This window comes from Hemicordylus capensis, chromosome 1 (genome assembly GCF_027244095.1).
Source record: "Hemicordylus capensis ecotype Gifberg chromosome 1, rHemCap1.1.pri, whole genome shotgun sequence".
NCBI classification, from domain to species: Eukaryota; Metazoa; Chordata; class Lepidosauria; order Squamata; family Cordylidae; genus Hemicordylus; species Hemicordylus capensis.
In genome coordinates, this window is record NC_069657.1 from 274,489,333 (window position 1) to 274,561,421 (window position 72,089).

Below are 72,089 nucleotides of genomic sequence, written 5' to 3' on the forward strand. Positions count from 1 at the left end.
CAGAACCGTTTGTAGCTTACTAGAAGGAACAGAAGATGGCAGCAGAGTACACATCACCATAGAATCCTACAATTCCCAGCAATCCACATCACAGGATTTGCCTTCTCTAGTTGCAATATTTTATCTCTGTGTACAATATTCTGTTTTAGGGCAGAACAAATCAGATCCTGGCTAAGTGGTACCCGTAGGTGATAAACGTGTACTTAACAGTGTGATACTGTAACTCCCAAAGGACTGTTTTAGGTTGTGTCAAAAGGATCAGTAGCCAACATCCTTACAGTGTGCTTGGGGAAGGATACTGCACTTGTGCAAGGATGTTGTGCAGGCAAGTTCCACTACATCAGGAGTTTGCGTTCCAGACTAGGAGTTTGCATTCCAAAGAGCATTATGCTAGTGCTGTTTTGCTAACTAAAGGATGTTGTGCAAAGAAAGGACGCCTGTTTGAGATTATGCCTTGCACTCACAGAAGAGATTGACAAATTGCAGAACACTCATTGCATAACATCGTTAAGCAATGGCCATTCAACATCACTGCACAACAACTGTTCCACAACATTGTTACTCAAGACTATTCCGCAATATCATTGCACAATCTTGTAGGGCAACCTTCTATATGTCCCAGTGAAGGTCTTTCACTAGCAGTTGTACAACATCATGGAACACCACAATTTTGCACAGCTCTGCAACTTTATGCAGCTTCACAACCATACACTGCACTCAGACCACACATTGTCAAGTGTATACTCAGTGAAAAACCAGGGTTTGCTGACACATAATAGGACGGTTTGAATGATGCCTCCCTAGCCCACACACCAAGTGCACACCCATCATTACATCTTTTGTTACATCTTGGCATGTCTATTTATCACTGTGTGTGTTTGTGTGTGTTCCAAATAGCTGCTCTACACATGTTCCAAAAACTAATGTTGGATTTGGATTTTCTATTTGAAGTGTTTGTAGAGCTGCAATACAAATGAACAGCGCTCTCCCAAATGATAAAGGGACTCACCAGGAGGTCATCAGAAGGTCACAAAAGACATCACATTGGGTATGCACTCAGTGAGGGACACTTTTAATTGCTGGGAGGTATCGTCCAAACCTGCCCCAAGTGTGGAATGGCCCTGAAGGAGTGCTATTGCGTTTATACACTCAGCCAGCCTCCCCTTTATGAACACATCAGGTCATGTTTGAGCCTGTTCTGAGACTACAGATTCCTGCATAAGAGAGGGATAACAGGAACCTCTGGTCATCTGGGGCAGCAGGAGTCCTCCCAACCTAGCAATTCCAAACCTGGGTAGCCCACATCCACTACCAAAGTTAAAAGTGAGGTAGCACAAAAATGGAGCCCGTCCTATCTTTTGATTTGGTCATCTGTGCAGCCGGTGCCTTTGAAACTGTTCCCCAGTTGCTGGCAGCCACGTTAACCACAGTCGGGTGGAAAGTGGGGCCAGGGAGAGTAGAGCTGTTGCTGTATGAAGGGCTGCCTCTCCACTGCTCACACAATGCATTGTGGTATAGCTGGAGGCCACAGCTCCTGGTTTCAGCTCTGGAGACCACCTCAGTTCATGTGGGTGTGCAAGCTGCAGGACCAAAAGGAGGCTCTGGTTATCTGGGAGCAGGAAGGTAGGATCCTGCCTTCCCTGCAGCACACACCCCATTTAGTCATGCGAAAAGTCTCAGTGTCTATATATGGTCCCCTTTATGAACACATTGGGTTCAGATTGTCTGTATATTGGTCATGGTGTTTTTTTAATTTGAAAGTATCCACAAACTACTACTAGGTATAGTAGGTTTAAGGACAAAAAATACAAAAACAGAATCCAGGGCAAGAGTGCTTAGTTCAAGAAAGGCAAGATTTGGCCCGATGGACAGAACTTGTATCTCCCTATTTAATTAATGCAATACAGTAGAGCTTGGTCTGCATCTCACTTGTGTGATCCTTAGCTAGAGAGTTCACAGCCAGTTAATGGAATAAATCTTCTGGCAACATCTGACATATTCATCACTTCACATATTGCTTGGCATTTCTAGGAAGAGCCACATTTCTGTTTCTCAGGCTACGTCTATATAACAGGCACTTGCATCATATACTTAGCCTTATGTAACCACTGCCTGTGTGGAATGCATACTGCCTTTGCTGCTGAATGATAGCAAACCAACACCAGTGCTCATAAGGCTTTTGGAGCAGTTCTATACTGTTTTTTGTGTGTGGGGTGGTGGGTGGGGTGGTGGTGGTGGTTCATGAATGCATCCAAACAATCAGAAAACTCAAAGGAGATCTGAGCAGGTTCATTCTGAAATGTTAAAGAGCCAATTGGAACTTTCAGATATGATGCCAATCACTTACTGCTTGGTAATGTTAGGGGTTGTTAATTTTACCCCCAGCAGGTAATCAGCAGAGCACAAAGGAAGAGAGCACACACTCCAGTTACGGAATAAGTAGCAGAGGGTGGTTGCGTTGTTGCAGCTATTTAGAGAAAGCATACAGAGATGCTTGTAGAGCTAAATATTAAGTATTTATTAGTTAAGTACATTTGGATAGGAAATACCTAATCCTAATGTAAAGGACAACATAAGGAATAGGTAAGGAGGGAGGGAGGAAGAGATAGATATGTTTCCATCTGCTCTCTAAGAGGAAAGGAAGGATTGTGCTTCAGCACAGAAAGTGCTGAAGCGTCAGATCAGGGGTCATAGAGTAGGGACAGATAGGGAGACCTTAATTCACTGTCTCTATCTCCAATGCCCCTAGTGGTCATTAGGATAGTTGGTGCAAAATGTCAATGCACTGGAACTCCATCTCCAACAGGTAATGCATTAGGAATGGCAAGGCTAAGAGGAATCTGCCTCTTAGTACTTCCTTCCTGTCTTTCAACAGTGATCCTGATCACAAAGTCATCATCCCTATTATGTATCAAAGGTGGTAGTTCTATGTAGACATATCTGGGAGTGAGCCCCATGAACACAGTGGGCTGGATTTCTGAGTAAATGTTCACAGAATCAGGTTAAAAGACTTCAGTCCTATGTACATTTGCCTCTATATAAATATGCACAGAATTAAGCTGTAAGCTGCTTTCTCTCATGCAAGCCAAGATACAAGCAATGGATTTTTTAAGGGCCTAACTACATGTTAACACTAAGAAGCATGCTTCTTTCTCCTGAAGGTTTGTTTTGTGTTTTGTTTGGTTTCTTTAACTCAGGAGTTCCCAACCTGTGGTACACCAAATGTTGCTGAACTGCAACTCCCATTATCCTCAGCTACAATTTATTGTGGCCAGGGATGATGAACATCTGGAGTACCATGGGTTGGAAATGCCTGCTTTAACTGAAAGGCAGCCTCAAAGGCTGCAACCGAGAACAGAAAAGCAGCAGAGAAGAGGAGATGCTTTTTTCCCTTGCTCTCATTTGAACCCTGGATCTTTTCCTCCCATCCATAGGAAAACAGTTTGGGGGTTTGGGTTTTGAGCAGACAAATGGTAGAAAGGGGAAGAATTAAGTAGCACCCAACTACCACTACTCTCGGCTGAAGTCTCTGAGGTTGCTTTTCAACAATAAAGCAAACCATGGCTGTGTGAAATGTTCTAAGGGCCCTAAGACCCACTGTGAAGAGCCATAGAGGTTCTCAGCTCAATGGGTTGGTTGGCAGAACTAATGTTGACCCTTCAGACTTTGCTCAGCTCAAAAGATGCACCCTGTTAAAATGTAGTGGCTGACCAAGGGAGCTGGTCTTGTGCGAGCTGTTCTTGTGGTAGCAAGCATGACTTGACCGTGAGCTGTTTCTTGCAGTTCTCCCTGCTGCTGGTTGACACTCCCGGGAGCACAAGCGTTTTTCTTCGCTCTCCTGAGTTTTGATTTTAATGGCCCATAAATCCTTCCTTCGGATGGTTTGTTCAGTTTTTTTTTTTTTCCTTTACTCTGGGTTCTACTAGGGGCCAAGGGCATTGCCAGATTTATTCGGGCTATTTCACCATTTGGGCTATCTGGACTATTGGAACACGAATGCAGGGGAGTGTAATGAATGATGGGTCCTAAGCTCAAAAAAAGAACTATTTCTAAATCCAAGACTCTCCATAAACTTAAAAGAGCAGGGGGGAAATGTTGCCCTTCAGCAAATACCTCTTTGGTGATTGACAAAAGAGTGCTGCAGTATTCTCACTGCAGAGTGAGAAGTATTGAGTGACAAAAGAGTGCTGCAGTATTCTCACTGCAGAGTGAGAAGTATCTCACTGCAGAGAGCGGAGTATTCTCCTCCTAGGCGTTTCTCCTTCTCTTCCCAGCTGTCCTCCCCTGTGCAATTAAGCTGTAATTCAAAGGATATTATGGAGGAGAGCAATTTTCTTTCGCCTAGCCAAACTTCTGAGCCTACTGTTTGTTGTTGTATGTACTCTTATGCAAGCTGTGTGGCTCATAAGAATTCTTCAGCTCTGCCTGCTGCCCAGATGGAGAGTGGAGTTGAGGAACCACCTCTTATTTTGCGGGAAACTCCTGTTACCTCTCCTCTCCCCAAGCAAGGATCGGCCACAAGTCGAAAGCCTTCATTTGAGCTTGCGGAGGGATCTGCGTCCAGTATGGCTCTTTTGGTTCAGGAGTCCCTGAAGCTGCTCTTCCATCATATCACAGCTGTTACTGAGCTGTTGGAACACCTGCTATCTGAGACGAGGAGAGCCTTTAGGTGTTACTGTCTTGATGGCAATTCGCTTAATAAGCCTAACAAGGGCTTCTCCACTACTATTGAAGCGGGGACCTAGACAGAGGTGTCTTCTTACTCCCTCCTGACTTCTCTGGCCCATAGCCCTCGCCACCAACATAGAGGAACCCCTTTACAAACTTTTTTGGCTGACAAGGGGAGGGTATGTGCTGATGAGAAATCTTCCTATTCTCCAATTTATCATTCTAACCAACTGTTTTTTGGGGGAAATTTCGAACTCTTATAATAGTGACAGATGGCATTCTAAGGACCAAATTGCTAGCTCGCTTGCTTCCCTGCTAGCATTTTATCCTCACGTGGTTGATCTGGAGGACTTTTCTCTGCTGGATTCTACATCACTTTGTATATTAAAATTACAGCTGATGTTTACTAGAGATTTGATTCCTTTGTCCTTGTTACAACAAATGAGAGACCACTTGGCAAAGTGGAATATCGTCCCTAGACGGGTTTTTACAGAACTCATCAATTCTGGGGAGGTTAGGATCAGGGTCTCTCAGGGGCCCGCCGCTTCTTCTCAGTTAAGTGCCCCAAGGGAATCCTCTCCCACCCATAAAGAAGCCCGGCTGTGCCACTTATCTGATCTTCCAGTCTGCTCTTCTCATGATAGTCTCCTGGTGTCCCCTGCATCTGTCTCCTCTTTATCTTTTGATCCTGCCTTACTTCCACTGGGGGAGTCCAAGGCTTTCATCCCAATGACTATTTCGGAAGTTGGCCCAACTTCGGAACCATTTATCCCTGATCTGTCTGATCTTATAGAAAATCTGCTGGACATGCCTTCAATAGTGCCACCTGGTGCCAACCAGGGCCTTAGGAGTTTTTATCAGTCGCCTACCTCGTCTGACATCTCGGAGCCATCTGTGGTGGAGGATGATATGAACTGCAATCCTCCCTCCCTCCTTAAGGATGGCCTTTGGCTGAATATTGCCAAATTATCCCGCCTTGAATCCATCTTGGCCAATAACCATAAATTTAGGAAAAATCTTCTCACTGTATCTCCTGGGAGTCCAACTTCTTTCTCAAGCTCTGCTTTGGAAAGGTCTTCAGCCTTGCTCCCTCGTGGGACTGTTTGTTCCAGTATAGAATCTAATTTGCTGGTTTCTCATTTTCGAAATCAAAGGAAGAAGACGCTACAGGAGGAAAGAGTAAGAAATATTATTACACCTCCTTATTTACAGGAGAATGATAAATTTAAGTCCTCCTGCATGAAGGATCAACTGTGCAGCTTGCCCACTGCTGATTTACACCACCTGAGACAGACTAAAATCTCAAATTTTTTTCCTCCCTTGGAAAAGACCTTAGGTAGCTTGGAAAAGTTATCAAGTCCTCTTTTGCAGAAATGACAATTTCAGTCTGTTTTTTATAAGCAGGATTATTTGATGCCTATGTCTGGTTTTGCACTGTCTGAAGGGGATATGGAAAGTTTTTCAGAGGTGAAATCCCCTGTGCTAACATTACTGACGGGAAATGGCACTGGACCTTTATTTTCGGAATCTTGACTTGAACAATCTATTCCTGCTCAATCGGAGATTTGTAATGCGAGCTGTAAACAGTCAACCTGGAAAATTCTTGGTTGGAATATTGCTGGGTGGAATGCGAAGAGATATGATATAGAGTTTATTACCTTCATACAACAGTGGGATATTTTAGTGTTTCAGGAGACATGGACAAAAGAAGAGATTAATATCAGTGGCTATACTATTTACTCATTGAAAGCTGATTCGGATACTAACAGGGGACGGCTGAAGGCCGGATTAGTATGCTCCAAATCGTTAGCTTTGAATGTAGAATCCATTCGATTATCTGACCTTCCCCTTTATGCTATGGCAATTCTGATTAAGGCTAAAAGCGGAGATTTGTTATTGTTTAATTGCCTCCGGGTCAAACACTCAATTCTTCAACTACTATTTGACAACAGTTGGATTTATATATAACTGAAACAATATTGAACTATCCTTATGCTTCTATAATCCTTATGGGGGATTTTAACTCTAGATGTGGTACTGATGATACGACACTGATGGCCTCTCATTTTTGGAAATGGGGCAAGTGTATAGACAGTGCCCCTGTTTCCAATTGTTTTTCTAAAGATAAAGCCATCAATTCATCAGGAGCCCAACTGATCTATCTATCTAGGATATTTGAGGTGACAATATTAAATGGTACTATACCCCCGGATATTCCTGGGGAATACATGTTTCTTTCCTCGCGGGGGAGTAGTGTTGTGGATTATGTTATGGTTTCTGAATCTATTCTTCTTTATGTCACTTCTTTTGAGGTGGGGGAGCAAATTTTTAGTGATCATTTTCCTATGTTCATTTATCTAGATCTTCCCCAGGAAAGGAGGGATAATCTTTTTCCCTGTGTTATTGATGATAGCTCTACCAATTCAAGCTGCAAAATAAAATGGTCAAAGGAAGTAGAAAATGAGATATCTATGTTCTATGATTCTCCCAAAGGTAGAAATCTATATAACTCTATTGTGCAAGCACATTTGGGCCCGCAAACCATTACTGCTTATATAAAATTAGAAGATGCTCTTATTCAAAAGTTTTCATGTCTGAGCAAGTTACAGTCTTCATATGCTCACTGCAAGAGAGCAACTAATAATTGGTTTGACTGGCGCTACAGGACACTATGCAAACAATTGAAGAGTATTTACAGAGAGTATAGATCGGGCTCAGAACAAACTCTCCCACCAATCTATTTCAGATAAAGAAAGCATACAAAAGCAGTCTCAAATTTGCTAAACATCAAGCCTCATGAAATGCCTGGAATAATCTTATAATGGCTACTAATAATAAAGATAGCCACACTTTTTGGAGAATTGTTTATATAACAAGCCGAGTTAACATGCCTTGTAGGATTTTGGCTAGATCGTGGGAAACCCACTTTTTTACGGTTTATAATGATGCACAGCCCAGCCAGGTTTTTGTACAACCTCTGATCAATGTGTTACCCCATTGGCCCCCCATTACTCCTGCAGAAATAATGAATTTAGTAGGATGTTTAAAAACTGGAAAAACCCCTGGTCCAGACCTTATTCTTCCTCAACTATTAAAAGCTAATATAGAATGGTGGGCCTTAGTTTTAGCCAATTTATTTACATCTATTAACAGCACAGGAATTATACCAGAGCAATGGAAAACAGCAATAGTTGTTCCCATATTTAAAAATGGTTCTCATTTGGATCCATCTAATTATAGGCCCATAAGCTTGCTGTCCATGGTTGGTAAGTTATATGCTCTTTATCTATTGGATAAGCTTGAGGCATGGATCTCAGAGAACCAGATTCTTGGCATTGAGCAAGCAGGTTTTAGAGCAGGCCACTTTACTCTAGATCATTGTATGATCTTGTATCATCTAGTGAAGAAATATTCTAGTGGCCCTAAAGCAACTAGAATATAAAAGCAACAAACTTTTTGTTGCTTTTATAGATTTAAAATCTGTGTTTGATTCAATTTCCAGACACTTATTATGGTCCAAACTTGAAAAAACTACAATAGACAAGAGACTGTTATTCCTGATGATGCAGCTGTATTCCACATCTTCATTACGGGTTAGGTATGCCACTAATGGGGCTTTAACTGATTCAACTCCTTCTACTCGCAGGGTCAGACAGGGTTGTGTCTTGGCCCCTACATTGTTTAAACTTTTTAATTAATGATTTGGCCCAATGTCTGGAAAAGGTGGATTCACATGCACTGAAGCTGTCTGATAAATGAGTGCCAGTGTTGTTATACGTGGAAGACGCGGCTGTATTATCTCAGACTAAATTGGGTTTGCAAGGATTGCTGTATGCTTTTGCCTGCTACTGCAACAATAAGAAGTCCGTTATCAATTATAAAAAATCAAAAGTCCTGGTTTTTTCTAAATCCAGGAAAGTATACAAATGGGTAGTAAACCAGAACCGTATTGAGCAGGTTTACAAATACAAATATTTAGGCATTTCCCCCCAATATAATCTTAACTCGAATATCCACAGGCTGTCCTCCATCTATATAGCCCATAAAACTCTTAGTGCCTTTTTGCGCTTCTACTATTCTAAAGGAGGCCAGTATATACCTATGGCAATCCAGATATTTCGGGCTAAGATTGTGGCTCAATTACTTTTTGAAGCCTCATTATGGATACAGGGGGTAACAATTGAATTGGAGAGAGTACAGTCTATATTCCTAAGAGCAATCTTTGCACTGCCTAGGTGCGTGCCATGTTCTGTTCTTTGCCTGGAATCTGGGTCTTTTTCTATAGTCTGTAAAGCTTGGGAATCTACTTTTACTAGATGGATTAAACTCTGTTTAGAGATTCAGGAATTTTCTTTTTTCCGTTACTTATGGTTGGACTCTTATCCAAACCCCTGGATATCTTATGTATACAACAAAATAATGCAATTGGGGCTCTCTCCTTCTGAACTACTTACTCTGGAGAATAATAAGGTGAAAGAAACACTATTTCTATGGTTGCATGACACTGAACGTCAGGAACTTATGTCTTCGGCTAACAGGACCTGCTCTCCCCTACATTTTGGGATTCCCCCCCCCCTACAGGAGATAGAGGTGAAAATTATCTAACAACATTTCACTTCTCCAAGTTTCGGGAGGCGTTTGCTCGGGCTCGCTTAAATGTGCTGCTCTTTTGGAAAGGAGGTTCGCTAAGGATTCTTCAGCTACGGTTTTCTGCTCTTGTGGCTCTGGTCTCCTGGAAACTGTTACCCATGTTTTGTTATAGTGCTCTTTGTATCAAGGTGTTAGAGAAGATCTTATTTCCCCGCTGTTAGTTAGATTTCCTGGAAGGTGTGAGCTTCTTTATTCACAATATTGCCTTGCGGACACAAGCTGTGAGATCACAAAAGTGGTGGCCAAATTTTTTTTATATTGCTATGAGATTAAGGTCTCAATTTTAGGAGTTGTTTTGTTGTTTTTAAAGTAATCTATCCTGGATGTTTGTTTACTGTTTTATTGTGTGTAATTTTCAGTCACTATTTGTGTATATTAGTTATATTTGTTATTCTGAGTTTTATCTCTTGGCTGGCCAACGGCTGTAGTAAAAACCGATTGATTGACTTGACCCCTTAGCTAAGCAGGGTCTGCCCTGGTTGCATATGAATGGGAAACTTGATGTGTGAGCAATGGCATAGGGAGGCTCCCAGTGGCCCAGGGACAAAGTTGTCTGGGGGGCTCCTGCATCCCAGTGCTGAAGCCACACCCTCTACTTCCAAGCCCCGCCCTGCTTCCCCCTCTATTTACCCTTGGCAGCGGCTGATGGGCTTCTCGGCGGGTGGGCAATCTGGCTTCTTGGCAGGCAGACTGGCTTCTCCCCAGTGGCATGTGGGGCTCCCCATTTCCCAGCTGGTGCACTAGCTTATCTTGCACCTGTGTAGTTTGAGTAGGGAGAGTGTCGTATGACAGGGAATGGCATGGGGGGAGAGGTCCATCCTCTGCCACCACTATGGGTAAATAGATGGGAAATGGAGGCAGGCAGGGTGGGGGTGGGGCCCTTGTGGGCCCTTTGACCCTCCAGGCCCAGGGACATTTGCACACCCTCATCCAATGAATGCTATACCCGTGTGTGAGCACTGTAAGATATTCCTCTTAGGGGATGGAGCCGCTCTGGGAACAGCAGAAGGCTCCAAGTTCCCTCCCTAGCATCCAAGATACGACTGAGAGAGACTCCTGCCTACAGCCTTGGAGAAGCCGCTGCTAGTCTGTGTAAACAATACTGAGCTAGATGAACCTATGGTCTGATTCAGTATATGGCAGCTTCCAATGTTCCAAGGTAAGATGCGTATGACATTTTTGCCTGTGGTGCACAAACACACCAGGAAAGGACTAGTAAAATAGAGGAGCAAACTTCAGATCTCATACCAGATTTTAAGGCTCTGCATGAATGAACACAGATGCAGAGACACGTCTATTTTACATTTGGGATGGGGAGTCCTTTTCTGCCACCTCATTACCTTCCAACCATATATGACCTAACTTTATGCATTCATTCAATCTTCATTTGCTTTAAATGACGGCATATAGGAAGTCAAGAAACTATGTGTACAATATTACTGTTGAAATGCAAAATACAGAAGAGATCAAAAGGTTGTTCACACGACCAAGGCTGAGGGGAAGGCAGGATCCTATGTGCCTTCCCCCAGGCAATCCAAGACTCTTCTGGGCTCTGCTGCTCATGCCCCACACAACGGGCATGCAGTGGATTTCCCAAGTGGGATTGGCAGGAGGACGTCCTCCTGCATTCCACAATGCACTGTGCAGGCAGTGGAGGGACAGCCCTCTGCAATGCTGCAGCACGCCTCTCCCGCTTTCCCCTAGACTCTCTCATAAACATGAGCACTAGCTCCCAGGAGCTATAGCAATAGCAATAGCACTTACATTTATATACCGCTCTATAGCCGGAGCTCTCTAAGTGGTTTACAATGATTTTTAGCATATTGCCCCCAACATTCTGGGTACTCATTTTACCGACCTCGGAAGGATGGAAGGCTGAGTCAACCTTGAGCCCCTGGTCAGGATCGAACTTGTAACCTTCTGGTTACAGGGCGGCAGTTTTACCACTGCGCCACCAGGGGCTCAAGGTTGACTACAGAAGCAGCTCTGAACACCCATATGATCTGAAGCTGAGGTAGGACAGCGGGAATTTATGTCCTACCTAGGTTAAGGGCAGGAGAGAAAAACAGTACTCCAGCTTAACAGGTGATGGATAGGAGGTTCCCATGGCTCCAGAAAAGCCTCTGTACTGAGCTTAACCCTCTCCTACCCTCAGAAGGCTGGTCACAAATGACCTCCAAGTATTCTGTATTTTGCAAGTATTTTTTTGAAAGTTGTATGTTGCCCGATTTCAAAATATATCAAGTATAGTAATTCAAAATGCAGTTACTTCTCCAGGAGGTTAGATTCTCCTTGCTATGAATGAGTGAAATTACTCTGCAGAGGACAACTGTCCAGCTGAAACTTCCTGACCAGTGATATCAAAGGAATATTGCAACCTTGCAGACCTAAATGTCCAAGGGAGGCTAAACACCATCAAATGATAGGTATCTATATAGCTTTCAAACGATAGGTATCTATTTACTCACTCTTACATTTTGCTCATTCAGCAATAGCCTTTTTTAGCACCTTGAACCTGGCAAGCTAGCAGTTACCTCATGCACAGTGTGGTGGGTATTCCAGCTCTTTGCCCAGGCTAGTTCTGGACACAGCTTGTTTGACCCAGCCTGCCTGTGAATAAGGCACAAAGCCTTTGGGTTTCCTAGATTGGCTGCCAGGTGCAGGAGGGGCGTGACAGAGCAACCAATGGTTGCTCCCATCCTCCTTACCCGGAAGTCCAAGAGTGGATGAGCGACTGGGAGGCTTGTCCTCCAGAGCTCTCCTTTGGACTTTGGGCCTGATAGCAGCAGTGGCCTGATAGCAGAGGAAGAGGTAGCATGCGTGGGTTGACCCTGCTCCATACTGTTTGGCCGGTGTGCTCCTGTCATGCGGCTTGGGACTTCTGCCCCTCTACAAGGAAATCCCTTGCCTGTTTGCTCTTTGGGTCAAGACTCTGAAGGAGGTGGTGAGTAGGGATGTGCACAAGCCTGTTTGGAGGCCCTTTTACGTGTTCAGAGTCTTATGAAAGGACTGTAGCCCTTCTGTTGCGACATGTCTCTCCATGACTAGTGGAAGCAGAATTATGCAAAATAAGCTTATACAGTCCAGTCAGCTTGCATGATTATATGGTTTGAAGAATTCCACAGAATTTCTCTCTCTTTTAGTACAGACTAGAGGATGCACAAATCTCTGCTTATGCCTTTCTGAATGTAGCTCAACAAATGATAGTGTTCTCGTGATGACTGGAAAGCGGGCTAAGCTCCCTTAGCCCGCTTTCCAGTGATTGTGAGAATACCCTCATTGTGTTCTGTTGGTGTTTGCTGAAAAACCAAGAAGCTATCTTTAATGGAAGAGCAAAGGAAGCCTAACAAAAACAGAGTGATCAGGATGCTAAGCATGCCTGAACTGCAAGCCTCCAAAGCTATCTTAAAGTGAAAAGGAAGCAAAGGGATTTGTTAACCCAGCATACAACAGAAGGGGGAAAGAATTTTTCAGAGACAAAAAAAGGCAGAAGCATGAACTTTTAATTACTTTTTATGCTAATGGGTTTGCACTGTGGTTTTTATTACAATGTTATTGGTTTGGCAGCTGAAAATGTTAGCCGTAGAAAAGCTTTTTTAAAAAAAAATATCAGTGCAACCGACTGTTTAAATTGAGCAAGTCAAGAGGAAAGTGGGGGCAAATTACAATTTGATGTTTCGAGCAAGCAAAGAATGAATATGCTTTAATTTCTTTGTGCATTCTGTGGAAACGTATTACTGGTTCATATTATTTATGTATTATTTATTTTTCTATGTAAACCGCTTTGAAAACTTGGGTTGAAGAGTGATATATAAATATTTGTTGTGTTAGTAGGTTCAAATTAAAGGATTATTTGACTTCAACTTTCTGCAGCATAATTTGACGGTTTCTGACCTTAATAGTTACCAGAAGACTGAACTCAGCAGCATGAGGTGGGGTTGTATTTGTAAAGCATCTGTTGATCCTTACTACCTTGATTTAGAGCTGTTATATAATTCTATTTTTTGCATATACATACAAATCAGAAATTTGAAGTATCCTCTCCTATTAAGAGGTGCAGGTGGTCGTGTGCAGAAGTGCCTTTTACCAGTTATGGCTGGTACACCAGCTGCAACCCTACTTGGAGAAGTTAGACCTGACTTCAGTCACATCCAGATTGGCCTACTACGTAGGTAAAATCCAGATTGGACTACTGCAATGCGCTCTACATGGGCTGACCTTGAAGACGGTTCTGAAGCTTCAGCTGATCCAGAATGCTGCTGCAAGGATGCTTGTGGGTGCAAGTCACTTCATGAGTTTCACACCCATCCTGAGGCAGCTTCATTGGTTACCAGTCCTCTTCTGGACTAGATTTATGGTGCTGGCCGTGACCTTTAAAGCTCTACAAGGCTTGGGCCTGGGGTACCTATCAGACTGCATTCGCCAAAATGAACCTGCCAGGGGCCCACTGCTCATCATCTCAGGCACTGCACATGGCCCCGCCACTAACAGAGATCCAGTTGGCAAGGACTAGAGACAGGCCCTTTTTGGTGGTGGCTCCTTGGCTTTGGAACACCCTCCCTGTAGAGCTCCCTCCCTCAGTGTTTTTTAAAAAAACAACTAAAAACACATCTTTTTAAAGAGGGGTTTTTTTAAAAAAAAATGCTCCATCATTGGTTATATCTGGTAGGCTCTTCAGTTTTTATAATTCTCAATTTTTAGCTTTTAAAATAACTTTTAATTTGAAACTTGTGGTTTTAGCCTGACTTTTTATTTGTTTACTTAATTTGGCTAATTTTATTACTTTTATTTTAAATAAACAAGCCCTGCGAACTTGGGAAAGAGGCACCTTTAAACGTGGGGATTCTCTTTATTTAGCAGGGGGAGAGTAACTGGCCTTATCCACCCTCAGCACAGTACCTCTTACCCTACCATTGCTGCAGATTTACACTACTATTTTTCCTACAAACTCCAAACAAAGAGAAATATCCTCAGCTATGAACCTTCCCAAGTGCCTGCGTCAGCTAACAAAACTGCACAGGATGCTACACAAGGCCGCTTGAACCTCCTTTAAAGAGCACAAGGATAATGCCATTGTGTACAGAGATTAATCATCTTCATCTCACTGCTCATAATCATGGATTTTTAGAAGTGTAGATACGTTTTTGTGAGTGACATATCCCATTCATTATAAGCAATGTGGTGTGGTAAATGTAACCTATAGGGCTGCTTCAAGGAAAGCCTTGAAACATGCTTTGAATACTGAAATGTTTCCAATGTAAGTATTTCTATGAGCAGAGCTGTAGTCAGCCTTCCTCGCTAGGTGAGCTGCCACATTGATAAGTGGGGTTTCAAAGCAATGAATGGGAAACCATGGAATAGAATAGAAGAAGAACTTGCCAATGGGAGCTTTTCTCCTGGGGCCAAGAGTGGTGGCCGAGGCAGGACTCAATCCAGATTGCCCCACACCACCCAAATTTTCTCAGTTAGAAGAATCACGCACACAAGACCAACCATGCAAGCTTCAATGATGACATATAGTTTGGCTGTCAGAGTGACTTCCTCAGCACCAACAGGAACTCTTCTGATCTTCTATAGCTCAGTGCTGGAGCACATGCTTTGCATGCAGAAGGGGTCCAGGTTCAATCCCTGACATCTCCAGGTAGGGCTGGGAAAGGTCCTTGTCTGAGACCTTGGAGAACTGCTGCTAAAAACAATACTGACCTAGGTGGGCTAAAGGTTTGGTTCGCTATAAGGCAGCTTCATATGTTCACTATGATTGTTGACTATATTAAAGAACCTAAAAAGAGCTACAGGTAAATACCCCCAAGATCACTTTTAAGCTACAGTATTTCTTGTCCTCTTTAAGCACCTGCTGTACCCAATCATATAAGGGGCTATAGGGAGGTTGTTTTGCTGGATTGTTTAAGCATAAGAGCAACAGGAAATCAATTCTGTGGAATCTTGGATTAGTATGACCAGGCAGGTTAGGTGAGTTAAGTAAGGAGGTTGGTTCTTATTGTACTGTCATTGTAAATTTGGCCCTGAGTAATATGACTGTTTTTAAACAAAGGTGTACCATTCCTGTCAGAAATAGAAAACACAATAACAAGCACACCTTATGAAATGAGATATACCCTGGGAATCTATCTATATATCTCTCTTAGGCGTACCCGTCACTAATTCCATGTGTGGCAGCTCTTGTGAGAGTTCTGGCTGGCTGGCTGGCAAGCGGGCGGGGGGACAAGGCGGTACGGGCGGGGAAAGCGATGGTGGGTGGGCAGGGAAGGAAATGGCAGTGGGGGTGAGAGGCAGTGACAGGGAGGCAGGGTGGGGGAGCAGTCCTGAACTGTTTTGCAGTAATGTTTGTTTTTAATGGTGCCCACCCACTGTCTTTGACTCCCCTCCGCTGGAGACCCCCGATGCAATCCCAAGCTGCTTTGCTTTGCCCTACTGCTGTCAAGTCCTTGTCCCATCATCTACTTGCCATCATTGGTTCCATTTAAAGAAGTGGCACGTATGCCCAGCATGAACTCTTTTATCTCTCCACCCACTCTTTGAGGTTTGCAGCAGCTCTTGGCACACTTCAGAAGGCAAAAGAGCAGTTTATGTGCTATCCATCTTATCCCTCATCTACAATCTCCCATCAATCACAGTTAACCCAACATTGCCCAACTGAATGTTTCATTTGTGGCTCACTGTTACATAGATCTTTAACATGAAACAAGCAATTTTAAAGTAAAGTTTAATTACCAATAAGGAAATTAAAATTTTAAGTTATTGGCCCTGTGATGAAATGATACAATGATTATAGAGCAGAACTATTTTTATGTAAATTAGCTTGGAGCACAGTGGAGCTGTCAATCACAAGTGGCAGTTAGAGTGTGACAGCTGCGAGTTGGGAGTTAGTAGGGAGAAAGGAGGAGTGGATTTGGGGGTCTGATCAGAAGCAGTCTCAAAAGGAGATGCTTTAGACTCTGAGGATTAAAAACCATCTGTGATAAAGACTGGGAATAAGACCGTAAGGCTATTCACACAACCGGGAGGTGGAGAGGGTGGGAGGGGGCTGAAAAAAAACTTATCTTCCCCTCAGACAAACCCCGCTCCCACACGAGCGGGGTCCCAAACACAGACCCTGCTCCCACATAATTTGTACTGAACCATGCAGTGCAAATCCCCAGAAGCTGGGATGATGAGTCCTGGTCTCCACATATCCCACAATGCACCGCACAAGGACACCCCCTTGAGATGGGCGCTCTAGGCACCCACTCGCCCCTCAAACGAGCAGGCTCCTAGGCCTGGGCGGCTGGATTGGCTGCCCACACGATTAATGAAGTGGTGCAGGTTTGAATAGTCATAGTAACCATAGTTAAATGAAATGAACCATGGTTCTGAATTATCTCTGACTCTGCCCTAATGCTGTAGGTCTACAAACCTGCTTTTTAAAAAGTGAGAATTCTAATGGAGCAGGCTTCTGAAAGGTCTTTTTTTAGGTTAAGAGTAGACAGCCTGCATCCTCATGTTTTGCACACAGGGGTGCGTGGCAGTGGGAAATCAACACACAATGAGGCACACAGCCAATACACAACGTTCTCACACACAGCCAAGACAGGGCTAAGGAAGCCAAGCCTGATCTTCGCTGCTCATAAGAACAACCGGGATCGTGCCTGATCCTGGCAGCGCTTCAGCAGCAAACCTGCCTGCAGAGCCAGCCTCCTAAACGAAGTTAAGAGAGCAAGCGCTCCTTTAGCATTGTTTTCTTGAGCGCTTGCAGCGCTGGATGCTTTTAGTTAGTGCTATAGTAGCACCCGCCCATCACTGCTGGGACCCCAACAATGCACCACACACTGGCTGTGTGGATCATCTGCAGGGAAGGTGAGTTTGAGCAGTCTTCCCTGCCATCTGCCCTCAAGCCCTTCTCACTGATCATGAGAAAGGGCTCCAAGATCTCATTTCTTCAAATCAAAACAGCACTGTACAGCGATGAGTTAATTTCTTGGCTCTTCTTTTATATTAGGGGTGCAATGCACCATCAAGACACAGAATTCCCCACATGCCCAACTCGTCTTCCAAGCAACTTTACATTCTAACATTTCTGCTTTATGCTAATGTTCCAATAACTTATACTCCAACTATAATTGACAGAGAGGGAGCAGAAAAAATGTACAAGGCTGAAGAGAGGGGAAGATGCTGATGCACTTCAAAACATGTGTCCTTTTGCCCTTCCCTAATCATCTTGCTACTCTGACTGGTGAACCTGAGGTAATTTCACTGTCTAAAGGAGAAGCTGTTCAAGCATTTAGAACAGTCAGAAGCAATTGAAGAAAGCATACACTAGCGTCTATGATCACCTCATGGTCCCTTAAATGCACTCCTCCAGTTCACAAACATAGAGGCAGAAAGGCCATTTCTCACCACATAAAACTGTCACATCTTAAGCAGTAGCTTGGCGGCTGAATAGCTTGCCGGGGTGGCCAGGTGCAAAGGAGATAGAGAGGGCTTCTGAAACAGTAATGGTTTTGTAGATAAGGGGAACTCTGCAGAGGCAGCTTTCCTCACCTCTCCATGACCCCTGCCAAATGTCCCACTTTTTATACAATCATTACAGGCCCAGGAGGCTTATCCTTCTTTGAATCTGGTTGTTCAACATCCCATACAGAAGTCACAATAGAGGCACACTAGCTAGGCCGGAGTTGAGGTTGGGGAATCATTTCCCCAGTGATAAAATCGTGTCCAAATGCTGGGGAAATACACTATAACTATAATAAAAGTGCTACCTTTAGGGAAACTATTGGAATCCCTAGCAACAAATGAGTAACGGCTGTTCTGCAGATTTATTGTACTAAGCAACTATTACCTGGAAAAGTCATACAAGCTAACCTGGCCTGTCACTGTTTGAGGTGACTGCCACAAATATGTGATCTCTTCCCCACTACCCTTTGGCCACAATAGCTATCCATTGCTGCACTCACCTCCATTGTCCCAAGACCTCAAGGACACGCGGAGACATTGTGATGGTGGAACAGTCAATGTTTATTTTTGATTTTGTTACAACCGTATGGGCTGGGATTGGCTAGGGCCCCCCACGCAGTGCGGTGCCTAGCGGGCCGGCCACACTGTGGCCGCCCCCTCCTAAAGACCGTGGCGATAGTACCTTAGCTCCAGGCAAGTCCTCTGCCAGTAGCGGAGGTGCCCTTCTTCACCAACCTAAGGTCAGGCATTTAACTAACAGCACGTCATCCCACCGACGCTGCACAGCCATACGGTGAGAATGTCACCTGCAGGGAGGCATGGGCCGCATCCCTGATCTGTCAAGCCTCAAGGGATCGGCTCGCCCTCCTAGATTTACTTTACCTCAGGTGCCACACCCATTCTAATTAGCATTTCCACCACACTGTACCTGCCATAGCAGATGTTAGCCCCACTTAACGCCCTGCACCCCACAGACCCAATATCACCATCGCCAATCCCAGCCTCAGTATAAAGAACCGCATGCCCATGTCAGATAGGTGGACCCCATTGCCTCAATAGAGCCCAGGCAGCGGGAACACAATGAAGTCATGCGGGACGCACCCACCTCCCTTGGAGGCCAGGAAGCGCGCAACTGCTGCGTTAACCCCCCGCCTAGCCCTGTCCACCTTGTTCTGTTTGAGTGCCCCCCGCCAGAACCTGTGCTGAATGATGTCGGACCAAAGAATGACCAACCCGGGACACCATGACAGCACCATGCCGAGATCCTGTTTGATCTGCCATGCAAGTGAAATACCCGACTGGCTGGTCAGGTCGTTCCCCCCGAAATGCAAGAGCAAGACATCCGGCGCCCTTCGCATTCCCCTCCACCCAAGCCACTCTGTGTCGGCCCAACGCCCCAGGCCCAGCTGCGTTCCCGGCTCCGTGCCTTGCGCCCACTTGAGGGCCCAGAAAATAAAGGAATGGCCCAGGACGAGGACCCTGGTCCACTTCACCGGAGGCTTCACCCCTGTGCAGGAGAGAGAACGCACATGAGACCGAGGGGGGATCTGGCACGGAAGGGGTGGGCGGGGGGGTGGGCTAGGAGAGCCTCGCACTCAGTGCACATATCTGCGGTAAACTGCAGACCACCACCAGCCCAGGCCTTGGATTGCAGCGCCCGAGTAAACAAGGCCGGTGGCCGCCGAGGCCGCCCCTATTCGGAAGGAGTGCACCGACAGGTGTCACGTGGAAATCCCAGCAGCATTAAAGGCCTTCCTCATAACCGCCCAGAATTGGTACTTGATCGTATGGCCGCCATTAGCGTGCATAAACAGACACCCTTCCACCTCGCCTCTGGCTGCCATATAGGCCGCAATAGCCTGCACCAGGCACATGAGGGGGTCCTCGGCCCTGTGCAGTGTAACCAGGTGCCCCTTGCCCCGCTGATCAGTCTTAGAGAAGCGCAACCTCAGCGTCACCGAGGCTAAGTCTATGGTCAGGTCATGCTTCTGCACGACTCGACCTGCCGCGTTGCGGGCCCCCCTGGGGAACAGCTCCCCCACCCTGAAGGCCTCATAGAAGGCCACCAGTGCCGCGGCCCGGAAGAGGACCGCCTTGTGGGGGGAAGAGCACACCTCCCCCAGAACCTGCACGGCGCACTGCAGCGCGTCTGGTGTAATGGGGCGGCGCTGATCTGGCTGGGCTGGTGACTCCCTGGCCTTGCCCTCCAGCATGTGCTGGACCCTGAAATCGCCCGAGTGGACCGGGAGACCCCTGGCCTTCGCATGGAAGGCCAGAGCTGCCAAGTGCCCAGCCATGGTGCTTACTGCAAGCCCGCTTGCGTGGAGGTGTACCAAGTACCACATCAGATGCTCAGGCAGGGCCGGCCAGGCCTGACCAATCCCCGCCCGCGATCTGAAATGTTGGAAGGCATCAACCCTCCTGCTGTAAGCCACCCGCGTCCTAGGTGCTATGGAGGCTTTGATTGCCCTGAGTGCCTCTACACTCCAAGGCTCCATAACCCCACAGGCATCTTCTCGGGCCTTGGGCGCGCGTCGGGAGCCAGTTGCCAGAAACGCTGCATCTGAAAACGAGACAGAGCGTCTGCGATATCATTCTGTGCTCCCGGCACGTGCTGCGCTGTGAACAGTATGTTGTTCTGCAGGCACGCTAGCACCAAAGCCCGCACTAACCCCATGACCCTGGGTGACTTGGAGGTCTGTCGGTAGATGACCTGCACTGTTGCCATATTGTCGCACCAGAAGCACACGGCTGAGTTGCGAAACTGGTCCGCCCAGATGTGGACAGCCACCACTATTGGGAAAAGCTCGAGGAAGGTGAGATCCCTTGTAACCCCCCGCTCGGCCCAGTCAGCTGGCCAGCACTCAGCGCACCACCTGCTCCTTAAGTATAGCCCGAAGCCAAGGCTGCTGGCTGCGTCGGACTGCACTTGGAAGTCGGCCTCCAGGAGCTATGACGTCTGCTAGAAGAAAACCCCGTTGAAGGAGTCCAGGAAGCCCAACCATAGCCTCCTGTCCTCCTTCATGGCCGCAGTCACCCTAATTTTGAAGTTTGGCAGCCTGCAGCCCGCTGCAGCGTCGCAGAGACGCTGCAAGAATGGGCGGCCTGGAGCCACCACCCGGCAGGCGAAATTAAGATGCCCGATCAGCGATTGCAGCTGTCATAGGGTGATCTTTTTGACCCGTGAGCAGGCCCTTCAGAGAGCTCTGAGCGCCTCCAGCTTGACTAAGGGCAGCCACAACAGCTGCCCCTGTGTGTCCAATTCTATGCCCAGAAACGTGATCCTGGTGGCCGGCCCCTCGGTCTTGTCCTTGGCTAAGGGTACCCCAAGCTCCCAGCACAGAGCCATGAAGGTGCTCAATAGCGTGGAGCATTGGTCCGAGCCTGCCCGGCCTCTGAAAAGATAGTCGTCAAGGTAATTAGCCGAAGAGTTAAGCCCCACCCTCCGGCGCAGCGCCCACTCCAGCATCATGCTGAAGGCCTCAAAGGCCGCGCACGACACCGAGCAGCCCATGGGGAGGGCCCTGTCAATGTAATACTTCCCCTGGAAGGTGAACCCCAACAGATCAAAGTCGGGATGAACTGGTAGTAGCCGGAAGGCCGATTCAATGTTGCACTTAGCTAGCAATGCCCCATTGCAGTCGCCTCATTGAAGGAAGTATATTGGACCGAGCAAAGCTCAGGCGGTATACCATCGTTGACCGAGCCGCCCCTGGGGTAGGACAGGTGGTGGATCAGCCTATACTCTCCTGGGGCTTTCTTATATACTACACCTAGTGGAGATATTCTCAGCGTTTGCAGGGGGGGCTCGTCAAACAGGCCTAGGACCCAGCCTAAAGCCAACTCCTTGTTAATTTTTCTGAGCACTACTTGTTCCATCCCCTTAACCGATCGCAGGTTGTTGGCCAGACTAAATTCCCGTGGGAGCTGGCTCGGGATCTTAAAGCCTCCCGAGAATCCAGCTTCCAAGTACCGCGCGTGCTCCCTGTCGGGGTAGTCACGCAGCAGCCCCCTAAGAACAGAGATCTTAATTGGAGTGGGGGCCCTTTCCAGAGCCGCCGCCCTGGGCCAGTGAGGGGCCTTTCCCCCACCCGCCTGGTGGCCCCTGCCGCCCCCTCGGAAGCCCTTTGTGCAAGGGCAGCCAATGCCGGGGTGCTTGCCCCTCCAGAAGCCGCAGTCATGCCTGAATTTTAAGGGAGACTTCGAGCATTTTCCGCTCCTGTTGTACTCCCAACACACCAGGGGACTTTGAACCCCCTGGGCACCAGCAGAAGAAGCCGCTGACGCCGCCGGGGTCTTGGAAATCAGGTGGCCACTTTCGGCGCGTTCACCGGTAAGGGGACGGGAAGGGGTCATGATTCTGAGCCACAGCTCAGAATGTTGCTTCTCCCACGAGATTCCTGAGTAGTTGGCTGCGTGTTCCCTAAACGCTTGGTCATAGGCCTCCCATGAGTTGCCCGCAAAATCCATGAATGCCCTATGGATGGTATCGAAGTACTTAATGAGGGCGGGGCCTCTTTCCGGGTACTACTCTGTGACCACCCCCATGTAGATGGTGAACCCTGACACCCACTTATTCCAATTCCGCTCTATGGGCTTCCTCCTGGTCCTTTCCTTTTCCCTCTCTAGCTCACCGTCCTTCCCTACAGGCTCGGGCTCTTTGAACAGCAGCTGGAAAACATCTATATACTCCCCCTTCCAGATGCGCTCCTTCACGTGCAGCAGCAGATGGTTGCCCAAGGGGACCGGTCCACCGTCCAAGCCACTCGCGCTGCTTGCAGGCTGCACCGGCACTGGTGTTGCGCAAGTCCCTAACTGACCCGCCCCACCTTGCCAGACCTGATGTTGCATGTGGGGAAGCCCAGTTCATCGGGCCCGGGAACCAGCCGAAGGGGCTGCCGGGGGGTTCCATGGCAAACCCCATGGCCAGACCCCTTGTGGGGACTCACCACCTTGTCCCGCCTGGTCCTCCGATGTAGCTCCTGCTGTAGCTCCTGACGCCACCGCACCGAATTCACTGGCTCACACCTCCTCCCTGGCGCCACCTGAGGTGAGAACGGACACCGTGGCTGTTTGAGCGCTGCTAGACGGTAAGAAAGCCTTGCATCAATTTAGTCCGCTTCGCGGCCCTGGTCATCCTTTGCGGGCTGGTGGGGGAAGGGGTATTCCCTAACCTGGGAGCTGCCCCCCCCGACGCCCCCCCCGTCACCCTGCAGTGCTTCCCGCCCCCCGCGATAGCCTCCAGACACGCCGGCTCGCTCTCAAAGGGCCAGACCACATGGTCACGGCCCGGCAGAGAACGAGCTTGGCACGTCCTCCTCCTCTGCCCGCTTGAGGAGGAATGAGCTGGTGCAGGCGCGCCAGCGACCTCTGGACTTCCGGCCCCACCCCCGGAAGTGGAGGGGGCCAATCCTGATCATCCCCCAGCCCCGTGTGCTCCTTGCAGAGGGGGCTGGGACAAGCGAGCCGCGCCATGGAGGTGCAGCAAGCGGCTACATTACCAAAAAGGGGTGAGCTGTGAATAGAACCCAATTGGTGATAGGGGAAATCTGCCAGACTAAAAGTAACTGGATTTGTTCACACTCATTCCTTGTTACCTGGCCTGTCCTCTCTCGTCCCTGCTTCTCTTGGTTTCCCCCACATTGCCAGACTATGTAATCTCATAGGGACAAGGGTCTGCCTCTTTTGGTTATGCCAAGAAGGGGAAGGAGGAGAAATACAATCAGTGGTGGAATGGGGAACTGTTGACCAGAGGGCACTGGATTCAATTAACACAGCAAATTTAAAATATTTGTTCCCCTTACAAAGCATAATTGATAGTTAACCAGTTATCCAGTTTATCTTAGCCAACATTCTAACATGGTTCAACATATGACTAGAAAGAGTAATTAAATTGCAATTATCAATCTTGTCAGCAGCTGAACAGATGTTTAAATGGATGTTTAAACTGATTTGTCATTAAGAAGAAATGCCATGGACTTGGTGCCTTATATACATTCACAAGACATCTGGGACTGCTTGCTATTACAGGCAAGAGACATGTTGGTCATGTGAACTGCATTAAGGATCAGCATCTGACTCCATGAAGGATATATTAGAGAGCTCAAGAGGGGAGATTTCTTTATCTACCCCAGCAAGAGCTGAAGTGCACACATTAAGGAACCAGTGCTAATTAATATTGTTTGGAGACATTTATTTATTTGATTGATTGATTGATTGATTTCTATACCACCCTTCCAAAAATGGCTCAGGGCGGTTTACACGGAGAAATAACAAACAAATAAGATGGAACCCTGTCCCTGAAAGGCTCACAATCTAAAAAGAAACATAAAATAGACTCCAGCAACAGTCACTGGAGGTACTGTGTGGATAGGAGGTACTGTGCGGATAGGTGGATAGGACATGGAGTTAAAGTTCCAAATAAAGTAGTTTATTTAGGAAATCCATCAGGGAGATAGATAAGAACTACATGCTTGGTTGCTAGCTTCATACAGGAAGTGGGGAAGCGAGGAGAAGGAAGTCTCTCAGGTGAGCGAATGAAACCTGAGACTACCAGTCTAACAAAGGGAAAGTAGAGTAGAGAAACGGTAGCCATAGAGGGGGTTCCCTTGCTCACTATCTCTACCCCTAGTGCCCCTAGTGGTCAATACGGTTGCTGGTGCTAAGAGTTGGTGCCATTAGGAGCTGCAGCTCCAACAAGATACAATCATCCCATGGTCTGTTCTGAAACTAAGCAGGTTTGAGCCTGGTCAAACCTGAATGAGAGGCCGCCTTGAAACCCAAGAAAGACTGCCTTGCATTCCATTAGAGAAGAAAGGTGAGATGTAATTGAAATGAGACATAAATAAGATTAAAACTTGTCACCTTTTTGCCAGCCTGGAGGAAAAGAGAGAGAGAGAATGAATATATGAATGTGCATGTTAACCCCTGCTAACTGGGCAAAGAGGCACCTTTTACCGTGGTGATTCTCTTTATTTAGCAGGGGGAGAGTAACTGGCCCTTATTCACCCCAAGCACACTACTTTCAGTGACTATTGCTGATGTCTATTTTATGTTTCTTTTTAGAATGTGAGCCCTTTTGGGACAGGTTTCCATCTTATTTGTTATTTCTCTGTGTAAACCGCCCTCAACATTTTTGGAAGGGCAGTATAGAAATCAATCAATCAATTTTTTATTACAGCTATTGGCCAACCAAAAGATAAAATCCAGAACAACAAATATAACTAATATACACAAATAGTGGCTGATAGTTACACACAATAAAACAGTATACAGGCAACCAGGATAAATTACTTTAAAAACAATAAAACAACTCCTAAAATTGAGACCTTAATCTCATAGCAATATAAAAAAATTTGGCCACCACTTTTGTGATCTCACAGCTTGTGTCCGCAAGGCAATGTTGTATATAAAAAAGCACACACCTCCCAGGAAATCTAGTTAACAGGGGGGAAATAAGTTCTTCTCTAACACCTTGATATAAAGAATATAACAAAACATGGGTAACTGTTTCCAGGAGGCCAGAAAACCATAACTGAGGAGTCCTTAGCGAACCTCCTTTCCAAAAGAGAGGAGGGCAGCACATTTAAGCGAGCCTGAGCAAACGCCACCCGAAACTTGGAGAAGTGAAGAGTTGTTAGATAATTTGCACCTCTATCTCCCATGGGGGGACCTACACCTTATTATTCTCCAAAGTAAGTAGTTCAGAAGGAGACAGTCCCAATTGCATTATTTTATTGTTTACATAAGATAGCCAGGGGTTTGGATAACAGTCCAACCATAAGTAACGGAAAAAAGAAAATTCCCGAATCTCTAAACAGAGTTTAATCCATCTAGCAAAAGTAGATTCCCAAGCTTTACAGACTATAGAAAAAGACCCAGATTCCAGGCAAAGAACAGAATATGGCATGCACCTAGGCAGTGCAAATATTGCTCTTAGGAATATAGACTGTACTCTCTCCAATTCAATTGTTACCCCCTGTATCCATAATGAGGCTTCAAAAAGTAATAGAGCCACAATCTTAGCCCGAAATACCTGGAGAGCCATAGGTATATACTGGCCTCCTTTAGAATAGTAGAAGCGTAAGAAAGCACTAAGAGTTTTATGGGCTATATGGATGGAGGACAGCCTGTGGGTATTCCAGTTAAGATTATATTGGGGGGAAATGCCTAAATATTTATATTTGTAAACCTGCTCAATACGATTCTGGTTTACTACCCTTTTGTATACTTCCCTGAATTTAGAAAAAACCAGGACCTTTGATTTTTTATAATTGATAATTAACTTGTTATCGTTGCAATAGCAGGCAAAAGCATACAGCAATCTTTGCAAACCCAGTCTAGTCTGAGATAATACAGCTGCGTCATCCGCGTATAACAACACTGGCACTCGTTTATCAGACAGCTTCGGTGCATGTGAATCCACCTTTTCCAGACATTGGGCCAAATCTTTAATAAAAATCGAAAAACAACAACAATAATAATGTGTGTGGGGGGGTTGTGGCAACAGGACTTGCTAGGAAGCAGTCACTTGGTCCTCCACCCCTCCATTCTCCAAGTTGCTATCCAAGAACACCAGCTGTAGTGCTGACCATGGTCCATCGGCGAGGAGGAGGAGGTTATTTCCATTTTTAAAAAACCTAATTGTGTTTTTCTTTGCATTCAAACTCTCTCATTTTGCAGTTCTGTGTGTTAGATTGCTGTGTCCTGCTATCAGAGAATTAATCATTGCTTGCCTTAACAAATGTTTCAATATTTTAGCTCAGGTGATAAGGCATTAAGTCTTGTAATAAGCTGACCCTAGCCCCAAATTTAAGAAATCTAGAGCATCAATAACAGTTTCTAAGACAGTAACTATGCATGATTATATTGTGCTGCATATTCTACTCTACAGGCAACACCAAAGCAGTTCTGCAAAGGAAAGGATTATATATAAATCAAATCTAGCAAAAAAATATAAGAAGGAAAATTCCCATTGATGGGAACACAAAGATAAATATAACTCTGAGCTAAGCTGTACCCCTTATAAGCAGAAAGAGAACTATTGGTCTTTCTACTTCAAATGTGTTTGAAAACTGACTGCACTGAAAAAACAATTTAATCCAAACTAAATGACTGCTCACTACTATTATTACAATGGTATTTTCAGGGCTAAGACCATACAAATCTTTGCTAAGAAGTGGCTGGCTACAACAGTGCAATAGAAAACTTAATAAGGGGCTTCTAGTAGATTTGTTGTCCAACATCTGAGGACATTTTCTAAATAGAAGAGGGTGACTCAGTATTTGTAGCCTGAAATCTAGTATCAGCTTATATAAAAGTGATTTATGTTCTATGCAGACCTGAAATAAATAGGCAATGTTTAATTCTGGGCTTTCTCCAAGTGAAATGCTTACTATTCATCTTTCCCTGCAAAACTGACTGGTATTGGTTGTTCTTCTCATGGAGGGGCCTTTGAAGCAGTTGGCTAATGAACAGGAAAGATCTATTCCACAACCCTGCACTTACTGTAGTGAAAAATACATTGAAAAAAATGGAATTACAGCTTTATCTTTCACAGTTTACCCAAAGTTGTATTGTAGTCCCCCTTGAATTACATGAGACATTTCTTTGTCTTTAGAAAGTACAATTTCATTTACAGTAAAGTAGAAACAAATGAAATGCCTTCACCTTTCCTGTGGAAAGTACATGTCCCAGAAACATTTCACGTTGCTCTTCAAACTACAAGTGGATTCATGAGACTGTTTGGATTCATGAGACTGCCAGTTATCTTAAGCCCTATGGCCAAACTAGATGAGACGTGGAAGTTCCATGGTTAGAACTCTTTGGACGAGCAGAGCAATAAGTTTGAAGGTAAGGTCTCAGGTGGTGTGCATTGTTGCTTCCCTTGCAGAGTGGGAAGTTGTGCTACCACAGGCCAGAACCACGCAGAGAAGGAGCCATACAAGCGAGCTCCTTCCCCAAAGTCAACTGCAGCCAAACTGAGAGTTTGGGGTGGGGATCTGCCCGAACGGCTGACCAGACCGCACCCCCAGCCTAACCTACCAATCTCCTTGCTCCTGGGACTGGCCAGCGAAGGGGTGAGACAATGAGCTCTCCCCCCAGCATGAGGCCGGGGGAGGGGCATTCTTAGCAGTCGTCGTTGTCCTCCTGCCTGAAAAAAGAGAAACAGCTCGCTGGCCATGATTGGGAGTCACACACCTGGCAGCGGGGGAAGAGAAACATTTGGGGGGCAATGTCACATCCTGGCCACGGGTCTGTAGAGCCTTGTGGGGCCCCTTGACCCTCTGGGCCTGGGGGCAATTGTCCCCCCTTGTCCAATAGATCCTACGTCCCTGAGAAGTAGACTTCCTGTCTGTGCTTGTGCTTGAGGAGGCTGTACCCAGGTTCACTTTTAAAATTAATACATATATAGTCATTCCCACAAAACATGTACAGGTATACAAACACTGATCACACATATAATCCATGTATGACCCATGTATATAGTTAATCTGTAACTTTATTGGGTTTATGAATATGCATATGAGAAAGTTAAGTTGCCCATAATTAATGAGCACAGGGTAAAGCTGTGACTCCCAACAGTCTCACACATGTTGGTAACCTCTTGGAGCTTTTGGCTGAAGGTAAACTGTCAGCAGCTTGAAAGGCACTAATGGTCAAAACAAGAAGACAATTAAGAACAAGAAGGATAAGCTGACATCGATGTTTTGACTCATCCAATAAAAACAGGAAAATGCCACGGGGAAAGACATGAGTACCATGAGAATGAGCAAAACAAGGCGTATGGCCCAAAACTCTCAAATATGGGAAGTCCCTGGCAGGGAGGACTAACAAAGGTGGCACATGGCCAATGAATGATGGTCAAAATGTATTCCCCCAATCCCCATTAGGGAGTTTGTCTTAGAGTCTGAGGCAGAGAGGATGAGTGCGGCATGGAGGTCTTGGAGGCTGGGGATGGATCACAATACACAAAGGAACTGGAAGCCTGGATCATCATGAGGGAGCTAAGCAAGGGACAGAAGTGTTGGGCCATTTTTAAAGGGCCATGCAAGACAGGAGGCAGTTGGATTACTGAATGAGGTCGCTTAAAAACTAACATTAGCCGCCCGCCCTATCTGCCAGAGGAGATATGGAGACCGAAGGACAGTGGACGGGCGACCATAAGAGGACCACACAGGCTGAAGGACAGATAAAGGTGGACAGGGAGAGGACGACAAAGGCAAGGCTATAGGAGATAAAACGGGAGGAGAGAAGGTGGGGGGGCGGAATGTGAGGGCAGCAAGGAAGCAAACCTCGGAATATTTTTTTTAAAACCCTTTGAAACTGAGAGGGCCAACTGCAGGCAGTCTCCCCAGTCAACAACATATTTTTAAAAAACCACATACACACACTTGGGACTGTGAGGACCAACTAATGCCAGTCAACCCCCCCCCCCTCCTCTATATGACTAATTTGGGAGTAAGCAAACTAGTACACAGATGTTCTGTGCGGGTTCAGCTACCATAATATAAAAAACCATCGGTAGCCCCGCCTTGGTGCTTGAATCATGCCTCCTAAGAAAGCCAAGGGTAGGGCAGGGGGGCGTCCAGTAAGGCCACCCAGACGCTCTGCTCCCAGTATTTCTTCCTCAGAGGATGATGATGATTTGGCACAAGTTAGAATATTGATCCAATGCATGGAGGCTCTTGAACACACCAAACAAGTTCCATCTGATAAAGGGGCAAGCTCATCTGGGGTTCCACATTGAAGGAAGAGATGCACACGTGGTGCAGTGAGGGCCGAATTACTAAAATCCCTGTGTGATAGATTGGCATCTCTGAAAGGAGCGAGTGCACCCGTACTGCCAAGTCTGATAGAGACACCCAGTTCAACTGACCAGACCCCAGCGACTCCTGCACCCAGTGGTCCTCTACCACCATCACCAGCAGTGCCAGCAGGCTCAGTAGAAGCAGATTCAACCAGTCCCTCCACCATCAGGTGAATATGACACACACTCGCCTCAGGACAGTACTGGACAGTGGGGATTCAAACCATTGTGGGTTGCTCCTCCACAAACATGGGGTCTCGGGGCTCTGTTAGGCTCACTAGCGACACCTTCTACTCCAGAGAGTGTGGCTGATCAGGTTTGGAGGGGGACTTCACAACAGCAGGGTGCAGCGGGTTTGGGTGTTAGTGGGAGTAAGGGTTTTTACCTCATGGGGATTGCTCCTTCGCCACAACACACTCCATATGGGGCAGTAGGGCTGCCCTTGGGCAATCACTTGTTGCCGGCAACTAGGGAGAAGATCATGAAAGAGGAATATGTAGACATGTTTAGTCTGTTATTCAGGGAACCCAAAGTGAAGCACAAAGAGGGTGAGTCTTGCAAGGACCATGAGGCAACTAAGCGGAAGCCAGCTGAGAAGATGTGGAACAACTGGCTATCAGGTTTCAGCATATATATGGAGGTCATCCTTAGAGCCGAGCCGGCAAGGCAAGGGGCCCTGCCCTGGTGAAATACTTAAGGCATCATATACAGGGCAGTTTTGGATTTTGCAGGCTCAGATAGGGTTTGTTATGATGAAAGTTTTAGGATGCGGGCCGCGTTAGATCGCACCCTCCCCAGAGACGCCCCCCTCCAAGAGCTGTGGCTGCTCATCATGTCACCTTCGCATCCGGTTGAGGGCAACAGGTTTGACAGCAGACAAACCTGCGGCCTCATTGGCTTTGTCAGCTCCGAACCAGCAGTGGGTTCAACGCACCTGGTGTGTTGGGAGTTTAACTCCGGGGGGCACTGCTCCAGGTCCCCTTGCGGGTTCCAGCATATATGCGGGTTCTGTGGGGCAAAGCATCCTAGTTCCTCATGTGCTCAATCCAGGGGATGGGGTGCAGGCTTTAAGAATCACCTCAATAACAACAAGGGCAACCCATCTGTGGGTAAAGGGACCCAGGCCAGTTAATTTGTGCATGTTGGTTAGGTTACTGGAAGCCTATCTGGATCAGCAGGCAGCAGCATTTTTAAGGGTTGGTTTTCAGAAAGATTTTAGAATCCCCTCCTCTTCTCAGCGGGTAGCTTTTCAGGCATGGAATTTGCGTACAGTTGTGGGTAAGGAAGACATGGTCCTTAGGAAGATTGGTAAAGAAGTATCAGCAGGTAGAGTAGTAGGTCCCTTTGACGACCCCTCCTTTCCTTATCTGCAAGTGTCACCATTAGGAGTTGTTCCCAAGAAAGCCCCAGGCGAATTTCACCCCATACATCATCTATCCTACCCGAAGGGGTCCTCCATTAATAACTGGATTCCAGAGCATCTATGCTTGGTATGGTACAACTCCTTCAATGAGGCAGTTAGGATAGTGTGGGGGTGTGGAAGGGGGGGCCCTCCTATCCAAGTGTGACATTGAGTCTGCTTTCCGCCTCTTGCCTGTTCACCCTCTGGATTTTGATCTGCTGGGTTTTTCTTTTGCTGGCAAATTTTCCTTTGACAGAGCACTCCCTATGGGCTTTTCTATCTCTTGTGCGGCCTTTGAGGTGTTCAGCACATTTCTTGAATGGCACTGAGGCGGAGGGCAAATGTGGTGTCCACTGCGCATTAGTTAGATGATTTTCTTTTTGCTGGGAGGGGGAGTTCTTTGGAGTGCCAACACTTCCTACATTGCTTTATTTGGTTGGCCAAGGACCTGGGTGTGCCATTGGCTAAGGACAAGACACAAGGGCCATCCACTAGTCTGTCATTTCTAGGGATAGATTTAGATACAATTTTGGGTTGTTGTCGCCTCCCTCAGGATAAGCTTAGGGTATTGCATGAGCGTATTGCAGCCCTTGAGCAGGTGCGGAAGACTACTTTCAGGAAGCTGCAAGTAGTGGTGGGTCACCTGAATTTTGCATGCAGGGTGGTGGTTCCCAGTAGGTCCTTTTTGAGGCGTCTTTGCAAAGTGATAGCTGGGGTGCGGCTGCCGCATCACAGGGTTCAGGTCACCGAAGGCATTAGGGTGGACCTGGCCAAATGGGAAATGTTTCTGTGGGGTTTTAACGGGGTGTTGTTCTGGAAAGAGCCGAGTTGCAGGTGCATTCAGATGCTGCCAGTGGCATTGGCTTTGGAGTATATTTTAGGGGTAGGTGGTGCTCAGCATGGTGGCCTGCAAATTGGGTGTCTAGAGGGTTTACCTGGGACCTTACCTTAGAACATAAGAACAGCCCTGCTGGATCAAGCCCAAGGCCCATCTAGTCCAGCATCCTGTTTCACACAGTGGCCCACCAGATACTGTTGGAAGCCACAGGCAGGAGTTGAGGGCATGCCCTCTCTCCTGCTGTTATTCCCCTGCAATTGGTACTCAGAGGCATCCTGCCTTTGAGGCTGGAAGTGGCCTATAGCCCTCCAATTAGTAGCCGATGATAGACCGCTCTTCCATAAAGTTATCCAAACTTCTCTTAAAGCCATCCAGGTTGTTGGCTGTCACCACTTCTCGTGGCAGAGAATTCCACAAGTGGATTGTGCGTTATGTGAAAAAGTACTTTCATTTGTTGGTCCTAGATTTCCTATCAATCAATTTCATGGGATGACCCCTGGTTCTAGTGCTATGTGAGAGGGAGAAGAATTTCTCTCTCTCTCCACTTTCTCCACACCATGCATGATTTTATAGACCCCTGTCATGTCTCCCCACAGTCGTCTTTTTTCTAAACTAAAAAGCCCCAGGTGTTGTAGCCTTGCCTAATACGAAAGGTGCTCTAGACCCCCTGATCATCTTGGTTGCCCTCTTCTGCACCTTTTCCAATTCTACAATGTCCTTTTAGAATTGTACACAGTACTCCAGGTGTGGCCGCACCACAGTTTTGTATAAGGGCATTATAATATTAGCAGTTTTATATTCAATCCCCTTCCTCATGATCCCTAGCATGGAATTGGCCTTTTTCACAGCTGCCGCACATTGAGTCGACACTTTCAACTAGCTGTCTACCACGACCCCAAGATCCCTCTCCTGGTCAGTCACCGACAGCTCAGATCCCATCAGCATATACTTGAAGTTGGGGGGTTTCATCCCAATGTGTATCACTTTACACTTGCCAACACTGAACCGCATTTGCCACTTTGTTGCCCACTCCCCCAGTTTGGAGAGATCCTTTTGGAGCTCCTCACAATCCGTTTTGGATTTCACTGCCCAAAAGAGTTTGGTATCATCTGCAAATTTGGCCACCTCACTGCATACCCCTGCTTCTAGATCATTTATGAATAAATTAAAAAGCACTGGTCCCAGTACAGATCCGTGAGGGACTCCACTTCTTACTTCCCTCCATTGTGAAAACTCTCCATTTATACCTACCCTCCATTTCCTGTCTTTCAACCAGTTAGCAATCCACATATGTATTTGTCCCCTTATTCCATGACTGCTAAGTTTCCTCAGGAGTCTTTAATGAGGAACTTTGTCAAAAGCTTTTTGGAAGTCCAGGTAGACTATGTCAACTGGATCACCTTGATCCACACACTTGTTGACACTCTCCTTCCTAGAGTTCTTTCCCATTGTTGTGGTGGTGCACCTCTGGGCCGAGGATCTTCGAGATTCCACGGTCCGATTGTGGTGTGACAACCAGTCAGTAGTCCAGGTTGTTAATTCCCAAACATCTCAGTCCTCTCGGTTCATGAGTTTGCTCCGCCCCTTTGTGTTCCCGTGTCTATGCTTTAACATCTTGTTTGTGGCTCGGCATGTCCCAGGACTACAGAACGGAATTGCTGATGCCCTATCTTGTTTCCAGGTGGCCAGGTTCCAGGAATTAGCTCCTGAGGCCAGGGTGGACCCAGAGATAATGCCAGAAGCTCTATGGCAGCTTGGCGAATAGAGGCCAGATGCTCCATTGATGCTTCACTGGCACCCAGTACCAGGGCTGGCTATTCCATGGAGGTAGCCACTTTTGCAGTCTTTAGGAGGAATGAAGGCCTTTCTGAGTGTTGTTCCCTTCTGGTTGAACACCTGATGTAGTTTTTGGTGGGCCTGCATGCTTTGGGCAGAGCGGTGTCTACACTGGGTGGATACGTCGCTGCGCTGTCCTTCGAAGCACAGGCTAGAGGTGTTTTTGACAGCGCTGGGGACTGTGGAGTGCAACGTATGTTGGAGGGCTGGTCCCGTGGGTTACCTAAGGGACAAGATCATAGGCGGCCAATAACTTTACATCTGGTTACATCCATTTCAGGGCAGCTTCAGTCCTTGAGTGGCGCAGTGGGGTAATGCTTGACTAAGAAGCAGAAGGTTGCTGGTTCAAATCCCCACTGGTACTGTATTGGATAGCAGCGATATAGGAAGATGCTGAAAGGCATCATCTAATACTGCGTGGGAGGAGGCAAAAGTAAATCCCTCCTGTATTCTTACAAAGAAAACCACAGGGCTCTGGGGGTGCCAGGAGTCAAAATCAACTTGATGGCACATTTTAGCTTTACCTTCAGTCCTTGTGCAGCTCTCCCTGGGAGGTAACGTTATTTCAGGCAGTGACCTTAGTTTCGTTTTTTGGGCCTTTCCGCCCCACCAAGGTCCTTCCCCGCAGCAGTCGAGCTGCTAGGGATTGGTGCTTGCAGTTTGCCGACCTCTTGTTCTCAGCAGGTGGTGCACAGCTGCAGCTACATTTCTCAAAAACTGATCAGAAAGGGAGGGGGCACCTCATTCTATTGACCGCTGCCACTGACTCATGGGTGTGCCGGTTTAGTGCATTGCAGCACTATGTCGCGTTGCAGCCTGACTCTTCAGGGTGCCTGTTTGTACATGCAGATGGGGAGACCATGTCACAGTATCAGTTCTAGTCAGTCTTGAAAAGGGTGCTCTCGCTGCTGGGGGAACCCGTGCATCTGTTCAGTTTACATTCTTTTCGCATAGGTGCAGCCACATCTACTCATCAACTGGGCTTCCAGGATGAAGAGATGAGAAGAACTGGATGTTGGAAGTCTAAAATTTTCTTGTGCAATGTGCGTTAACTGTTGTGTTTGCCGCCTGTTAAGAACATAGGAAGCTGCCATTTACTGAGTCAGACCATTGGTCTATCTAGTTCAGTATTGTCTTCACAGACTGGCAGCAGCTTCTCTAAGGTTGCAGGCAGGAATCCCTCTCAGCCCTATCTTAGAGATGCCAGGGAGGGAACTTGAAACTTTCTGCTCTTCCAAGAGCAGCTCCATCCCCTGAGGGGAATATCTTATAGTGCTCACACTTCTAGTCTCCCATTCATATGCACTCAGGGCAGACCCTGCTTAACTAAGGGGACAAGTCATGCTTGCTACCACAAGACCAGCTCTCCTATTGCTAGTTGTTCCATCATTGTTTTCTTGGCAGGTGCTGGCAGAGCAACGGCTCCTGCGAGAGTACTAATCTGAGGCCATTCCTTGGTTTTATGGGCTTTCAAGCAAGCCAGCACCCCCCAGTTCGGTTCGGTACACAACTTGGTTTGGGGAAGTTTACGAGAGTGTACTAGCTGGGGATGCGGGGGATGCTTTGCAACCAGTTGCTTCTGGAACTTTGGAATTATTTAGTCAGCCTCCTCCCCAAATTTTAGTTATCCACCTGGGGGGAAATGACCTGGGCAGGCGAACTGGCCTATCCATTATCCAGCAGGCCACCCGATTCTGCCGTGATACAGAGTTAGATTCTGGGAGTCTGTATTGCCTGGGCCAAATGGCTACAGCGCAGGATGTGGAGAGGAGTTCAAAGTATGAGGGGTGATGAATGGGTGAGGAGAAAGGCATCAGCAGCCATTGGTAAACTCGCTGTTGCTAGAGGAGAAGCGGTGATCCCACAGCCGGGTTTGATTCACTCCCTCCCTCACCTGTACTGACCCAATGAGGTGCACTTGTCAGAAGAAGGTTGAGATCTGTATCTGGCCAATGTCTGGAGGGGGGTTGTGGTGGTTTTGGATGGAGGTGGGGCAGGTAGGTCAAGCTAGGCTAACCTCCCTGTGTGGCAAGGACAGTGCAGGCGGGGTGCTAAGCTGTACAGGATTTAACACTGGTGAGCACTCTTGGACAGTTAAAAAGGGGTAGATTGGCAACCGGACCCTTGTGTTTCTGGTGGCTCAGGGATACAAATTCGCCATGAAACCTGCTTCAGTGCTTCACAAACCTCAGGGCTGCGCAGCTTGATGGGGTGTGAAGACCTAGAAGTTGTCCAGGCCCCTTTAGGGTTGACTATGAAGGGGTGGAAGTGGGTTTTACCTGCCTCCTTACTGAGTCAGGGTGTGTCGCCCATACAGGGCCCGGGGGAGAACAGCAATGTTTGAAACCAGCCTTGGATAGGCCTACACTGTTGGGGGGTGGAGTCTGCCCCTCCTTTCCAGTTTGCTTATTTCATTCAATTTGATCAATAAAATTGTGGCCCTTATACCCATAATAACGCGTCTATGTGTTTCCTGGGATTGGGGTGTAGGGACAAAGGAAAGAGTTAAACTAGCCCAGCAGCAACCTTTGATTGGTCCTCCTTGAGTTGTGCTCCTCCCCCGCTCGGCAATTCAATGCAGAATTGACGAGGGAGCTGGAAGGAAGCATGATGGCCACAAGGAGAGCTAGAGAGGAAAGTCAAACAAACAATCCCTTACCTGTTTTTTCTGTGAATGTGATTTCTTCCCTCAGAAGCCAATGTGTGCTTTTCTCCTTCCGACATTCATGAACAGAGTGTGTGTGTGTGAGAGAGACCCCATCTCCAACTGAAAGCCTCCCTTGATGTGTCTCCTCCCTATCCCCAAGCCCTTGTTTATGCTTGTGTGAAAGATTTTTAACTTTTAAAAAATGATTTAAAATGATTGAGTTCTTGCCAATAAGTCCTGATCCATGTGATCTTCCCCTTGGAACTTGAAATGAGTTGTTTTCCTCTATGTGGAAAGGAAAGCAGAAAGTAAAAGAGTGAATGGGGTGGAGTTTATTGGCTGGTCTGTGGTGGTGGTTGTTAAATATATATTCAGTTGTTTTTCAACCAAACAAGTTCTCACAATTGTATACATAGCAGAGAGAGAGAGAGAGAGAGATTGAGATTTTTAGACTTAAAAAATCATTTTCAAACCTCTCAGAAGTATGCATTGAGTTATTTTCAATGCTTTTCATTTACTATGTCTGAAAGCTTAGGGCTATCTCTGACCATGGCATGTAATAAAAAACTTTTTTAATTTACTAGCCAGTTCTTGTGCACACCCCTACCCACCACAACCTGCTCTGGGCTACCCTGATGCCCCCCGCCCCCAGGTCACGTTATAAGGCTGCTGAAATTCCCTATGGGGGAAAGCGTAAAGACAGGTGAACTTCAAAAATTGTTAAAAATCACCCCTTTGCCCAGTTTGTTTGAAATTTGGGTGGTAGCTTACACCCATTGGGCACCACCACCCACCCCACTCTTTTGCCTCCAGAACCCATTTTTTGCCCTGAATTGATTTGGACTCAGATTTGGAAAATTCAGGTACAAATCGATCTGGGGTGATTGGGGGGCAGATTCAGACCGGAATTGAAAAAATTGATTCGTGCACATTCCAACTAGCCATCACCCTTCGCCTCATCCTGAAAGTGGCCCTATAATAAAACTAGTTGCTGACCAGTGTGATATACAACCATCATTCCCCTATGTAGAAATTCATAGGTTTCAGTATAGATTGCATGTATTAGCAGCAGATAAGCTGGCAGTAGGCCTGGAACAGTGACATCCAAGACCATGTTGCACTCAATATGTAGAGAGATAAAAGTGCTAATCCATTCTCTAGAAGAATGTCCATGCTCCAATGATCTGAGAAGAGTGTTTTACATTCTGGTCTTAGAACCATTACATTTTCACAGCTGGCTATAATTTGTAGAGGAGGTTTTATATGAAATAATAGAGTGAAATGCAGATGGAGGTTTACACTTCCCAAGCTGGACTCAAATGAGCTTGTTCAAAGAATGCTGTAGCAGCTCAGACAGCTTGGAAATCAGCTCTGGATTTCCAGTGGGGCCTAACCTCCACAGAAAATGTAGGATGAACATTGCTGGAGAGTTTTCCAAGCCATAAATAAGCAGAAGCATGATTTGAGGAGATAAAAGGACTTGGCACTTTGACATTTCATTGGAGCTAGAAATCCTAACTAAGTTGAAAGAGAGCTATAGGGACAGAGCAAGCTATAAAGCAGACACTAAATTATTTACTGCATAAGATGCAGAGGTACACAACATGATGTAAGTTGTTTGTGCACGGAAAATACTTTGGAGAGCATTGATTTCTTAAACTGTTTAATTATTCAATACAATTGAACCAAATTATTATGGTTTTTGAGAAGACATGCTGTTTCTATGCACTCTAGATGAAATTGTTTGGAGAGACAAAAGCCAACTGTAATTGTGATTCTAATTCTTCGGTTATATTCTCCCCATTTTTTATTATTTATATAGGGCTGGTAGGTGATGCCAGACCAATAGTACTGGAACATTAAGATAAAGTGCCCCAAGTCATAATATGGTAGGTCTCATCTTCTTATATTTTCATAACCGTCAGGAAGAAATATATAAAAATGAGCTTCCCTGGCTGCCCTCTTGAATTTCTCGATCACAGAGCATCTTGAGTTGTTCGGAGTCTGCCAAGTTTAAAAGCACAGTTACGACAGCTAAGAAATCCGTTGCGAAGCTCAAAACTAGCAGTGTTGTGGTCATTGATTGAGGTAATTACAAAATGCAAGTTGCAGGATGCAGATTTAACAAAATGACTTCTTACGCCCTGGAGCAGGCTGAATTGGATGTTTTATGTGAGACAAGGAGGCCATTCACACAAGCAGCCCAACTCAGGCTAGGACAGCCCAGCCTGGGCTGGGCTGCTTGTGTGGAGCACCGGGATTGCTCCCGATCCCGGGGCTTCCACTCTCGCTGACTTCTTACCCTGGCCCTTAATGGGGGCTAGAGAGTGCAAGCGTGCCATCAACCTCATGGCCAGGGTCGTGTGTGCTTAGGCTTGCACACACATGAGTCAGTCATGCATGCACAGAGTCAGGTTCACACAGTGCCTAGAGTGCCTAACTCATGGGGGAATGCCCCAATGCACCACACTCATTGTGCAGTTCATTATGGGATTCTTGGAGACCGGTATTCATTTTCCTGGCCTCCAGCAATCTGCACTGCGGGGAGCATAGTGGATTGTGTGGGTACGCGGGCCATGCATCCTACGCATGCTTAGTGATCACCTGGGGGGAAAGTACGCTTGATCTTGCTTCCTCCCTGTGCCCTCCCCGCCTGCCGAAAATGCTTGTGAGAATGACCTTAAGATGTGTACTGTGTAGAGACAGTGAAGTTTGTGTTTGCCTATGTTGTGGCATTCTGTTTGGATTTTACAGAAGATTAGTGCTCAGTAATGACACCTATTTCTGTCTTTTATGTTGCTTGATAAAAACACAATATAACAAATCTTTCTCTATACATAATTATCCTAAACATACCCATCACTAATCGCATGCATGGCAGCTCTCGTGAGAGGAGCTGCCTGGGGGATAGAGATGGGGCTGGGGAGACAATGGCAGTGGCAGCTGGTCGGCCAGAGGAGGTGGCAGTAGGCAGACCCGGCCAGAGGGAACAGGAGGCAGCAGCGGGCAGCCCACTGCCAGGAAGAGGAAGCAGGCCAATCCGGCCTGGCTAGTGGGAACAGGAGGTGGTGGCAGACCGGCCTGGCCCAGCTGCTGGGAGGAGGCAGTGGCGAGTCGGCCTGGCCCGGCTGCTGGGAAAAGGAGGAGTGGTGGGCCAGCCTGGGCCGGTTGCCGGAAAGAGGCAGCGCCGGGTTGGCCTGGGCTTCTTCTCCCCCCACCCCCACCCCCGCTTTCTGGCCGGCCAGCTGGTATTTTCTTCACCAGCCGCTGCCAATTTTTCTCCTCCTGCCCGTACCCGTGGTTATCTGACAGCTCTCTAAACTCTCGCGAGAGCTTCTACACATGGGATTAGCCATAGGTACGTCTTAGAGAATTAAATATAAAGAAAATAGTTTTATTATTTTGTGGGTGATAAAGGTGGCGGAATAGTTGTTGTAAACAAGAGTGATTATTACAGAGAGGTTTTAAGACAGTTAAGCAATGAGGAAGCTTATAAGAAGCTAATTCAAGAGCCTAACAATACGTTCAGAAGTCTTATTAAAATCTCTGTAGAAGAGGCACTTTTGTTGGGATACATACTGTAGATGATGACAATAGATTTTGTTTTTTTTAATAAAGAAAGAATACCAAATCTTTTGTATTCTACCAAATGCATAAGAATATCATTCCTCCCCCAGGACATCCTATCATCTCTGGTTGCAATTCATTACTAGAGTCTTTGTCTGAGTATTTGGCTTCCTCCCCCCAGTTCTATTGTTGAGCAACAAACTGATTATATCAAAGACACTAAATCCTTTATAAATATTATAGAAACCTTGCAGTTAAAGGGTGAGGTGTTGCTGTGTACTATGGATGTAGAAGCACCAGGGGCGTAGCTAGGGGAGAAGAGGCCCATGTTCATCCCTCTCTCAGGCTGCCCCCCAGAGTGAGGGAGATAATGAAGAAAATAGGGAGGGAGGGAGGGAGGGAGGGAGGGAGGGAGGGAAGAAGGGAGGGAGGGAGGGAGCTGGAGGGCCCTCAGGAGCTGGGGGGCCCATGTTCTTTCAACCCTTTCACTCAATTATAGCTACGCCCCTGAGAAGCACCCTACACTTCTATACTCCATGAGGGTTGCCAGATATGCAGCTGAAGTAAGCGGTCACCTATGCTGCCGAGTGGGGAGGGGAAGGGAGGGGTGCTGACAGCCTGTGTCATATGCGACTCACATGAGCACCCCCATGGGGGAGGGCACATACCTGCCACTGGCAGAGCATGTGGGTGGATGACTGAGCTGGTGCTCCTCAACCCTGTCTCCTGCCCAGTTGCCTGGTTCTCCTCATCACTTCTGCCCACCGCCGTCTGCTTCTGAGCAGCCAGCATGCCGTGGTGCATTCTAATCACATGGTTGCATTGTGGAGCAATGTCATTATAATGCGCTGCAGCAGGCCGGCTGCCCAGAAGCAGATGGCAGTGGTGGCGAAGAGAGGAAATGGGCAGCTGGGTGGACAATAGGAACCACCTGCCCGCCTGAGGGAGGTGGCTGCCTGTGCGGGCAAAGGGAGTGGGGGCACCAAAGCCAGGCTTCACCTAGGGTGCCAGCAATCCTTGGGCCAGCACTGCAGGGATGCACAGCAGTGGAGTCTGAATGCAGCCTGTCATCACTGCTGCTGACTAACTGAAGGGATAGGAGGGTGACTTGTCCTTACTGGTGGAGATAAAAGCTCCTAGTGGTGTAACTTGGAAGTAAAATGTACAGACAGTTCACTGGGGGAGGAATTCTCTAAATTATCCTGAGATTAAAAGCAACACTGGAATCTTCATGGTTTATTTTTGGGGCTGGGGGGAAAAGTAAGGTTAGAGTCACTTCTTTGTATATGCCGGCTTGGATCAGAGGACTCTCTTTTTGTAACAAGTGCCTAATTGCATTTGAAGAAGAGAGGAAAAGCATAGACAAGCTAACTGTATGAATTACTTCTTATCAAGGGGAATTACTTCTTATCATGCTTTCAAATTTTGTTTCTCCCAAGCAATTTCAGATCCAACGTCTTTAAATACATCTTTGACAGGACCCCTGTGCATTCTAGTACAATCAAGTTTCTGTGGAGCTGAAAATTTTGTTTAACTTGTGGTTGTTGAAAAACAATTCTTATAAATTGATTGATGGATTAGATTTGTGTGAAGTCTCTGAAACTAATGTTGACCTACATGAGGGATTGTTCATTGTCCTAATTTATATTCTTTCCATTTCACAGAGCATGTCTGAGAATTACTGATTAGCTGTAGAAAACATCCCTTTTCAAGCATTTAGTGTCTTCATCTGAAGAATGAATATTGCTCTGAGAACTATTTGAAAAATACTTATATGAACAAAGTTTTCTGTTTCAGCTAATTGGTCATTTTTTGAATGAGTGTCTGAATTAGAACAAAAATATAAACCATTATTAAGGCTCACACAACTATTTTCAATCAATGGTCAGACTTATATTGAGTCAATTGGCTTTTTAAATAGCTCCACAGTGAACGGAGTGGCACATATAGGAATAGTTTAAAAGAAATAATAAAATATACTCTGTATTTTTAATTGCTTGTATTCTGCAAACTCTTTGACTGACTGCTGTGGCTGCTCCAGGAACAGAAAGTAGATTATTGCTCTAATCCAGTTGGACAATTCCTTGCTCCCACAATATGAGCTTCCCAACGAAGCCTAGTGAGGCAGTCACCCCAAGCAGCAGATTGGAGAAGACATTAGCAAAAGTGTCAGGGTTGCTGCTGCCTCACCAAGTCTCACCCTATCTGACCTGTGGCATTCATGGTGCCACAGCCGCTCGCTTTCCTTCCTGTTGTGCTGACTGGGGCTAGGAATCAAAGCAGAAGCCGCTGTGGAGTCACAGTGCCTGCGGCTTCATTCCAGCCTCCTGCCTTTTCAATAGGCACATAAGGCCAGATGACCAAGGCTGGGAAAGAGTTTATGCTTGGAGCACTTTGCACACGGAAGGGAAGCATCAGTTCACCATGCTGCCTCGGGTACCAATGGGACTTGGGTTGAACCTATATGGGGTTAATGTCCATGGATATTATTTTGAAGATGACAGTTTTCTAGAAAGTTCCTATAATGGCATCCATTCCTAACCTATATAAAAGCATCACAAGTAAGCTAATTCTAGATTTAAATGTGCTTCAGAGAAAGTCTCCAGAGCTTTAGAGATTGAGTTTTCTGTTATGTGACTGAACTGTGCTGTAGTGATGAATTACAATAGTACATCAATATAACAGACCCCTGATCCTTGCATTCTTTTAAATAAATGTTTGATTTCTGGAAATTGTCCCAAACTATACCATTTATCTTGTGAATGGAAAGGCATAAAGAGAAATTCAGTCCTGCATCATAGCTCATGATATGTCAGGAAAGTTCTTTCTATAAATCTTGGCTATTTTCTTTGGCACTGGACTGAGTTCTGCAAAAGTATGCTAATCCTCCTATTGTTTCTTTTCTATTGTTGCCTTTTATATTTCCAGAATGATTTAGCCTAGAGTTCTGAAATTTGGCACAGATGTAGGGACAGGTTATCAGGACCTTGTGTTGATTTTGAGGCAGATCAGTTGATTTTTTGAATTTAAAAAAAAAACTTCAAAAAATTCCTATAAGTGGTTTGTTTCATGGCAGAAAATTACAAAAAGTTCTGGAACTGAAGCCCCCCTTGGCCCATCATTCCACTCTCATGTGGAGGAATTCGCTCGTTACCTTCATAAAAAAGGGTAAACATCACCCACCTTTTCACCCCCTTTTCCATTTCTGTCCTAGAGTTCTGGAATTGGGCTCAGATGTAGAACAGATCAGCAGGACTCTATATTGATTTTGAAGTGGATCGGTCAATCCATTGCTTTTTAAAAATGACTTTTTGAATTTAAAAAACTTCAAAAAAAATTAGTCAGAATCCTATAAGGGGCTTATTTCATGGCAGAAAATTACAAATACTTCTGGAACTGAAGCCACACATACCCCAGCCCATAATTCCACCCCCCATGTGAAGGATTCCACCCTTTGCCATCATTTTAAAAAAGGGCAACATGCCTCCCTCCTTTTGCTTAACCCTTTACATTTCCAGAATGGCTCAGCTTAGAGTTCTGAAATTGGGCACACCTGTAGTCCAAGATGGCAGGAGTCTGTGTATTTTCATTTCAAGGAAATTGGTCAATCCTTTTTTAAAAATAACTTTTTATTCAATTTTTCACAACATAAGATACACACACGCACACATTTTTTTTTAAAAAATAACTTTATTCAATTTTTCATAACATAAGATGAAATTGATCAATCCTGTGATATTTAACGGAATTTTTCCCTACTGCAGTAAAGCTGCCAGAAAGAGTTATCTCTCTCCATAGAGTACTTCACAACTAGTGAAAATGAAATTAACTGTTACATTTGAATACACAACTTTTTAAAAAAACAAACAAACAGATGCATTATGCTCAAGTTGGTTCCAATCAATCAATCTTCATTGGTATCTTCACAGACCAGCAAATAACAGTACAGGTCAGAGAGCAGAGCAATTAGGCATAGTACAGTAACACACTAACAATGCGAACAGTGCTATATCGTAAACCCCACCCCCCCGCCCATGCAAAATACATGCCAGATTTTACTGGCAATCAAGCAGAACCTGGTGACATTTAGAGATGTTTCAGATGTCTGATAACAAAACACTTCAATAAAAAATCTGAATGACCTGGGAAATTAGTTAAAAGCAGGGAAATGTAAAACCGGTGAGAATCCTTATACAGCTCACAATAAAGTAAGACATGAGCTGTCGTTTCAACAGCAAGGGCAAGGGCAAAGTCTTTGAGCATATGGGATTTTCTTGAATTTTCCTTCGAGCCTTGCGATAGTTCATTTAAAACGGGCTAGTGTAAACATCCTACAATACTTGGAGACTGTAATTTGGGATAAATATCTAGCAGGATTAAGTCTAAGTGGTTGACTTCCAAGAAAAACACCTTTCTGGATCAAAGATTGTGCTGTCAACATGTCCATGACTCAAGTTGGTTTATGATCCAAAAGGTCTGCATGAGAACTGTGAAGCAAGGCACATGTGTTGCAGTTTTAATTTGCTTTCCTTACAAATGTACTATATGTCCAAGTTGGTTTTGTTTTTTAACTGTGGAGCAAGAGACACATGTTGTGTCCCAGTTAGTTTGGGAAGGGTCAAGAGGCTATGTGAATCCACTGGGGCTTGTGTGTTTTTTGTTTGAGGAGGGGCAAATGCATACTGGCCCAGATCTGTGGGTTTATGGTGAGAAGAAGATGTATGGATCCTTTGGGGGTTCTGAAGTCCTCCCCCACCCCCAAATGCACTCCAGCCCACACCTGTGGTCGGTAGTGAAATGTATATATATGGAGAGGGTGCTTATTTTGCAGAGGATCCCTCATAAGTTCATTAGGTCCAAGGTCCAAAATTACCTAGCTGCAGCTCTGGGCAAGTTGCCTTCTTCTCCCCACAAGAAGTTGCAAGTTGCCTGGGCAAGTTGCCGATTAAATGAGTCCCAATTTGTGAGAATCAATGCCATTGGATGACATTCTCTCTGTGCCCCTAGAGAAGGCAGCTTGCTGAAATATGTTGGATCTTTAGATATATTATTTTCATATTTTCTCTGTTGGTTTTTTTTTTGTGGGGGGGGGGACACCTTTTTGAAGATTGACTGCTCTTTCTCTTGTGTTGATGGTATACCTAACATCAGGAATGTTTTTGTACTGGCAGGTGCTTTCAAAATCTGTGGTTGGCTGACTGGCTTTCTTATTTTTAGGTTTATTTTAAATATTTTTAAAGCTTTGCACTTAAAATTCAATGGTGATTATGTGAATACTTTTCATGGACTATGTCACATATTGTATCATCATCATCATCATCATTATTTAAATTTATATCCCGCTCTGAGGAGCTCAGAGCAGTGTGCATGCTTATTTTTATCCTCACAACACCATGAGGCTGAGAGATACATGACTGACCCAGAGCCACCCAGTGAGTTTCATGGTTGAATGGGGATTCAAATTCAGGTCTTCCCGGTCCTAGTCCAACAATCTAACCACTATAATATGGTGGCTCCCTATCATAGTCAGAATAATTAATGTACACACCAAAATATATCTCCCACAACTTCAGAACATCCCTGGGCAGTTAAATTATTGCATTGTGAATTGGGACATGCACACTTTGCTCATCACTCAGCCACCTTAACAGCTGAAACATCCTATAGTACCCCCACCCCCCGATCCAAATTTTCCAATGTATCCTCCTTTTCTGAACTATCACATTTTAATACATTTTATTATAATCGACTGTCGTTGTGCCTCATTATTGAGGAAATCATCAATAATATCACTTGACAAGAACCTTGGCTAAAAATCTTGAGACCATGCCAAGATCATTAGAATCCCACTAAACAAACAATAATTAAACCATTAACACTTGCCCTCCACTGTGAAGACTAGAAATCGTTTTAAAGACAAGTTTTGATTAAGTACACTGTAGAAGAAGCAAAGGGACTCTATTTTCAAGCCGTGGTGAGGACTAGGCAATGGGAACCTCGAACTATATTAACGTCTTGTGCCACTATATTTTTGTGCATTAACTCAGAACAACTGGGTAAGGCCCTGGCTCATCTAGGTTCAGGAGGGATGTGGAGAAACCATGTGAAAAATATATCTGAAGTTTCTTTTTGGGAGAAACCCTGAAATTATTTTCAAATTTCTCTTTCTCTTTGAAGAATACTCTTCAAGTTCCACTTTGGAGAAATTTTGGTTCTAACCCTTGGTTCCCCATGATACACCTCATGATTAACTGACAGGGACTATATTATTTATAACAACTAGTTGAAAAATGGGTTTCCTCTTGAGAATTGTTGGAAGGGGGAGGAGAAAATGAATGAGGCAAGCATTAAACTGGGCTAATTTTTTTATACAGATATTTCTTTGTAATAAACACTTTTTAAAAAGTATTAACATTACTAGAACTGCATACAGTATATGCCTTGTGGCTGACATGATTACTCTAAGTAATTCAAATTCAAATGCCTAACCTGTCCTTTTACTTTTAGTGGGACTACTTTGAGTAGTTTTCCTCAACATATCAGCCATTGTATTTTACAGCAATGAAATGTTTACTTATATTAGTACAAAAGGATGTCATTTTTGCATTCCTAGACAATTTCTATATTGTAGGCAAAATGTTCAGCAGTTTATGCAAAAACGCCTAGGAAGAGACTTTCAATTATTTGAATATGTAGTTAATTGTCCTGATATTTTGAACAGAATACAGGCATTTTTCATATCTTAACTCTTCTATGCCTTTACACATTGTGCATGAGTAACGAATTTTATTCTATGGAAATTAATCGTGTCTCATTAAATAAGGGAAGCCTCAACAAAAGTATCTCTTTAAGAAAATCAGAATGCACACAATTTTCAATCCATGCTCAGTCATTACAGTCAAATATGCAAATACAACTTTGCTGTGGAATTATTATATTTGCATAGATATTACAAAGATGCAGAAGCACTACATTTTCCAAAGTGGATAATATATTGTATCATGCTTGTGGTGGTGAAGCCTTCCCACCAACAGGAATTGCACTCTTTCCCCCCCTGTGTATGTGTACTCCCCCCCGCCGCCGTGCTGGAGCTCCTCATTGATGGGTTGTACAGTGAGCATGCTCGAGACAGGACTGTATTTTTTAACAGGCTATTTTCCTGATGCTGGAGGGCACCCTATCCTAGTTCCGGTCCTGTCTGCTCGAGCTTGCAGGACACTGAAAATAGCTCTTCAGCCATTTTGCAAGTTTATTCTAATTAGTTTAATTTCTTAAGCCTATTTGGGCTATTTAATCAACCTTTCTGCTTCTCCTCCTTCCCCTCCCCCCTAGATTGTTCAAAGGTGGGAAGGGAGCTGCCTTAGGTCTTATTGTGTTTATTCTTACTCGAAATGATCTTGTTATTTTGTCAGATGCCCCCCCCCCCCGCTTTTAAATTGTTTTGAAGGAGATTGCTATGGAGCAAGTCCATGCAGAGGAGCTGTTGAAGGGCTCCCTCTCCAAAAGGCCACATTCAAACGTAAAAATTGGCTCAGCTGGGCTTCAGTTACTTCAGGTGCGATTGGCTTCTCAGATGCACCTGGTTCCCACCATTTTGCCTGCTTGTTCGGTGGAGGTTGCACCGATTGCAAAAAAGGCAGCAAAGAAGTTGCTTTGAAGCACCTTAAGGTGCATGACGATGAAGCAGCTAAAAAGAAAAAGAAGTCTCAGCATACAGTGCGTCTCAGCGAATGTCTCTTAATTAAAGATCTGTGCCGAAAAACAAAGCCATGGCACAAGGGAGAGGAGCACTTCGGGGAGTGGGATGACCTGTGTCCGGTGGGCGATTATTGGGCATCCGGGCCAATTGACTTGGTGGTGGAGGGCACAGAGGGGGAACTGGCTGGTCCATGCAATCCCCCCGCACCTCTCCCAAGTTCCCCAACGCTGTCAGAAGGACCGCTGCCACCAGCTCGGAGTTTCCTTTCTTCAGTCCTGCCCTTCTTCAGTCAGGGATGGACCTACACCTCTGACCCAACATATTATGCAGACAAGCTTCTGCCCTGGCATCAGTTTCAGATATTTCAGATTCAAAAACTCTGTCACTTCATCCTCATAACGCAATTCTTGAGAGGAGTTTCAAATTTGGCACCACTGCCTATTCAGCGGTTCCCATCGTGGAATCTGAACAGGGTGCTTAATTCACTGACTCAGTTACCCTTTGAGCCTCTGTCTTCCATCAGCATGAGACTTCTGTCATATAAGGTCCTGTTTCTGGTCAGCATCACGTTGGTCAGAAGAGTATCGGAGTTGGGGGCTTTGTCAGTCTGTAAGCAGCTGTGCATTTTCCAGCAGGATTCAGTTATTATACTCAAGCTAGATCCTACCTTCATACTGAAAGTAAACACAACACTTCACCGCTCCCAGGATATAGTATTACTGTCCTTTTGTCCAGCTCCTGTTCACCATAAGGAGAAACTCTGGCATAAGCTCGATGTCTGCAAGGCCACGTGGATGTATATAAAACGCTCAGAGGATATTCATAGATCCGATTCTCTTTTTGTTTCTTTTCATTTGTCTTGACGGGGTCTCAAAGTTTCCAAGGCTATTCTATCAGGATGGATAAGATCCTGCATCATATTAGCATATTGTATCCTCAATTTGCCTCCCCCGAGCGGCATAGTGGCACACTCCACTCACAGCACAGCAGCCTCAACTGCATTTTCAGCTCACGGGCCTCTTCTAGACATTTGTAGAACAGTTACGTGGGCTTCCATTACACCGTTAATTCGTTACTACAAGATTTCTTCATTTGCTGTTGAACAAGCAGCTTTTGGGCACAGAATTTTACAGCAAGTGGTACAGGTACATCCATCCCCCCTCCCACCTCGGTAGACTGGCATTCTGCTTGGCCATATCCCTTCAATGAGGAGCTTCAGAACAGGAGAAAAAGGAACATTGGTCGTACCATGAAGACCTTCTTTTTCCCTGTGCCTAGAGCTCCTCATGCCCACCTAGATATACATATCACTAAGGTAAAGTGTGCCGTCAAGTCGATTTCAACTCCTGGTGCACACAGAGCCCTGTGGTTATCTTTGGTAGAATACAGGAGAGGTTTACCATTGCCTCCTCCCATGCAGTATGAGATGATGCGTTTCAACATCTTCCTATATCGCTGTTGCCCAATATAGTACCAGCGGGGATTCAAACCGGCAACCTTCTGCATGTTAGCCAAGCATTTCCCTGCATCTCAATAAGCGTTGTTAAAAGGGTTGGGGTTATGTTGGGGTGGTGTCAGCTCCCAGGGATCCTAGATATTAAGGATTGTCCTTAATTGGTTGTACAATGTTTTTTCACTAACTAAATGGTTCTGTTGTTCTTTCCTAGTTGGGATGTGTTCCGTGTCTTCTGCTTTCTTGGCAATTTAGTCTTTTCACAGTGCTTCTCTTCGCTTCAGTCCTGGAACTGGGATAGGGCGCCATCCAGTGGCAGGAAGATAGTCTGTCAAAAAATATATATAGTCCTGTCTTGAGCATGCTCACCATACAACCCGTCAATGAGGAGCTCCAGGCACAGGGAAAAAGAACCCTTCAGAGTAAGACCAATGTTCCATTCTCTCTTGCAGTGATGTTAGAAACAAGAAGGGGTGAATCACTTGAATGCTGCTATTTCTCTGGAAGTTGTAATCCCACGTTCCGGGTACCTGGAGACAGCAGAAAATGCTCACAGTGAAAGATACACCCCACTGGACTGCCTCTGTACCTTCTGCTTTCCTTTCATATGGGGTCTTGGGCATCACTGTAGTCATTCTGAGAAATATAATTCACCATTAACTTCTGCCCATCATGCTATAAAGAATAAGTTAAGCAAATATATATAACTCAAAAAAGGAAACATAGGTCATACTAAAATGCTAGCTACTGTTGGCTTGATTTTCCAAGTATTGATGTCTTCATTTCAGTCTGTTCTGTGAAATAAGCAAAACAGATAACAAAATGTGTTTTACCTGTGGCTCTTTGAATATTGCATCTTCTGGATTGGAGATATACCAATAAAATTTCTAAGCAGATGTTATAGTTGATAGCATGCAGTTTATCTAGGCAGGTGGAGTATTGCAATGTTCTGTTTATGTGACTCAGGTAAGTTATTGCCATTTCTGTGCCTAAGTCACAGACCAAGTCATCATGGCAGTTCTGATATATGACAGCCATAAACCAGGCAGATTTATTACACAAGAGATTTTGACTGGGCACATTCACTGAGAGAAAATTCTATTTAATATATGCCTATGAAACCCTAATGTAGCCACAGCAGAGCCTTTTTAAGACTGTGCGAGGCCCAGGGGCAGAATGTCTTTTGAGACACCCTACACCCCTGCCACCACTTTCTTCTCACTGCATCCTGTCTCAGCTTTTTTTCCTCTGGGGGAAAAATGGTAGATGTGCATATTTTTCAAGAACCATCTATATTGACATCAGAATTAAAAGAACAGTATGTTAATAATTTATTATTGAAAGATAAAGATCTGAATATTTTCAGAACACTGATGGAATTGTGAGTCTTCAGCATGAGCGTGTGCTATTGGCATCCTCTGAATTTGTGTGAGTATTAGAAAATGAAGAGATATGTTGTTGGAAGTGGCTGTTATATTCTGTATCAACAGGAATCAGTTTGTTCCTGCATAATACCTATGAAATAAAACTCTACCCATCAACCAAAGCAGCAAGGCAACTACAGGAGCCCAACTGGTCCAAAAAAAGGCTTACTAGAGCCAGCATAAATATTGCTTATTGTTCTTGATATGCCTGTATGAACCTTGCTTGGTCTCCTGTTGCCAATATAACAAAGGCAGCAGTGGCGTAGCCAAATCTGAAGGGGCCTGTGCTCCATAACTGAACATTGTCCTGCCCACATTTTGGGGGGTGGGATTGGCGCCATAGGTGCCACCAAATTCTTTGAAGGGGGCCCAGGGGACTTACTATTTTGGTGGCTCCCACTGTAGCCACCTGCCTACATGCCTGACTGCCTGCCTGCCTCCCTCCCTCCCTCCCCAGCGCTGGCAAAGAGCCGACACGCATGGGGTCAGGGCTGGGGGAGCTGTCTGCCCACAGTGCTTGCAAATCCACCAGTCAGTAACATCATTAGTCTTCATCAGCTTTGCCAGCACTAAGGGCAAGCAACTGGCTCACTTAGCCCTGGCCCCGGCCCCACGTATGTACTATTTGTTTGTTTGTTTGTTATTAAAAAATTTATACCGCCCTTCCAAAAGGCTCAGGGCGGTTTACATTAAAACACCATTAAAATCAATTAACAATTAAAACAGAAATTATAAAACTACATAAAATAATAATTAACAATTAAAACATCATAAAATACCAATTAAATAGCCAAAACAATTTAAAAACAAGTTTTAAAAAGCTAAGAAAGCTTGGGTGAAGAGATGTGTTTTCAGAAGTTTCTTAAGTTAAGCCCACCACACCCTCAATCTGACTGGCAAGCTCAACGGTCAGGGAAATGTCACTGAGCACCAGCCAGTTATGAGGAGAGAAAGAGGGTGGGATGCTGCCTGATACTCCTCCCCCACTCCGGAAGCTGAAATAGAGTTGAAAGGTTCTTCAATTAAAGGCAGTTTAGAGACACTTTTTGAATCATGTCCTTGTTAAAAAGAACTGGGTAAAACCATAATATTCCTTTTCTTTGCCCCCACTCAATACACTGTAGCAACAAGGTTCAGTTTAAATCTTAATCCTCGGGCAAAATCTGGGACTCGGTTTCCCATGAGAAGCGTGTGTGTGTGTGTGTGTGTGTGTGTGTGTGTGTAAGAGAGAGAGAAAGAAATAGGCAAATTAAGAAAGACAGTATCATTGTTGATGTTCTAGGAATATATGCAGTGACTGTAGTAGGTTTATATGTTAAAACATGTTCCTGAGTGCAAGTGTATGTGTGAAACTATCTGCATGCATGTGGAGTGTGAGTTGTTACTTGTGTTGTGAGCCACCCAAAGAACGATTTGCTATGAGGTGGCTAACAAATAAAGTTTACCATTCCTATTATTTGCATAGGATTGCTCCAGCATGCCAATAATGTTTTGTCCTTCACTATATCCTTACTGTTCTTCTGCAGCAAAGACATAAGGCAGGGGAGAAGAAGGCAGGCTCATCTTCATTTCCCAGGACCAATGCCAACCTTGCTACACCTCTGCTATCAGCCAAGCTAGGAGAAGATTATGACTTAATGGGCCCTGATCAAATTTCCAGATCAAAACAACAAGAACATCATTGCCATTGAAGTCAATGACCTTGTAAATGGAGCGGGGATCCTAAATACTGAAATAACTCTTAATAACTCTTAATCTTGGACTCCACTGTTTCTGCAGAGTCTAATTAAGGTGGTGTCCAGCAATCCCTCTTGTAGTATTAGATTGGATCAGTTTCAATCTGTGATGCCTGATGACATGGACAAGCTGCTTGGGGCGGTGCAGCCTACCACTTGTTCTCTGGATCCTTGCCGGACTTGGCTGCTTTTATCTAGCAGGAAGATTGTGGGGGATGGCTTAGTTAATATCATTAACTCATCGCTGAAGGAGAGTAGGATGCCTCCTTGTTTGAAGAAGGCAATTATTAGACCACTTCTTAAGAAGCCTTCCCTAGATCCCTCAGTGATGGACAGTTATAGACCAGTCTCCAATCTCCCATGGTTGGGTAAGGTGATTGAGAGGGTGGTGGCTAACCAGCTCCAGGCAGTTTTGGAAGAAACTGATTATCTAGACCCATTTCAAACTGGCTTTAGAGCGGGCTATGGGGTTGAGTCTGCCTTGGTCGGCCTGATGGATGACCTTTACCAGGGAATTGACAGAGGGAGTGTGACTCTGCTGGTTCTTTTGGATCTTGGTGGCGCTCAATACCATCGACCATGGTATCCTTCTGGATCACCTGGGGGAGTTGGGGATAGGAGGCACTGCTTTGCAGTGGTTCCGCTCCTATCTCTCAGGCAGGTTCCAGATGGTGGAGCTTGGTGACAGTTCCTCTTTAAAATGGGAGCTATTATATGGAGTCCCTCGGGGCTCCATTTTGTCACTAATGCTTTTTAATATTTACATGAAACCGCTGGGTGAGATCATCAGGAGATTTGGTGCAGGGTGTTATCAGTATGCTGATGACACCCAAATTTATTTCTCCTTATCATCATCATCTTCATCATCAGGAAATGGCATTCACTCCCTAAATGCCTGCCTACAGGCAGTAATGGGCTGGATGAGGGATAACAAATTGAAGCTGAATCCATGCAACACGGAGGTGCTCATTGTAGGGGATTGGAATTTAAGGGATGAGTTAGATCTTCCTGCGCTGGATGGGGTCACATTTCCCCAGAAGGAACAGGTACGCAGCTTGGGAGTGCTCCTGGATCCAGACCTCACCATAGTATCTCAGGTGGAGGCTATGGCCAGGAGCGCTTTCTATCTGTTCCGGCTGATTCGACAGCTACGTCCATTCCTTGAAAATAATGATCTCAAAACAGTGGTGCATCAGCTGGTAACCTCCAGGCTCGACTACTGCAATGCGCTCTACATGGGGCTGCCTTTGTACGTAGTTCAGAAACTTCAGTTAGTTCAAAATGCAGCAGCCAGATTGGTCTCTGGGGTAACCCGGAGAGACCATATTATGCCTGTCTTAAAACAGCTGCACTGGCTGCCAATATGTTTCCAGGCAAAATACAAAGTGCTAGTTATTACCTTTAAAGCTCTGAACGGCTTCGGTCCAGGTTACCTCAGAGAGCGCCTTCTACGGTATGATCCCCATCGCTCATTGAGGTCATCTGGAGAGGTCCGTCTCCAGTTACCACCAGTACGTCTGGTGGCGACTCAGAACCAGGCCTTTTGTATAGCTGCTCCTGGTCTATGGAATGCACTCCTGGCAGATATCCAGAGTTTAGGCTCGCTGTTGGCCTTTAAGAGAGCCCTAAAAACCTATTTATTTGGCCTGGCCTTCCAAGGCTTGTAAAGTGTTGTTGTTTTTAAATGTATTTTAATTGGTTTTAAATAGTTTTAATCATTTTTTAATTGTTTTTATATTGTTTTTAGCATTGTTTTAATTGTGGGGTTTATGTCTTTTTAAAAGTTGTCGTACACCGCTCAGAGCCTCTGGATGGGGCAGTTTATAAATGTAATAAATGAAATAAATAATAATAAATAATAATCCTGGAGTTATATTTTATTAGTTTTACTGCCCAGAATGATTTCAAATACTGAACCATGGTTTGGATGGGGCCCCCTCTATATGTGGGGACAATTGCCCCCCAAAAAGGGCCCTGAGCAGTAAGCAGAAAACAACACACACACACATATATTATTATTATTAGTAGTAGTAGTAGTATTTATACACCACTCCTGCAGTACATTACTGCTCAGGGAGGCTCACAACATCAACAAAACACATACAATGTAAAATCAGCATCAACATCAATCTTTATTATGCTCCTGGACCAACATAAGCAATAAGGGGTGATAACATATATATCAACCACCTTAAGTAGCGCAGCGGGGAGATGCTTGACTAACAAGCAGAAGGTTGCTGGTTTGAATCCTCCCACTGGTATGTTTCCCAGACGATGAGAAACACCTATATCAGGCAGCGGCGATATAAGAAGATGCTGAAAAGCATCATCCCATACTGCAAAGGAGGAAGCAATGGTAAACCGCTCCTGTATTCTACCAGAGAAAACCACAGAGCTATGTGGGCTCCAGGAGTCAGAATCGACTTGACGGCACACTTTACCTTACATATGTATCAGGCAGCAGTGATATAGGAAGATGCTGAAAGGTATCATCTCATACTACACAGGAGGAGGCAATGGTAAACCCCTCCTGTATTCTACTAAAGACAACCACAGGGCTCTTTGGTCACCAGGAGCGAAACCGACTCAACAGCACACTTTACCTTACTTTACATTTAAAAGCAAAAATACATATGGTAATAAAAATAATAGAAAGTACACAAGAGGCATGAGGGAATAAAAAGCTTGAAAAGGCATAAAAGTCATTAAAAAAGCATAAAGGCATAAAAGGGGAGAGGGCATAAAAGGGATATATTTAAAACAAAACATTAAATAAAGTTAAACAAGTTAAAAAACCAGACTAAAACCACATTTAAAATTACAAATTTTTAAAGTTTCAAATTAAAAGTTAACAGCTAAAAACGGAGAACTAAAAACTAAAAAGTCTACCAGATATAAGCTGCAGATAAAACATTTAAGGTGTGGTGTCAAGATGGCGAGGAAAAATCAGCTCCCTTTGTGAGGTCTGTGGATCCACTTAAAAAAAACCTCCACTTTTCCTGCCTCCCACAGAATTAGCCTGGTTAATAGTACTGTTTTATTGTTATAACAGCTTTAATCTCTGCCCTGACTACTGCTGGATTAATTTTTGGCCACAATTTCTCCTCAATTGCGGTTACAGCCGACTTCCCACTTGTAGGACCCTCCTTATTTACAGAATGCTGGCTCACTTTTAAAAGTTCTAAAATTGCCTTTCGCTTCTGATCTACACTTCAATGAATTTATATCTTTAATAATAGTCTTCTCCTGGTCTGAATTTGATGGAGCAGGAACCCACTGCAAATTCTCCAGCTGCCGCCCCCCGCCTTCGAAGACCACCATCCACGATAAAGTTACTTTTGACAATTCAGACTGACATTGCCTGCATGTCTGTCCCCTAAAATGACTGTCATGGAATGTGGCCAGTTTAAAAGCTAGGCTGACCGATCTTGAATTTGTTAGTTTCATTGCTGATTTAGACTTTCTTTTTTTTCAGGAAACATGGATGACTAAAGAGCCTTACCTTGGCGGTTTTGCCACATTTTCAGTCAGTGCCTCCTCTGGAGGTGGAAGAGGATGCCACTATGGTGGGCTCTGTATATTTGTTAATACCTCCAACAAGGCCAATATTTCCACCTTACCTAGTTGTGATAATTTGGCTATGGCCCTGGTGCTTAAATTTAATTTTATGTCCCTGATATTCATAAATGTTTATATTCCTCCTACTTGTCAGAATTCCCAAATTAAGGTATATGGCACAAACTGAAAGTTTATATAAAGGAGCTACAAGGCTCTTTCCCTCCTGCTTATATTGTAATTGCTGGGGATTCCAATGCCAGACTTGGAAACGATAATAAAAAGTTATTTACCAAATTTAGGTGCTTTCCACCGGACCAGGAAATTCCCCCGCCCTTGATTGCTCATCAATTTAAGGATAGGGTAGGAAACTTTGTGGGTCTATGTTTAATTCAAACATTTGATGAATTAAATTTGCACCTGCTGAATGGTGCAACTATTGAAGATCACCCAATCGAGTATACTTACTGGTCTGGTTCTCATCTTTCTGTGTTTGACTATATAGCGATCTCTGCTCCTCTTCTTATACATCTTGTGGAATTTAAAATAGTCAGTCGCCCTGAGAGCAATCATCTTCCTGGGGAGCTGCACTTAAATTTCCCTGGCAAATCAACTAGTATTGAACAGCTATATACTCCATTCTCAGAATTGGAGGTGCGGCCTTCTCCGGTCAAGTGGACTGACGGCTTGGGTGCCCAGGTCAGATCAGTGTTGTCCTCTATAACATGGTTTCTCAACCACCAGTCCCCATACCGAGTATCGGTCCGTGACTGTCAGTCAACACGCCCCCCCCCCCACACACACTGCAATCAAGGTGCTTACTTCCAAAAACCTTCAATTCTGCGCATGCCACGAGGAAGAGGAAGAGCAGGCGTGGGATCCTCCCTTCTGCCAGACCTGCCTAGTCTCCATGTGCACAGACCATATACATAAAGAAGTATATATGCACCATGTATAGTTATCTATTCTTTACTTTACTTTATTGTTATTACAGCCAACGGCCTCTCATTACAACAGAACCACACAGAAAACGATACATCTCGTCACATCAGTAGCATCAAAAGAAACTACAAGAAGAACAATACAATAAAAGCTGCAGTATCATACATAGGAAAGTTTGAAATAAATAAAATCTGTACACTCTCCTAACGTGCTATGCCTGCACCTACCCTCTCGACATATCTTCTGCGAAGCAGTTATCTATTCCAAAACTCACACACACACCATATGAAATAGTTCTACATAAAAACGTTATGCCAGAATTTATACCAAAATGACAATTCAGTAAATCTTTAGAGGTGCTAATTATTTAACAATGCTGCATTTTTCTACATTTCGGGTTTCATTTACTCGGGCCCGGTTAAACATGTTGCCCTCTTCTCTTTTGGAACGGAGGTTTGCTAAAGATCATCCTGTTATGGTTTTTTGCCCTTGTGGTGCTGGCCTCCTGGAAACTGTCACCCATGTTTTGCTAAATTGTTCTTTGTATCAGGATGCCAGAGAAGAACTTATTTCCCCTCTGTTATTCAAATTTCCTGGAAGGTGTGAGCTTTTTTATACATATTATTGTCTCGCAGATTTAAACTCTGAGATTACAAAAATTGTAGCTAAATTTTTCTATATTGCCATTAGGTTAAGGTCCCAATTAAGCGCTTAATTGCGGGAGCTGTTTCTTGTTTTTAAGAAATTTATTATGAGTGAATGTTTTTTTTAATTGTGTTTTAACATTGTTTATTGATTGTTATATTGGACATATTTGTTACTTCTATTTTTGCTGGTCAATGGCTGTAATAAAATTGATGATGATGGCAAAAGTCCTGCCTGGTCTTCATGTATAAAATCATTCAAAATCAACTTAAGCCTATTAGCCAAAATGGCTGTAAATAATTTGTAATCATTTTTCAAAAGAGAGATGGGTCTATAGTTCTTTACTCGTGTTAAGTCTTGATCTGATTTGGGTATTATTGTAATATTTGCATATTTCCTTGAGTCCGGCATTATCCCTTTCTTAAGAATATCATTCATAGTCTCTTGTAATGGTTGCACTAACTGATCTTTAAAAGTCCTACAGTAACTTGTTGGTAAACCATCTGGCCCTGGGGCTCTTCCCGATTTACTTCGGTTAATCACTTCTATAAGTTCCATAGTTGATATCGATGTGTTTAGTTGCTCTATCTGATATTTATAAAGTTTTGGCAGGTTTTGTTCCTTCAAAAAGCTACTGTTTCCACCTGGGAAGGCTCGTGGATGGGGATTCACAGACAGCATCGCCACAGCACCCCTCGCCTTCAGACAAACAGACCAGTATGAGCATAGATCCTGGGGCCAGTTAATTAACAGGGGGGTGGGAGAGACTATTCTGCTTCAAGCTAAGTGTGGCGGCATCCGGGACCTTTTCCGCTTAGTGGTGGAGGGAGGCAAGGAGGGGCACCTTAGCTCCCCTCGCAGCACCACACGGGCAGTGTGTGCGACTATGTGAGCCACCCCCCCCCCAATTATCTTCTCAAGTGTGATCAGCATGTGCAGGTGAGTCAGGAGGGGGGTGCAGAGGGGCGCGTGCTGGGAGAGAGGATGGGATGCTCTGATGTGTAAGTGCAGGGGGGGGGGCGGCAGCTCTTGGACCCAGGAGACCTTCCGAGCACAGTCCAGAGCACCATTGCCTTGCCCGCACTGAACCATGCCTCTTCTTGCCTGCCCCCACCCCTGCTGTCTCAGAATCACCCCCTTTCCTTCCCCTTCAACACCAGGTCCCCACCGCTGTTCACATTTTATTTCAACATAACCCCACCCCCACCCCATGCACTGGTTACCTCATTATTGCCCAGTTAGCTCCTCTGTCTTGTGTCTGAGTGTTTTTCAAAAGCGCGATTCAGAATCTGTGGTGTGAGAACTGAGGGTGCTGTTGTTGAGCATGTGCAGAGTGCCATCCCCTCTCCATTGAGTAGTCACAAGCACCCCCATCCCACACATACTGAAGGATGGTTTTCAAGGTGATTAGCAGATAGGCACAGTTGTCAAATCTTCAGCATGGGCTGTCTCCAGGACTCAGCATAAATTCCCCTGGGGAATTAGTGAAAGCAATCCCTGGCGATTGTCATGGCTTGATATTGTGAAAAATATTGGGGGGGGGGGAGTCTCCAGCAATAGCTTCAGTCAGAGTTGGCAACCAAACACCTCCCATTTTGGAAATTCGGAACTGTCCCCATCTCTCTGTATCTAGGGTGCTCACATTATTACACCTCTCCCAGAAATCCAGGCAGCACCGTTTAGCCTTACATAATATGCATTTAAGTGCACCAATTAGTATGTCTACCATATTTTTGCTCTCATATTATGGTAAAGTTATGTGAAAGATAGGTGTCAGATGTTTGGACAGGGGCCCAATTTCAGTAGGTGCTATTTTTTACATAGATACGCCCAGAGGCGAGAGGGCAATAACGTCCTTGCGCTTACTATAAGGAGCAAAGTCTTCTCTTTCAGTATCTCGTGAGCCGCTTCTCTTTCAGTAAACTCCCCACCCTGCAACTCTCCTCCCCTCCCCCTCATTGCCTGTCCTCCTAATTTTTTCTCCCCCAGCACCCTCGGAGTTCGACTGCTGCGATGCGGAGCACAATTCCACCCTGCTGGAGTGCTACTACAGGCCTACGCCATCTGCAAGACCTCTTGTGCCCGGTGAGCTGAGGCTGGAGGGGTTGTGGTGCCCCTTCCCACCCAGCCACATTTCTGGCCCAAGCGTGGGCACCAGTCATCCTAGGGTAAAAGGAGGGCGCTGCTTCATCTTGTTTGCAGCCTTGGTTGTCTCATCTTCATCCTGCATGGAAGGCATATCTGCTAATGTGCAGCTAGGCATATTTTGTGCAGTAAAAACTAACAAACATATGGGGTTGAATAGCAGCAGCAGTGTGAAATGCATTTTTGTGCAGTTGGGCAAATAGCAGCTAAGTTGTTTCTTAAACAAAATAGATGAGAAGAAAAACAGCAGGAAATGAATACTGTTCCCGTTCAATCTACAAAAGCCTCATACTAAGATTACAATATGGTGCTAATCCAGCCCTGCACAACATACGGCCTTGATCTGTACTGAACTCTATTTAAATAGCATATGTAGGCATACTACTGTTTCATGTAATAAAAGCAATCGAAAAGGAGGCCGCTCGCTGCTCGTCCGCGGCACAGCCCATTTGTCCCAGCCCCCTTCCCAGAGAGCACGTGGGACTGGGAGCCGATACTCATTGACTCCCAGGCACTTCCGGTTTAAACCGGAAGTGCTGAGCTCGCAGCACGCCTGCGCAAGCTCAGTCTGCCTCTCACATTCGGAGAGGTCAGACGCGCCGGGACGAGCTCCGGCTAGGCCGCAATAGCGAGCGGCCTGGCCTAGTGGAGCGCCCGGCGAGGGGAGCAAGCGGAGAGTTGGGCCCTCAGCCTGCCCGCATCCAGCGAGGCCCGGCCCGGCCAGCGCCATTTTGCTGGGCCACACGGCCTGGGTTGGAGGCCATGCGGCGGCCCTTTCTTGCGGCCGAGGCCCGGCACAGCAGGCGTGCGGAGAGTCGGGCCCGCGGCCCGCCCGCGACACCCCCTTCCTCGCACCCCGGGCGCGGAGGGCGAGCGAGGCCCGCCTGGCGGGCTCGATCAAGGTCCAGCCAGGCCCCCTATTGGAGGCCCGCGGCCCTGTGCGGCGGCGGCTGGGGAACGCGGACGCGGCCCAACCTCCCTCCATCGGCGGCAGCTCTTGCAGCGGGGGCGGAGAGTTGGGCCTTCAGCGCCCACCCACCTCGCCTGTGCATCTTTCTGTTCTGCCCGGGGGCTGTAGCTTGGCCAGCAGGGCGAGGGGGCGGTCGGACCTGGATGCCTGCCTGTGTTGCCCCCCCCCCCAACCGGCTCAGTTCACCCACCTTCTCGGGGCCAAGTTCGCCCGCCTTCTGGCCCCTTTGCGTGGACTCTTCAGGGACAGTTCGTGGAGCCGCTAGCCGGGGCGACCCAGCTCAGGTTTGGGGGTCCCTGCACGGGGCGGGGCTGGCCGGCTATAAGGCCTGGGAAGGGGGGTGCACACTTCGGCCTGGGGGGAAAAGATCAGGCGCTTCCAGTTTCCTCTTCTGGTGCGTGGGGCGCTAAGATCCAGCTTCTCACCCCACCTTTTTGTCTTCACGGGGTGCTAGGGCCTGGCGGCGCGTGCACATGCAGCCCTTCCTTGCACGACATGGGTCCCAAGAAGGCGCCGGTGGGGAAGGGTAAAAGACGCGCGACAACGCGCAAGGGGCCCACAGCTCAACCAGACTCCTCTTCCAAGGATGAGCGTGACATGGAGCTGGGGGCTATCAAGGCCCTGATCGTCCGGCTGGAAGCCATAGCTGGCAAGCGGGAGGCACGGCAGAGGGATGGTGGGAGTCCATCCCGGGCAGGCACATCCGGGGAGCGGGGCCCCTCCCCTCCCGCGTACTCACAAAAAATGACTAGGGCAGCGAAGCGGACTAAATTGATGTAGGGTTTCACTGATTGTTTAGCAGCTCTTGAGGCAGCCACGGCTTCCATGGTGGCTCTGGCTGGCACCAAGACTCCGGAGGAACCCAGCGGGGGCAGCGCAGCAGCCGCGGGACCCGCAGCGGGAGCAGAGGCGTAACTAGGGAAAACGGCGCCCGGGGCAAGCACTGAAATTGCGCCCCCCCACCGCCCCCCCCAACATACATCTGACTGACACACATGTGTTTTTTCCTCACAACAACCCTGTGAAGTTGGCTTGTATCCCTAACATCAGAATTATGATGCGATGAATGATGATACATCCTACATTACACTTAGGTTTTTCCTCACAACAACCCTGTGAAGTTGGCTTATGTAGATTCAGAAATGGCAAAAACAGGTCCTTCAAACAATGCTTAATTAGCTTATGTAATTCACTGTCACAAGATGATTTCCAGTAGCTTAGATGGCTTCTTTAAAGAGGATAAATTCATGCACCTAACAGCAGCTATTAGCCACACAAGCAAAACAGAACCTCCAAGGTCAAATGCAGTATAACTCTGAAAACTAAATACTGGTAAAAAGCAAGGGAAGGTCACCTTCTTGTCCTGCTTGTGAATGCCCAGAGACATCTGTCTGGCTGCTGTGGGAATCAGAATGCTGGAATGGAAGGACCTTTACACTGACCCAGCAGGGGAATTTTTGTTTACTTTTTTAACACCATTTGAGCTGAGGAATTTGTGAAGTGCTAATCATATGTAAAGACTTAATACTCCTCTTCTAGTTTGCAGTATTAGAAAACACAGATTCACTCACAATACATGGATAATCCCAGGATGTTTTCAGCGATAAATAACGTTGTAATTAGAAAACAAACGGTGGTCTTTTAAACAGATCTCCAAAACACCCTCTCTTAAAATACAATCTGCAATTTATTTTGTTTATTTCCAACAATCCCACTCTCCCTCGCCCAGAGCAAGCATACTAGCTTAGCGCATAAAATCTCAAACTGAAAACCAGAACTAAGTGAAAGGAAGGAGTAGAGAGAGAGATTCCTCCACATACACTTGTTGTCTTATGCCATTGCCAACTCAAAAAGCATGTTTACTCTCCCTCCCTGAGGGAGTCTTTGTGTGCCAAGTCAGACTGAGAGCGAAAGAGAAAGCAAAAAGCCTTACCTCGGCAGCTGCCCAGCCCTACAAAGGAGACTTCCTTAAACAAGCCAGAAAGGTGCAGCAGCTTTTTAGCCATTATTGACACAGGAGGCTCAGCTGCCGAATGTGCCGGCCGGGGTGTCCTCTGCTGCCTGCTGCAGCCCCAGCCCAACAACGCGAAGGCGCGCGGCTCTCCTCCTCCGCTCCACTGCCACGTGCAGCCTGAGCCGGCTGCAAAGTTATGAGCTGGGAGAGGAGAACCACTCAGGGAGGGGCACAAAAGGGGGGAGGTTTGTTCTTTTAAACCAGGCAAACGGAAGGAAAGGCTGGAGTCCCAGCGGCGCTCACTCCCCAGGCTTTACCCCACTGCAGCAGCAGCAGCAGCAGCAGCCGCCCCACGTAGGAGTTGCCGAGCACCCTGAAGGAAACCCGGGGATGGGACGGGGACGCGGCTACCTGACTCTCTCCCACTCCCCACCCCACCCCAACCCCCGCCACTCGCGCTGGCCTCCGCCGAATTCAGTTCTCTCCTTACCCGACTGACTGAGCGAAGAAGGCAGGAACACAAAACAGGGCACCCTAGCGCCGGCACGAGGAGGAGGAAGAGAAGGAGGCTGCTGCCGCTGGCGGCTCTGGAGCCTCCTCCAGCGCGAGGGACAGCAAGAGCCGTGGCCACCCCATCCCCTCGAACCCGCCCCTCTCCGTGTGTTTCCCTCACGCTGGCTCTTGGACTGGCCCAGCGCCGTCGCCACTGCCAGCCGTGCACACTCCTCACCACCACTCGCTCAGCCCCGCCTAGCACGCTGCAGCTGCCCAGCCTGCCTCCTCTCAAAGCCTCGTCTCCCCATTGGTTAGCTTTGCCCACCCGGGGCGCGGCTATGCTAACCAGGGCGCAGCAGGTCATATGGACTAGGGAGGGAGGCTGACTGGAAAGCCTTCTTCAGTAAGAGAAAGCGTTTTTAGGCAGCTTGGTTTTGGTTTGCATTCGCAGTCGCCGCCCGCTGGGCTTCTCTAGAGGCAGGCGGCTGGTGGTGCGGTTGGCTGCAGCCTGCTGCTCGGTTGCTCTGAGTGGCGGCGGCGGCAATTCAAACAACAATTTAAAAAATTCCGGTAAATTTTCGGGGATTGGCGGGGGCACTTTTTGGCGCCCCCCCACGTGACTCCAGGGAGTGGCGCCTGGGGCACGTGCCCCCCTGCCCCCCCTATCGTTATGCCTATGAGCGGGAGACACCTCCGACGAACAGGCGGGACAAGGTGGTGAGTCCCCGCAGGGGGTCTGGCCTTGGGGTCTGCCATGGAGCCCGCCAGGCGGGCCTTTCGGGTGGTTCCCCGGGCCGATGAATTGGGACTCCCCACACGCAATGTGTAATCAGGTGTGGGTGGGGCGGGGCAGCCCGGGGCATGGGCCACCCTGGTGGGCGTGCCCGCCGGCAGTGGTAGTGGGGGCCTTGACGGGGGGCCGGTCCCCTTGGGTGACCATCTGCTTCCAAACGTAAAAGAGCGCATTTGGAAGGGTGAGTTCATAGAAGTGTTCCAGCTGCTCTTCAAGGAACCCGAGCCCGTGGGCAAGGAGGGGGAGCAAGAAAGGGACAAGGAAAGGACCAAGAGAAAGCCCATCGAGTGTAACTGGAACAACTGGGTTTCCGGTTTCACTATATACATGGGGGTGGTGACTGAGAAGTACCCTGAAAAAGGCCCCGTCCTCATTAAGTACTTCGACACCATTCACAGGGCATTCATCAGGGGCGTAGCTATAATTGAATGAAAGGGTTCAAAGAACACGGGCCCCCAGCTCCTGGGGGCCCTCCAGCTCCATACCTCCCTATTTTCTTCATTATCTCCCATACTCTGGGGGGCCGCCAGAGAAAGGGATGAACACGGGCCCCCTCTCCCCTAGCTACGCCCCTGGCATTCATGGATTTTGCGGGCAATTCCTGGGAGACCTGCGACCAGGTGTTCAGGGAGCGCACATCTAACTACCAGTGTATCTCTTGGGAAAAGCAGCATTCTGAGCTTTGGCTCAGAATCATGACACCCTCCAGGCCTCTTACTGGGGGATGCGCTGAGAGCGGGCACTTGATCTCCAGGACCCCAGCGGCGCCAGCGACTTCCTCCGCCGGCGCCCAGGGGGTTCAAAGTCCCCTAGTATGCTGGGAGTTCAACAGAAGTGGGAAGTGTGCTCGTTCCCCCTGCAAATTCAGACACGGGTGTGGCTTTTGCGGGGGCGGCACGCGGGGATTAGCTGCCCGCAAACGAAGAGCTTTAGACCAGGTAACTGGGGCCCCCACGCGGGAGGAGGCAAGGGGCCCTCCGCTGCTCAAGGGGGTGTCCCTGGAAAGGGGGCCCACTCCAATTAGGATCTCTGCGCTTAGGAGGCTACTGCGTGACTACCCGGATGGGGAGCGCGCTTGCTTCTTAGAAGCCGGCTTCGCGGAAGGCTTTAGGATCCCGTGCCAGCTTCCACGAAAACTTACTCTGGCTAGGAACTTGAAATCAGTTAAGGGAATGGAGCACATAGTGCTCAGGAAGATCAATAAAGAGGTGGCCTTGGTCCGCGTTTTGGGCCCCTTTAGCGAGCCTGCTCTGCGGACTCTGAGGATATCGCCTCTGGGACTGGTGCCTAAGAAGACTTCTGGCGAGTTCAGGCTTATTCACCACCTCTCATACCCTAAGGGCACCTCAGTCAATGATGAGTGTGCTCATCAATGATGATACAATGATGGCTGAGCTGTGCTCGGTGCACTACTCCTCGTTGCACTACTCCTCGTTGCACTACTCCTCGTTTGATGAGGTGACGGCAATGGTCCAGGCCTGCAGGCCTGGGGCACTGCTGGCTAAGTGTGACATAGAGTCAGCCTTTCGGCTGCTGCCAGTCCACCCCGATGACTTTGACCTCTTGGGTTTCGCGTTTGGGGGAAAATATTACATTGAGAGGGCTCTCCCCATGGGCTGCTCAGTGTCTTGCGCGGCCTTCGAGGCCTTCAGCATGATGCTGGAATGGGAGCTGCGGCGGAGGGTGGGGCTTAATTCCATGGCTCATTAACTTGACGATTATCTTTTTGGAGGCCAAGCCGGCTCCGCCCAATGCTCCATGCTCCTAAGCTCATCCGTGGCCCTATGCAGCAAGCTGGGGGTGCCCTTGGCCAGGGACAAGACTGAGGGTCCGTCCACCAGGCTGACGTTTTTGGGCATTGAGTTGGACACCCAGGGGCAGCTGTCGCGGCTGCCCGGGGACAAGCTGCAAGCCCTGAAGGCAATGTTGAAGGAATGCGAGAGGGCCAAGAAGGTCATGCTGCGCCAGCTGCAATCCCTCATTGGGCATCTCAATTCCGCCTGTCGCGTGGTAGCCCCAGGCCGCCCGTTCTTGCGGCGTCTCTGTGATGCCACGGTAGGGTGCAGGCTACCGCATTTTCGAATCAGGGTGGCCGCAGCCATGAGGGAGGACATGAAGTTGTGGTTAAGCTTCTTGGACTCCTTCAACGGGGTTTCCTTTTGGAGGGCGTCGCAACTCCTGGAAGCGGATTTTCAGGTGCAGTCAGACGCTGCGGGTGGCCTCAGTTTCAGCCTATATCTTTGGGGCAGGTGGTGCGCAGAACGGTGACCACGTGATTGGGCAGTAAGGGGGATCACAAGGGATCTCACTTTCCTTGAGCTTTTCCCCACAGTGGTCGCAGTGCACATCTGGGCGAACCAGTTTCGCAACTCCGCAGTGCGTTTTTGGTGCGATAACCTGGCAATGGTGCAAGTGGTTAACCGTCAGACCTCCAGGTCCCCCAGGGTCATGAGCCTGGTTCGGGCCTTGGTGCTGGCATGCCTACACAAGAACATAGTGTTTAATGCGCAACACGTGCCGGGAGCGCAAAATGACATTGCGGACGCTCTGTCTTGCACTTCTGGCAGCTGGCCCCCGACGATTTCCCAAGGCCCGAGGAGATGCCTGTCGGTTTGTGGAGCCTTGGAGTGTAGAGGCGCTCAGGGCAATCAAGGCCTCTTTGGTGCCTAGGACGCGGGCTACCTATAACAGGAAGGTTGCGGCCTTCCAGCATTTCAGGCAGCAGGAAGGGGTCGGCCAGGCTTGGCCGGCCCCACCTGAACACCTGATGCAGTACCTGGTGCACCTGCGGGGAGAAGGGCTTGCTGTCAGCACCATGGCCGGGCACATGGCAGCCCTGGCCTTCTACGTGAAGTCCCGGGGGTTGCCCGGTCACTCGGGCAAATTCTGGGTCCGATGCATGCTGGAGGGCTGGGCCAGAGAGGCGCCAGCCCAGCCCGACCAGCGCCGGCCCATTACACCCGACGCTCTGCACCGGGCCGTACAGAGCTTGGGGGCCGTATGCTCTTCCCCCTTCGAGGAAGCCTTGTTCAGGGCAGCGGCGCTGGTGGCTTTCTATGGGGCCCTTAGGGTCGGGGAGCTTTTTCCCAAGGGGACCCGGGGCACGACCGCCAGGGTCATGCAAAAGAGCAACCTGGTTTTGGACCCAGCCGTGGTATCGCTGAGGCTCCGCTTCTCTAAAACCGACCAGCGGGCCAGGGTCAGCTGGTCACCTTGCATAGGGCAGACGATCGCCTTATGTGCCCGGTGCAGGCTCTTCAAGCCTACATGGATGCCAGGGGTGGGGCCGAAGGGTGCCTGTTTGTGCATGCTGACGGCAGCCCCCTATCGCAGTACCAATTTTGGGCGGTGATGAGGAAGGCCTTTCACATGGCCGGGGCGTTCACGGGCCACCTGTCATCGCACTCTTTCAGGATCGGGGCGGCCTCGGCAGCAGCGAACCTTGGTTACCCGGGTGCCGCGATCCAGCGCATTGGCCGCTGGCGGTCTGCAGCCTACCGCAGATACATTTGATAGGGCAGCGGGAGCTCTGCCCCCCACCCCTGTACCCCCCTTTTCTTTTTTAGTGCTCACCTCATTTGTGTTCTCTCTTCCGCGCAGGGGCGAAGCCTCTGGTCAAGAGGGCCAAAATCCTGCTCCTGGGCCACTCCTTTATATTCTGGGCCCTCAAGTGGGTTCAAGGCATGGATCTGGGAACGCAGCTGGGCCTAGGGCGATGGGCCACCATCGAGTGGCGCGGGCGACAGGGTATGCGAAGAGCGCAGCTGCTGCCAATGTTGCGGGAGTACCTGGAGCAGAACCCTGCACCGGACATCCTGCTTTTCCACTTTGGCGAAAATGACCTAGTTAGTCAGTCAGGTATCTCCCTGGCCCGGCAGACTGAACAGGACCTGTGCGTGGTTCTGTCCTGGTGCCCGCGGGCAGTCATTCTCTGGTCCGACATCACCCAACGCAGGGTCTTGCAGGGTGCGCTCAAGCAGAACAAGGTGGACAGGGCAAGGAGGGGGGTCAGTGCGGCTATTGCACGCTTCCTGGCGGCCAAGGGTGGCGGTTGTATACCACATGACGACATTGTCTACTCACAGCCCACCCTCTACCGGGGCAATGGGGTCCACTTGTCCGCCTTGGGCATGAGGTTCTTTTTGGACGACATCAGGCTGGGATTGGCAACAGCGATTTTGGGTCTGTGGGGTGCAGGGCGTTAAGCTGGGCTAACGCCTGCTGTGGTAGGTACAGCGCAGTGATGGGATGCTAATTAAGGGGTGTGGCACCTTAGGTAAGATGTAAATCAAGGAGGAGGAGCTAATCCCTTGAGGCTTGACAGATCAGGGATGACGCTTGACTCCTGCCCCTCAGCAAGCGGCACCCTATACGTATGGCTGTGCAGTGTCGTTGGGGAGGTCGCTTGGGAGGTCAGAAACCTGACCTTAGGTCGGCGGAGAAGGGCACCTCCACTGGAGAGCGGATGGCCTGCCTGGAGCCAAGGTGCTATCGCCACGGTCTGTTAGTTGGGGGCGGCCACAGTGTGGCCGGCCTACTAGGCACCACACTGCAGTGGGGGGATGTCCATGCAATTCCAGCCAAATCAGCCTGTACCATAAACTTCAATAAATTGACCGTTCCTTCCGTAGCAATGTCTGTCTCCGTGTCTCCTTGGGGGGTCTGGGCACAAAAAGAATTTCTTATTTTCTTGCAGGGGTAAAACTGGCAAGAGGCGAAAGTGCAGGAAGAACTGTAAGTCTTTCCATTTTGCTTGAGTCCTATCGTTGTACTGCTCAGGACAGAAGCACTGCCCTAATAACTTTGTCAATATTACAATGAATTCCAAACAGAATAAGCAGACAAGTCTGTTCAAGTTTTTGAATAAAAGTTCAAGTCCATCGAACCAAGATTTGTCTATGGAAAATGAAGATAATGCTTCTCCAAGCACAAGCTGTTTGGCTACCATCTCAAATGATGAACACATTTCTGCAGAGACAAGCACATACAGAGCCAGTACTGATTCAGACTCAGAGTCAATAAATGAAAGTGTCCCCCCCAGCAAAAAAACCAAGAGGTGTGTTTATTTGTAAATACAATGAAGATTATCTTCAGTATGGATTTATTTGCAGCCCTGGTTCTGAAAAGGTACTGAGACCTCAGTGCGTGTTATGTTCCACTGTATTATCCAATGACGCTATGAAACCAGCAAAAGTCCTTCGTCAGTTTAGAAACAAAACACAAACAATTTGTGAACAAACCTAAGGATTTTTTTTGTAAGAAAAAGTAAAAAGTTGTCACTTCAAAAACAGACATGAACTCGATCAGCAATTGTGGATCATTCATTGATGAAAGCTTCTTATCTGTTTGCAATGCATATTGCAAAATCTAAAAAACCTTACAAGATCGGTGAGACTTTGATAAAACCCTGTCTGATCGACATTTGTAATGAGCTTCTAGGATCTTCTGCGTCTAAGAAAATGAAAGATTTGCCTTTATCGAATGACACAATGACCAGGAGAATTAACTAACTTTCATCTGATATTGAAGAACAAGTAATTCAAAAAGTTAAATTGGCAAAGGTATTTTCATTACAGCTGGATGAATCAACTGACATTTCAAACAAAGCCATATTACTGTGTTACGTGTGTTACATTGACTATGAAATTAAATATAGGTCGGAAGAATTGTTATGTTGCTGTGAATTACCATCACATACAACAGAAGCTGAGGTATTCAAGCACTGAATGAGTACATGGAACAATCTCAACTTGACTGGAAAAACTGTGTTGCTATATGCACAGATGGTGCAGAAGTATGCAGGGCAAACATTCTGGCATTGTGGCAAAGATTAGGTCAGTCGCTTCTGAAAACATGGTCGCTTCTGAAAACATCACATACAACAGGAGCTGAGGTATTCAAGCACTGAATGAGTACATGGAACAATCTCAACTTGACTGGAAAAACTGTGTTGCTATATGCACAGATGGTGTGGAAGTATGCTGGGCAAACATTCAGGCATTGTGGCAAAGATTAGGTCAGTCGCTTCTGAAAACATGGTGCACACTCACTGCTTTATTCATCGCCAGCACAGCAACAAAGAAAACGTCATCAGATTTGCATGAAGTATTGGCACAGTCAGTCAAAATCATCAAGCGTAATGCTTTAAATTAAAGGTCGTTCACAATTCTGTGTGATGAGATGGGGTCTGAGCATACTCTATTATTGCATGCAGAAGTACTCTGGCTATCTTGAGGAAAGTATTGATGAGGTTCTTTGAATTAAGGAAAGAAATTGAAACGTTTCTGATGCAAAACAAGTGTGATAGCAATTATATCACATGCATGCAAAATGTAGAATGGATCGCAAAAGTTGCATACTTATCTGATACAGTATTTTCAATGCAATAATTGTCTTAATTTAAGTTTACAAGGCCCACTGGCAACAATTTTTACTATGGGTAATAAAATTAGTGCATTTTTAAAAAATTAGAATTGTGATAAATCGGTCATGTTTGAGACACTTTCCTCTCTAATTTATTCTGATGAGGGTCTCAACTTTGATCATAACAGCATCAAGATTTCGAGACATAATCACCTCAAATCATTACAGCAACAGCTTGAGGACTACTATCCAGGAGGTGAGGACCAGTGAAAGGGAAATCTATGGGTGCAAGATCCATTTGTGATGCATAGCCAAAATAATCTGACCATTCAAGAAGAAGAAATGTTGCTGGAGCTGTCTTCAGCTGCTGGTCTCCAATCTGCCTTTCAATCAATGCCCATAGCACAGTTTTGGATAAAATTCGAGGATGAGGATGAGATTCTTCACAAAAAGGCAATGAAAATACTCCTCTCATTTTCATCAACATATTTATGTGAGGCTAGATTTTCAAGCATGAGTCTTATTAACACTAAAACACGCAACCGAATTGACATTAATAATTCTTTACGCTTGGCCCTGACGAAGACTGCACCACGAATAGAACGGCTGGTGAAAACTAGACAAGACCAATGTTCACATTAATTTAATATCTTGTGTGTATTTTTTATATGTATGTAAACAAAATACAGTTTATTGTTAACAAATTTAACTTAATTTATTAACTAAAGACATATGAAGACATACTGGAGACATATTAATTCACCCAGGCTTTAAGGCTTAATATTCCATGTTTGCTTTTAAATTATTCTAATTTTATGCTTATATTACTTTAATTGTAAACTGCCCAGAGATGCAAGTTTTGGGTATAGAAGTCTGATAGATAGATAGATAGATAGATAGACTTAAACTTGAAACCTCTTTACTAAGTTCTGGTCTGGGAAACTGCACACGAAGAATGTAGCATTCCTTGAAACTTTGCATGAAGAATGTAGCAGTCCTTGACTCCAAAAAGGTTGAGAAACACTGCTCTATAAAACTTATTTATCTGCGTTCGGTAATACTAACCAATGAGCTATAGAAAGACAGCTTAAACTATTATAATGACTTTGTACAGATACTCCAACCTGTTTTGACCCGAACTAATTCCTCAGGGGCAATCAAATTTACCAATCCTTCCAAAGGATGGTTTCACAGGAACTGCAGCAGTGCCAAAGTAAAGCTTATCAAACCTATAGGAATTTCCCTTCACCAGCCTCTCTTAGGAAGGTTATAGATATGAATAAGCAATATAAGCAACTGTTGAAAGACAAAAAAAGAGAGAGAAGTTATGAGAGCTAATTGGCACCAATTAATATTAGCTGCTAAATCTAAAAACCATTCACTCTTTTGGAAAATGATTGTTCTCCATTCCTTTCAAGGGTTATCATGCCCAGATTGTATAATTCCTCTGTCAGCTTGGGAAGAATATTTCCGCCAACTGTTCAGGAAGGAAGATGAATTGAACACAGTCTCTTTGGGGGACATGGGACGGCTACCTGAGTGGTCACCCGTGTCCTGTGATGAAAGAAATACCCTGACTGCTCAGCTAAAACCCAGCAAAGCCCCAAGAAATGATCATATAACAGCAGAGGTCATTAGAAATAACCTGACGTGGTGGATCCCGATTCTGGCATCTTTGTTTACATATATTGATAAGACGGCCCATATTCCAAAAGATTGAGGGATAACAATAATCATTCCTATTTACAAGAAGGGGGACAGGAAGCTCCTGGAGAACTATTGCCCTATTAGTTTGCTTAGTATCATAGGCAAGCTGCATGCTAGGCATCTGCATAGTAAACTGTTGGACAGGTGCAAAGGAGATAACATCTTTTCAGAGGAACAGTTTGGATTGTGTGCAGGTCATTCTGTATTGGACCCTGCACTGATTCTGCAACATATGGTGGAGAAATATTCTTTAAGTTCGGGCTCCTCCGTGTTTGCAGCATTTGTGGACTTCAGGGCAGCGTTTGATTTGATACCTAGAGAGAAACTATGGAATAGGCTT

General features: G+C 46.4%; 1 protein-coding gene across 4 annotated transcripts; it reads left to right on the plus strand.

Annotated features, from left to right (window-relative positions):
• Positions 1-22,512: 22,512 nt before the first annotated feature.
• LOC128343844 (uncharacterized) lies at positions 22,513-53,972 on the plus strand. 4 transcript variants are annotated; one of them, XM_053293281.1, is made up of 3 exons: positions 38,126-38,190; positions 50,387-50,448; positions 51,971-53,972. In XM_053293281.1, the coding sequence occupies exon 3, from the start codon at positions 52,849-52,851 to the stop codon at positions 53,845-53,847; it is 999 nt and encodes a 332-aa protein (XP_053149256.1). In that variant the 5' UTR covers positions 38,126-38,190; positions 50,387-50,448; positions 51,971-52,848; the 3' UTR covers positions 53,848-53,972. The 4 variants fall into 4 exon arrangements, with proteins under 4 accessions (XP_053149263.1, XP_053149256.1, XP_053149277.1 ...); XM_053293302.1 differs by lacking the exon at positions 38,126-38,190 and adding an exon at positions 49,303-49,442; XM_053293288.1 differs by lacking the exons at positions 38,126-38,190; positions 50,387-50,448 and adding an exon at positions 22,513-22,859.
• The last annotated feature ends 18,117 nt before the right edge of the window (positions 53,973-72,089 follow it).

Bases quoted from the DNA above. Each gene is read 5' to 3' on its own strand.
- LOC128343844 (XM_053293288.1), top strand. From the start codon at position 52,849: ATGGTGGAGCTTGGTGACAGTTCCTCTTTAAAATGGGAGCTATTATAT.